This window comes from Gouania willdenowi, chromosome 3 (genome assembly GCF_900634775.1).
Source record: "Gouania willdenowi chromosome 3, fGouWil2.1, whole genome shotgun sequence".
Classification (NCBI taxonomy): domain Eukaryota; kingdom Metazoa; phylum Chordata; class Actinopteri; order Blenniiformes; family Gobiesocidae; genus Gouania; species Gouania willdenowi.
The window spans coordinates 6329504-6401592 of NC_041046.1; the positions used below are offsets into that span (position 1 = coordinate 6329504).

Consider the following 72089-nt stretch of genomic DNA (forward strand, 5'->3'; position numbering starts at 1 on the left):
GATTAAGATGAAGTGTTTCACACACTGGACCCAAAGGTGGTTCCATCCATTTCTCCTCCTTGACGCCTTGACGTCACACACACTAACGTCTTTATTATTAAAAGAGCTTTAAAAACACGTGTAAAACATCAAACTGACTTCACCGTGGTGAAAATTTGAGCGAGTATACGGCGAGCTATCACATCACATCTGTCTTTGAAAAATTTGACAACTAGGACTTTAATTCAACGGTCACATTTCAACAGACAGGATGCTGTTCTTACATGTGATTGGTCATGGGGTTCTATAATCTGGACTTCCATTGGTTGGTTTGTTTCAGTCGGCCATGGTCTGCTTTGCTCCATCAACGTGGCTACGCTACATGAGAACGATCTCTGGTCCTCAAACATCAAGGCAAGGGACCCCTCCTCACCAGTATCCAGCTTAAGGCTTTAGGATCCATTTAGCCCAGAAACACTAATATTTTTACCACGTGGGATGTAATACCTTCAATATCCAATGCTGATTGTCTGTTAAAAGGTTATAAATGCAGACTTACGTGTGGCTTTGCTGCAACAATCAAAGCAGTTGAAGTTTGAACCGTCAATTTCAATTACTGGCCAATGTAATTATTACTATTGACATTTCACGTCAGTGTTTCCTGGTCACGCTACGATGTTATTTGTGGTTGTGAGTTGAACTCCCAACTCCTCGGACGGTCGGATTAAATAATTTTAGTTTTTCTTTTTCACACACTCAGAAATATGTGGTCTAGGGCTGGGCGATATCGATCAAAACTCATATCTCAAAATGTTTTCTCAAAATGTCAATATACAATGTAAATCTTGATATTTTCAGCTCTATAAAGTTTGATCAGGAAGACAATTCAGGGTTAAATTTGCTGATGAAAAATGCCACATTTATTAACAAACAGTTGCATAAAAAGTGCCACTTTTGTCTTTTTTGCCTCTAAGGGACAGCATGTGTGAGTGAGTTCTTATACATGAATGTGTGTCTCTGGTAGGTCCTGAAACTCTACATGATTTGGTTTGAACACACACTGTGTTTTCATGACCTCAAGGTCACTGAGAGCTGTACCAGACTCCGCTGGGTACGCAAAAGTAGTGCCGAGCGATGAAGATACACAGATAGACGCACACAGCGACAGACGTAGAGACACACTCACATAGGTTTCTTCCTCCAGCCACCTGTGTGTGTATTTTAATTATGACTCTAACCGGAATAAAACTCATTGAAATTATATTACTCTTGTCATCTGTCCTTGAATCTGTTCAATTAAAAGATTTGGGAAGAAGGTAGAGAAAAACCGTACATTATTAATATGAAAAATTAAGTGCAACCACTACTTTTCCCTTTTTTTCTCTTTGTCTGCACATGCTGTCGAAGGTTAACACTGCAAGAATTGCAATCTTTTATAGACAACAATGTATGTTTTGTTATTGCAATTAAATAAATGAATTTATTTTGCTGCATAATTGTGACCATCACCAGCCCTCCCTAAGGAAGGATAAAAAGACATTTATTATAAGGAGGATATAAAAAGACAGGGCAGTGTTACACCTAAGCAAGGCAAGGCAAATGTATTTGTACAGCGCATTTCATACACAAAGCCACTCAATGTGCTTTACATGATCAAAAAGTACAACAGAAAACACTCAACAACTTAAAATCTATCAGAGCATCATTTAAAATCATCAGTAAAATCATTTAAAATCATCAACAAACACGTTACATCAACAACATGACCAAAAATCTCCCTCTCAATCACAGTAGAGAAAAACAATGCCTTGAACTTTGATTTAAAAATACATAACAACAGCATCACCGTGTTTACTGTGAACTCTGGGCTCCACTATCTGACCTGTGTCCATAGATCTGTGAGCTCTGGGCTCCACTATCTGACCTGTGTCCATAGATCTCAGAGACCTGCTGGGTTCATACCTGACTAACATGTCACTGATGTATTCTGGACCAAAACCCATTCACAGATTTATAACCAGCAGCAGAACTTTAAAGTCTATTCTGAGGCTGACTGGGAGCCAGTGTAAAGACTTTAAAACTGGACTAATGTGTTCTGACCTCTTTGTTCTGGTTCAGCCCTGAGCTGCAACGTTCTGAACCAGCTGTAGATGTTTGATGCTCTTTTGGGGGATTCCTGTCAGAAGACCATTACAATAGTCCAGTCTGCTGGAGATAAAAGCATGGACCAGTTTCTCCTGATCTTTCTGAGTCATTAAACCTTTCACTCTGGAGATGTTCTTTAGGTGGTAGAAGATGTTTTTGTGATAGATTTGATCTGATGCTGAATGTAAGATCTGAGTCAATCAGAACACCAAAGCAGAGCATATCAGCAGAGATATCAACACCTTCAGAGATAACCAGATCCAAAGTGTGACCTTGAGTGTGTGTCGAACCAGTCACATGTTCTATAAGACCAAAAGTGTCCATTAAAACATACAGTTCTTTGGCAGTATTGTCCATGTTATTGTCTATGTGAATATTTAAGTCACCTGTTATTATTAAAAAGTTATATTCAGTGCATACAACTGACAGCAGTTCAGCAAACTCATCCTTGAATTCGCTAGAATATTTCGGGGGGTCAATAAACGACTAAAAACAGAATTCTTGAATCACCCTTCAGTAAGAACGACATATATTCAAAGGAGATAAAATTACTGAACGTTATTTCTGCTGCAAAGAACTGGTGTTCTGTTCAGAAATGGTTGAAGGTATAGTTTAATGGTTTCTGGCCTGATATTTGCACTTCTTTTCTTCTTCAAGCCGTCTACGAAACAGCAGAGTTGGAACTGTCGCCCCTGTGGTCACAGATTTTTTTCAAGGTTAACAAAAAAGTTTAGAACTTTTTAAACTTTTACTGATTTTTAGAGCAACCCAAAGCAGCACACGTTGTTATTTTGACTGAAAAAGCTGCTAAATAATCCTGAATGCTTCACCTCCTATAGAACTAAATGGGCTGAAATGGGCGATTTCAACATGTTGATGCACAGGCTCTTCAATGGTAAACTAGTCCTATTTTTTAAATTTAATAAAATGAATATGGGTGCAAAAATAATGCGTTTTGTTAGGCATAGATCTTCTAATAAGGACATTTCAAAGGTTTTAGGCCACATTTATGCATTTATTTATAATGTATTTCTTGGTTATTCATATTAAAAAGAGTGAAAACAGCCCATGTCTGCCTGGAAGTCAATTATGTGTCCAAGTGTGCAACAATTATTACGACGGTACCAATTAAAAAAAGGAAAAAACAACAGAAAAGCCCCCATCCGTTGCTGAAATCACACCGCAGGGGGGTGACTTGGTCTTTACAACGTCGGGGGCCCATTCGCTCATCAAGGCTGGCGAAAACCCTAACATCCATATAAATTCTGCTGTGCTTATATCCAATGCAATATTTCCTACTGTCGATACAATCGATTGATTACCTTCTAAAACGAATGTAGATCGTTTGATGTCATCCAGAAGGACAATTTGCCGAGCACAGATTGATGTAGTTGGATTGTAGAAATATAAATCGATTCATTTATCTTATGCACATACGTCAAAATCGAGGCCCGTGGGCCAAGTTTTGCCCAGCAGAGCATCTAATCTGGCCCGCAGGAAGATTTAGTTTGAAGTAAAATTACAGCAAAAACAGGACTTTTTGTAAATTCCCATACGAGTTGTGGATAAAATACAGTAGGGGTTGCAGTGCCACATTATTTACAGTAATATAAAATTGCAACAATTTTTAAAAACCTGGAAAATTCTCACGAATAATCCAACAGAATTCAGAAAAATAGTTGCAAAGTCAATTAATTTTCAACAATTGCTTAACATTCACAATTTAGCTTGAATTTGTGTTTTTTTCCTTCACAAAAACATGGATTTTTTTTTTCTGTTCCAGCCCACTTGAGGTTAAACTGGGTCGTATGTGGCCCATGAAATAACATGAGTTGGACACCCCTGATCTAAAGGATGAACCGTTACACCCTTACTGTGTATAAATATATATATATATATATATATATATATATATATATATATATATATATATATATCTATATTGTGTGTGTGTTGTGATATACAGCAGGTCTGAGGAGTAATATCATGATATCATGGGGCTAATTTCTTTAACTAGTGAGCTTGATTCCATGCAGCCACCCACTCTGCGTCCCCACTGTGGCTTTAGCCACGTTTGGTGCCGTAATGAAAACAAATGGCTTTTCAGTGGGCAGACAAACCCATTTAAAACATTCATCAATCAGCACCACAGTAGATTTATATAATTCCATCCGTCCGTCCCTTTAGACTACACCTGACTCACTGACTTATACTCTTTCTACAAACAGCCACAAAATACAATATGTGGTGGATCACATGTGTTTGATCCCAGAAGAAGAAGCATGTGATGTAGGATGTATTGTTCTGTTTTAGACACATTGATGGGACGAATATAATATAATGTAATGTAAATAATATGAATATAAAATATAACATAATCTGTGTTGTAATGATTCCAACAAAGATCCTTATATTCTGTTCCTGAAGAAGATGAAGAAGAAATTCTGCGATTAAAACTTTAGCATTTATTATTCACGCAACCCTGATGGGTTTTAATACTTCTTTCTTTCTTTCTTTCTTTCTTTCTTTCTTTCTTCTTCTGTCATCTTTCCTTTTCTTTACTGTTTTTTTTCTCGTCTTCATTAAGTTTTAGTTTTTTAGTTCTTTCTATTGTTTTGTTTTTGTTTTTCTTTCTTTCTTTCTTTCTTTCTTTCTTTCAAATGTTTGATTAAAAATCAAATTAAAATAATTTTTCATTTTTCTTTTTCTTCCGTCTTTCTTTTCTTTTTTTCTATTTCTTTCTTTCTGTTTTGAAATTTTTTTTTCTTTCTTTCTGCCCTTTCTTTCTTTTTTTTCTTGTCCTTTCTTTCATTTCTTTTTTCTGTTGTTCTTTTCTTTCTTTCATGTTATTCTTTCTTTCTTTTCCTTTCTATTTCTTTCTTTCTTTAATCTTTTCCATCTTTATCAATTTAATTTCCTCTATAAAACATCACAGAACTTCTAGATTTCAAGAAAGATACTTAAAGCTGGTGGAGATAACAACGTAGCTTAGGCCTCATAAATCAATAAATCAGACATTATTTGCTCTAAAACATGTAAAAGGTTGAAATTGCTGCTTGAAAGTGTGTTTTGATCTCTGCTCTAAACACGCTTTGCATTGTGGGATGTGGAGTCCTGTAGACGGATGCATATATCTGTTTTTTTTTTTTTATACTTCATTCTTACCGTGTAAGTTGTTACAATGACCTGGTTTTTATTCTGTACTTGTAACAGATGACAGGATTTGTTATTCAGTGATAAAAAAAAATTACCTGCAAATTACCTTTAAAAGTGAGAAATATACAAATTGTAGCTGAATCATTGGATCACAGTACTTTTAACTATAAGTAAATTGCCATTCTCTCATTTTGAAGGTACAGATTTAACTGATACATACTGTACACGCTTCCAAAAGCTGTTATAAAACATTAATAAACACTAGACAGCACTGAATGGATGGCACACACAATCATATTAGATAACAGAAAGACAGAAAAGGCCAAAAGTTATCCTATCATCATGTCCGTAATGCTTCAATTCCTAAATAAAATCCATCTTAAATTACGAACAAAGACAAAACATTAAAGATCTAATATAGTGATAATAAGAGTTTTGAACTCAACATAGGTGACGTTTTTCAATTGTTCCCTCAAAGTAAAACGAATTTAAACCACAGCCAAAGATAAATGATCTTCCACACTCTGTCCTTCCTCAAAACTCCCTCCACACCTGCACAACAAAGCCTCTGCATCTGTTCTACAGCTCATCATCACTCTATAAATCATACTAAAATGCAGAATTATGATCCCACATTAAAACCACACCTTCAGGTACATTTAAAGCACACGTTTGGAAATCCATCCTGATGCACTAATTACTTTTTGTTTCCAGGCGGCGCCCAACCACGACTTGCTGAGGATTCTGACACGATGGTATGAAAATGCACAACAAATAGCATCTTATATTGAAATTAATCATTTTTTTTTTTCTCTGTATCGCATTGGTGATGTTTTCAATTTGCTGTTTTTGTGTTTCTCTCTCTCTCTCTCTCTCTCTTTCTCTCTGGAGGTGGAGGCCCTCAGCAGCAGAGGCAGGAGTGGCGAACAGTTAATAGTGGCACTGCAATAACAATAAAATGTCATCAATCTGTGGGCGCCTCCTGCCTCTGTCACACCAAGTTTGTACAGAGTAATGACATTAGGCCTGGAGTCGCAGGCACGCCGCGCTCTTAAGGAGCCGCGACACCAAAACAAGCAAACACTGCTCACAGAAGAGAAGAGAAGGATGAATGAACAGAGAAAACTAAATATTTACCTTAATCCAGGGATTATTGTACATTATTATCTACCTGCTACTGTAGGTTCACACACATGTTCCAACTCTAGAGTATTCACAGATTAAAAGCATTTTGGTGACTGTGGATCAGGTGGTAGAGGGTTCGTCTTCTGATCCAGAGGTTGGAGGTTTGATCCTAGTCGATAGCTGGGTTTCCCATTACCCTTGGAAATGCTCAAAATCTAAATAGTGCAATAAAAACTGGTAATGGAAACACCTGACTTTTGAAAAAACACTCAAATATTGCTAAAAAGTTTTTGACGAAGAAGGAGGAATTACAGACAATTCGATATTTAAATGTTGCCGCAAAAGCACCATGGAACACCTTTTTTCACAAATACACGTCACAGAACATGACGTACCTCGTCACATGACCACTGCTCTCCCCCGAAACCATTGAAACGTGTGGACAGAAAACGAGACCGGGACATTTCTTAGCATTAGACTTTAAAATTATTAGTGCCAATTTAGACGTGAAAAAACAACAAAGGAATGCAGAGTGTTATTAGGAGGTTTGGAGCGTCCGTCTTTCTGCAGTGAAATCTCGCGGGATGAGATTTCATAGAGTTACGGGGCCTCCTCCCCAAAAACAACGTTCAATGGAAACACATTCAAATCGCAATTATACTTTCTCGAGATTTAGAAATACCGCTTTTATGTTGCAAAAAACTAATGGAAGCACAGCTGATGTGTCAAAGTGTGATTGGGCAAGACACTGAACCCTAAGTTGCTCCCATTGGTCGACTAGTGCCTTGCATGGCAGCTCAGTCCCATTGGTGTGTGAATGTGAGTGTGAATGAGCTGATATTGTGAAGCGCTTTGGAACTACCTCAGTGGTTATAAAACGCTATATAAATCAAGTCCATGAGATCATACACAACAGGAATGTAATAAAGAACTGTGACTAACCTTTTACACTTTTAAACTTTTTATGTTCTGAGTTAAAACTAAACTGAACTGAACAAGAATTCAACTAGCCCAAGATTCTAGGTGGAAAACGAGCAATTTTTAACATTAATGTGCCCTAGTTTGGACTTCCACGCTTAAATGATACATAAAGTATGAAGCAGGATCTTCTTGTCTGTGACCAATTTTGACCAATTTTACACTTTACTGGAAATTTTATACATAGAGGCTGACATTATGCTGTCATTATTACGACATGACACCTGTCATTAGCATGAATAAGGTGTCATGAAGGCTGTCAATAAGTATAGTTTGTTACCCTATCCTTAAACATTAACCTTAACCTTAACCCTAACCTTAACCTTAACCTTAACCTTAAACCTTAACCTTAACCTTAACATGACCCCTACCCTAACTGCTACGCCTCCACACAAATAACCCTAACCCTGACCCCAACCATAACCCGTATCCTAGAATTATTTTAAGAAAACCCTAAATTTTACACCAAAACTGAAAGAAAACCCACCAATTCTAAAGTTAAAAATTAACCAAGGAAAATTCAGGCACCAATACACTTCCACCCTCCACCCCATTCCTTACAACAGTAATGGGGGGAGGCTGGAAGCTGGGACGAGGTCCAAACAGACTCAGTTGTGGTGAAGCCCAAACAGGCTCCTGCTTCTGTCCCACAGCTGACAGTTCTGTGAACCCTCATACCACAACCACACAACACAACCATCCCCCCCACGCTGTTCCTTGTCCCATATTTACAACACTGCACTGACACCACGCACTATACTGATACAAACTCACAAAACCCTTTGGATGAGTGGCACAAGGAAGAGAGGAACACGAATAACAAGCGTCAGCCCGTGCCTGCCTTTGATTCCCTGTTCCACTGGGGGGGTCCTCGAATCCCCTCGGGGAGTCCCATCGAGAAAACACATTCCTTTACCTAACCCTAACCTAACCTACCTAACCCCACTAGATCTCTCCACCTAACCCCAATGCCAACATAGCTCCAAATGTGTCATAATTTAGTGAACGACAATTAATGACAGCCTTCAAAACACCATAGTCATGCTAATGACAGATAATGACAGTCTTATGTATAAAACTTCAAGTAAAGTGTTACCCCAATGTTTATTAAATGTAGGGACAGTTTTAAAACTCAATCAAAAGAATCACAGGATTTTGGAAAAAATTTAGTTCTTTCAGCAATTTGAGAATGAAATAGAAAAATAATTAAATTAATGACTGTCATCATGTGATATAAGCACGTTAAAACTGTGTGCTGTACAAATCATGTGGAGTTTCATAGAGTTTGTGTATTTGGAACGACTGAGATATCTACAGCTGAATTATTTGGTAATTTATAATCATAAATGTGGGATAATGTTGGCTTGGTTTGACTCCATGGATGGGCCTGGAACCACTGGGAGAGGTTTGCATGTTCTCTTCTCTAACTATCTATCTTTGTTCATGTATTTTTCTCACTGTCCTACAGACCAAATGTTGTTCAGGTTAATTTGATTCATTGGTTCAGGTAAATGTTTTGTTCTTGTGAGAAATACCTTTCGTCTCCTGCTCTGACTTTGCAGAATGTTGGTTGTTCTTTTCCATCTCTGCACGTTGTGCTTTTAGAGGAAAATCTCTGACAGTAAATCATCATGTCACCACCTTGCCACACGTCCCAACTCCAGATGATCACTTTATTAATACAGCTGTGAGAAGCGTTCTAGTTCTCCACACGAGTTTACATGATGCTATCTGCTGGTTTGGTTTGGAAATGATTTCCTTTGCATTCCTGAACAGTTTTTCCAACCTTTGAGAAACATGAGACACATTCTAAACCAGTTCAAACTGACAAAGTAGTAAAATTCAGAGGTGAAAGTAATGGATTACAAGTACTCACCTTACTGTAATTCAGTTGTTTTTATGGATACTTTTTTGAGTATATTTCTAAATCAAACATTTTACTTGCACTAAAACACAGTACATTTTAAAAGAAGTAATTTGTTACATTTCTACATCCAACCGTTACTGAGTAAATTATAATTTTTTTTGTGATTATTTTTTTTATTCCGTTTAATGATGTCTTGCACATTGAGCCACATTCATGGGTTTATGTTGTGGTTTCTACCTGTTATGTTGTGACCCACATGGCACTGTTTTAGAGTTTATAAAAGTATCTATAGTCAGAGCCTGAAATGTTTTATTTTTTTAAATTTGAATTAAATTCATTGGTGTTATTTTGTTTTAAAAAAATAATTGCATTTCCACATCCAACCATAACTGAGTAAATTGTTGTTTTTGTTTGCATCACATCAGAGCCGACCAATCAGATTAAACATAATGCACGGCGCCAAAACAGCATTTAATGACAGTTAATTTCTCCATTTTAGAGTTCATAAATGTATCTATACTCAGACCCTAATGATTTTTTTACATTTGTAAATGTTATTTTATTGTATACAGATGCCTCTGTGGAAAATGAATGAAGCTACAACTGTGAGAGATTTGGTCTCTTTTTTTTCAATGTTTATACACAAGATTTAATTGAGCTATTTTTTACTTTTACTTGAGTATTTTATGAGTTACTTTATTTAAGTAATTTATTTTTACATCAGTACTCTTTACACCTCTAGTAAAATTCCACATAAAAAGCTAGCAATGATGATGATGATGATGATGATGATGATGATGATGATGATGATGATGATGATGATGATGATGATGATGATGTTTGCTTCTCATAAGCGTCAACCTGTCATTTTATCTGATGGAAAAAGTCGCCTCTTTTATGAATAAATGAATCAGGACCATCAGAGTGAACGAGGGATTATGATTGTAACCATGTCAACACTAATAATGCACCATCGTGTTATCCAAACTTCAGGAGATGCAAACATACTCATATTCACAAATTTATACTGTGTTGAGAGGGCTGAATGCACCACATGCAAAATGTACAGTTTTAGATCCTGTGTTCCTCCATCTTGAAATCACATGATTGATGATGTCACACGGCCCCACTACCTGTAAACATCACATTGTTTTCTATTGGAGTGAAACATTCAGCCTGATTTTAAGATCATTTAGAAGCTTTTTAGATCATTTAACAGCTTTTTCAGTCAATATGACAACTTGTCAACTTGTCATTGCTCTAAATCAAAGGTTCCAAACCTTTCTTGGGTTGTGACCCCATTTTTATATCACAAATGTCCGGCAACCACAGATATATATATATATATACAATTTTATTTTGTTTTTTTCTAGAATTAATTATTGATCATTTGTCACAAATTCAAATAAGTGTGTCACCTCAGCTATTTTTAGACTGCATTTTATAAAAGTGCTGCAACCAATCGTTGCTGCACTTTGCTCTTGTTGGAGGTAACAATAGAAAACAATGGTATGTTTACAGACAGTGGGGCCTTGTGACATCATCAATCATGTGATTTCAAGATGGAGGAACAGAGGCTCTAAAACTGTAAAGTAGTCCCATTTTTAAAAGGCAATTAAATGGATATGGTGCATAATAATGTGTTTAGATCTTTGAATATGTACATTTCAAAGAGTTTAGGTGACATTTGTAAAAACAGTGGAGGATCCCTTTAAGGGAACGTTTTTGTCACTGGTTAAGAAATGAAAACCATGCAGATAATATCACCACCTATTCAGCAGAGTTACAGGGGAACAGTAAAGTTGTCAAGTCCAAACACATTTCAATTCTTATGCTTCCAAAGAGGCAAGTGTTTGTGTCTTGTTTTGATTCTTCTCTGAATTAATTAAACAGGCGACACTGTGATATTTAAGGCGATTCTTTATGTGCACGAGAAAACCACGAGGGAGCGCCGTTCAAAGTCCCTGTTTGTGTTCCAGCTAAGCTCAGTGCACGGTCCCATGTCTCCCTCATTTTACCATGTCAAGCTATGCACACACACATACACACACACCCCTTCTCTTCACGTCAGGGGTTCGGGGGTGGGGGGTTGGTATGTTGGTTGCCTTGGAAACACTTCAGTCCAGATAATTATTACTGTAACTGTCTGTGCACAGCCCACCTATAATGGAAATGGATCATAAATTATAATCACTAAGTGGCAGCCTTCTGTTAGGGCTCTGTTCACTGCTGCCCCCCACTGGGGGACCGGGGGGGTGCAGCACGCAGCGGAACACTTCTTCATTCCTCTGGCCTGGCCTGAACTGGAAGAAAAAAAATAGCACGTGTAGTTTTTCTCCTAGTTTTCTTTATTCTTAATGTGTTTTCAGAGGGAAAAGTTAAATCTGTCTGACAATAACAATCATTTAAAAACATTAATGGCAGAATGGAAATATGGCATCATGCTGAATCTGTTTAAATATTTACAAAGGCCTATTCCCATGGTCCGTTTGTCAGTAATCAAAAAAACAATTAAATATTCTTGCCTGTTGAAAGTCGCTTTTTTCTTTTTTGCTTGTTTGTTTTTAAAAGAAAATAATTCAGCGCTGTATAAAGAAGTAGTGAACGCCCTACTTTCCCAGCGCTCTTTGTGAGAACTGGGAAGGAACAACCAAAAAAAATACGTAGATTAAAGTAGCATTAGGCAAATAAACTTGCAGCCAAAAGAAAGGCAATAATTGCCTAGCTGTGTACTTATTGAAGCTTTTTGTTTTGTTTTTTAGAAATCCTATTGCAGAGGAAATGATGAGTTTTTGGCCTTTTATTATCAGCAGACACTCAGGTTTTTCCTCTACATTTACATCAGAAACTTGAAACTCTTCATCACATTCACACCCCACAACAAAAATCTGCCTTTATAACAACGCATTTTTTAATTCAGTTTTTCCCTATGAAGTGTCGTCTGATAGGAAGCGAGTGTGCGGCGCAGGTCCTCTCCAACGCCGCCAATTACTGCGACTGCTTTAAATCAGCTTTGTCATTTACAGATACCACATCAGCGCAGCGGTCAGATTCCTGTCAGACAGCAGGTTTGAAAAACCGCACCCTGACAGAGATCCAGGCTCCGTATGTTGACGTGAACTCGTGTCACCTTCGTTTGTTTTAAACTGAGACGCCGCAGAATCCATTCGAAGTTTCCCATGACCTCAGCGTTCTGATTGTAACTCTGCAGAAAGCTTGGCAATAATAAAAAAAACCTTTTAATCATCAATTGTTTCTGCTGAAATTCCAGTCCATTTCTTTTCAAAGAGCAGATACACACACACACACACACACACTGGCTGCTTTCACAATAAAGAGAAAACAGAAACAACTCCAAGTAGTGAACAACTTTTTATTACAGCGCACACACAACTTCCTTTCAAAGGAGGAAGAGGCGGGACCTTTGAAAAGTTGACGGCACCTGGTGTTTGCAGTTTACAGCCATGCCTTTTTTTTTGCGCACTCTGCAGCACATATCACAGGTGGATTTCCTCATTAGCCGCTATTGACAGGCCACATAAAATAGAATGTATCGCATCCATCCAGTTCCTCCTGCTGCTCATCCTCATCCTCTCGTCTATTCTTCTTCTTCTTCTTCTTCTTTATTGCCGCATGCATATTTCAGATCAGGAATGGATGTCGGGCAGAGCGTGGGAATTTTTAATCTCAGGTTGTGGTTGTTGAGCTGTTTAAGGATTCAGGCTAACAAAGGCCAGTGGAGTCACGCAAAGGGGGGCTGACAAGGCCTGTCTTTGCACTGCTGTACCTCCACCTGGCTGTGTACTACACACACACACACACACACACACACACACAAACCTTCTTTACTTCCTCTGTCTCTTCCTACGCTGACCTTTGCAGCCACTTAGGTTCACAAAACACCTCCAAACAGTTGCTCTCTAATGGCCCACTACTCAAACAATCGGTAGAACGACCACAGGAAGATGATTGATCTCTGACAAGCAGCTCGATGCATTCCTATGAGTCATTAGATCAGCCTGAATAGAGAGAGTGAGAGACAGGCAGAGACAGAGGGAGAGAGAGACCTATTGGAGATTTGGTGAAGCTGTGTGTACAACCAGGGCCAGGCATTTATCTAATGTCAAGATTCGCAGACAACCTTTAGTTAGAGTTTGAAGTCGGAAAAGCTTTAGAATGACAACACGGTTCTGATTTGCCTCTGGTCAGGCCTCTGACAAACACACCAGGGTTGGGGTCAATTACATTTTTCAATTACAATTCCATCTTCCATTATCCATGTTCAATTACAACTCAGTTCCAGTTACGATAATCTGTGTATTTGTTCTTTGGTTATTCTGTTTTCAGACCAAATCAAAATAACAAATAAACAGTGTGGTTATATTGTTTTACTGACTTAAAACCAAAACAAAAATACAGAAACATCCAAAGCAGCATTTTTCTGTTTTAAAATTAAATGTTGTTCTGTTTGTTTGATATTTGGATACGGGGCCGGCTATACGCAGGGGCAAATCAAAGATTATAATTCCTCACTCCATGCTCAGATTTATTATCTATTACACTCTGTTCCTGCACGTTTTTACACGTGCATTAACAAGCAAGCCCGCCTGAAGAAGGTCCTGTTAAGGACTGAAACGTTGCGTTACCGACTTGCTTTATCTTCCTTTTGTTATGGATAGACGGGGATATGAGGGCGGGTGGACGGTGGTCTCCTACCGTCGGGACCATGACAAACACTGCCTCAGACCACTTCTATGACAGCTCCACGAGACAGCAAGCACCACACACAGGTTTCCTGTTTTTAGCCATCTCATCACTGGAAGTGCTACTATAGAATTTAATGTGCTGCCAACTTTTGTAACAGTTGCAAGGTTAATTCTGCAAGCAGTAGTTAAAGAACATCTTCAAACGTAATTATAACAAATTTCGTAGAATTTGATGATGAATACAAATTCGATTGTCTGTGAAATTTACATTTAATTTGAATAATCTTCCATTAAAATTGCCTTTCTGCTGTTTTTGACTAAACTGAGAACATAATTGAGTTTTATTAGTGTGTAAGACACTAAGAATAAAGGTAAGACCATGAATACACCATAGTTTTATTTTTATTGAGTATGAATTGTGGAATTGCAATGGCAAATTAAGAAAACAATGAGGGTGCAGCGCTTTCTCTGAGACGTTCTTCCATGGTCAAATATGTCTGTGGTGTGTGGTTGTGTGTGTGTGTGTGTGTGTGTGTGTGTGTGTGTGTGTGTGTGTGTGTGTGTGTGTGTGTGTGTGTGTGTGTGTGTGTGTGTGTGTATTGATGTTGATATGAGATCTGACTCTGAAAAAGTCAGAGCCTCGCCAGCCACGAACTTCACCACACGTCACTGCACTACACGGTGGCCATGGAAGCGGAGTTTGAAGCCCACCTGGGCATGCCCACAGCAGACTGCAGAGACCCCTTCCAGACAGAGGCGTTGCAACAGGGTAGGCAACACAGGCAATTGCCTAGGACCCCGAGTTGAAGGCCCCCCCCGAGGGATGGCTGACCGTCAATTTCAACATCAAATTAATGTATCTGCTTTGAGACGCTGCAGCAACAGCTCATCAAAAATCCCCTGCACGTGGCCCTTTCTGAGTAGTCACTAGCTAGTTGCTAGTAGGGGGCCTCGACAGACGGCAGATATCAGTGACAACTTGAAACCACCCAGACACATTACAGTAATACGTCGGGAACCTCCCTAATGGGGCCCCACTACTACGGGTCACTGCATCAACGTCCTGTTGTTATCAAACACACACCGATAAAATGAAGCGGACATATCCCACAGGGCTCATGAAAAGAGGAATAAAACAAGAAGAGGATGAAAAGAAAAAAGGCGATAGTGGTAAGTGAGAATGCGTAAACTATGTGTGTTACATTATAAAAAAAGTTGTCCCAGTTAGTCATTGTTACCAATGACTGTGTACCAGTGACGTGCCGTGCCGTTGGGTAGGCACGTTGCAAATGGAGACCACCAATGACAATTTCATATGTTTCTGCTGTCAAGTGTTAATTCAATTCAAATCAACTTTATTTGTATAGCACAATTTCCAACAAAGTCATCTCAATGCACTTATCAAAACATAAAATTCATAATAAGAAAGAAAAAACCCAACAAGATCCACATGAACAAGCATTTAGCCATCTAACAAAATCAACATCGTAAAACACCATTAAAGAAACATAAACAATTATTTAATATAGCCTCCATACTCTCCCAACAAGATATATCTCATGACACGGCAGCGCATGTGTTGGAAACACAGAAACACGGAGAAAATGACAACAACTCGGAACAGCCTCAGTGAGCATCCACAAAATCAATCCTTCCTTTTGTACCATTCACTGTGAAAAGTATGAAACATTTTACCTTTGCTGAAGGTCTGGTAGCTCAGGCTGTCATCCTGACTGTAGTGTTATCCCGCCCACTAGCTAGAGCAGTGGTTCTCTGGTCTGGACCCACATTTTTCCAAGGACATTAAATCGCGACACACTATTTTTTCTTTTTTTTTTTTAGAATTCAACCAACCAAATTCAGTCTTTCAAAAACAACTGTTGAAAACACATATATAATATTTTTTCCAACATAAATCTACATATTTTCCTGTGTAACATGCATTTCACAGCATGCCTATCAAAAGAAAAGTTTCTTACAAAATAAAATAGAACATGATAGACATTAAGCATTTATTTAATTTTGACCAGCTGTCCGCGACCCACCCATTACAGGTCCGCGACCCACTTTTGGGTCCTGACCCACCAGTTGAGAATCACTGAGATAGAGAACGTAGCAGCAGCAGTCACATGGCATCAATTCACTAATGTACTGTGAACTTATGTATAGCATTTAGCATAGCTCGGTTACGTCCAAAGGCAGCTCTCTACGCTGCCTTTGGACGTAAATGGTTGATATCTTGCACAAACACGTAAAAACATGCAATGGGAACGGAGGCGGCCTTTGGGAGGGGGCGTGGCTTCCCTCTGCCTTACAGCGGAGTGAGACTGTGCAGCTGTTCCAGGAAATAGCGCTGTTTAGTAATTTGGCCTATGAAACGCACAAAATGCTGACACTTTCAAACTTATAGGTACTTTAGGCTATTGGAAATGGAAAAATAAATTATAATTACATTATAATTAAAACAAATAATCAAAATATCAATTCACCCTTGGGTAGGCTCTGCCTACCTTACCTACCCTGACGGCACGTCACTGATAACAGGTCAGTTTGACCCATGTCTTAAATCAGCTGTAAAATACACAAAAAAATTTTATCTATCATCTAATGTGTTTCTCATTTCTTAGTTACCTTGTTAGACTTCCTGATCAATGAAAATATTGTTGTTTTTTTTATGGTCAAATGATCTTTAACAGAACTGACTGGGAAAACTTCACACTTGAAAACTTTAACTAAATTATAATTTTCAATTTAAAAGCCAATTACAATTACAATGTCAATTATCTGAAGTTAATTACAATTCAATTGATTACAATCTTTTACAATTACAATTATAATGCTCTCATAATTTGAATTATGTATCAATTACATGATTAAAATTATAATTGACCTGGGTTCCCGACCCACACACACACACACACACACACACACACACACACACACACACATCACAGTCATGCACTGAAACCCATTCCCACTAACACAGTGTGAGTGAAGTATCTCGACGCAGTGAAAGAGAGAAACGTCTTCTTTAAAGATCCTCTTGTTGTGTCGTTGCGTTGGGAGATAAGGACGGATTAGGCTGAGAGACGCTCTGAGCTGAGACACGCAAACTGCTGTTAAACATGGGAGGGAAGCAGCAGAAAGCACACACACACACGCTCACACACACGCACACACACACACAGAGAGAGAGAACCCAGGATGCTGAGTAGTCCAGACACAGAGAGAGAACAGAGGCTTATCTGAGGACTGATGCTGGGTCCAGGTCGTCAGTTTCGACCTCTGAAATGAATGTGTTTCATTCAGTAAGCACAGGAAACATGACTGGCCAGTAGGGCTGGCCAATATACTGTATTAAGTTTTCCATTTTGGCGATAAAGAAAATTACAATATTGCCTATATCAATGAATATTTTTGTACAACCTATTTTGTATTAAAATTTCGCAGTCTCTGCATTCACTACTTCTCAGAACCGCATGATAAGCACAGTTATGCTGCGTTCGCACCAAACGCGTTTTGGGCGTCAAAATCGTGCCTCACTCCTCTAGTTGGAGGCCACGATATGCCCCAAAAGTTTAACAATCCCAACTCTAGTGTCAGCCACGTTGGAGGTGCCGGACGCACGTCAAAAGCTTGAAATCTCAAAACATGCAGCGTAAAGCGTAATAACGCGCTGCACAGGAGGCATGGGATGCGCAGCGGGACCTCTCGATGCTCCTAGAAGCGCGTCCACCATATATCATGAGGGTCTGGTACCACAGTGTGTTCTAACAATGCTTTTATGCAGACAGAGGGGATTGTAAGTAACCAAAAAAATGTGGAACACCTGTAGGAATCAGTAGCACCAACTTTCAAGGTTGATTCAACATTCATTGCTGCAGAACAGCTTTAAATTGTTAACCTACTTCATGTTTCCTGACTATAATGCAAGAAATTTCTGAGTGTGTGTCCGTGGAGCGAATATCTCCTTGATGCAGTGTCTGATCGACCAGAAACTTTGTCAATGGCTTCCAAATACCCCGACTTTGTGCATCTGTAAATTTGGAGTAATTTGGTCGTCCCAAAACCAATTTAAAACCAATTTGAAATGACAAATCCACACTGTGGAACTCCTGTCAAACATGACTTTAGAACACTGATGATGTCATCAACGGTGACTTCATCATCAGTGTTCTATTCTATGCTAATACTAATGCTAAGCTGTACATACTTGAAAAGTTATGAATGAATTTTGATGACATTTTCAGGAAATGTTGATAATGGGGCAAGAAACGGCTGATTAAGTTTTGGTGATGATCTGGAATCCAAAAGAAAATATATGTGTGTATATATATATATATATATATATATATATATATATACTGTATATATATCCCATTCATTTTCCCATCCACACGGTGGAACTCCTGTTAATGTCAATGTGAATACATACCTCCGACTGACACTGTACTTGTTTGTACAATTCTGAAATGTACATTATTTTTCAGTTTTGGGTAACCAAACCTTTTTTTAACCTCTGGCTGTTGAGTATTTACCTTTGTACCATTTCAAGCTATTCATTGGACTTACACGACTTGAACTGCAATAAATAACTGGAAAAATTAGGGTGTTCTAAAACTTTTGACCGGTAGTGTATATATGTTTTAAGACTTATTTATTAAAATACTTCTCAGAACAGCATGAAAAGCTCAGTTAAATGAATCACTGAGTGCGTCCTCACCCAGATCGTCCCCTAAACAAGCCAAACGCCACACTACAGAACTCACTCACACGTGCTGTCCCTTAGAGGAAAAAAAGACTAAAGTGGCACATATTGTGCAGCTGTTTGTTTGTAAATAAAAAACATTTTCCATACTTTTGTGTTTTTTGTTGTCCGATGTATTTTTGATGTTTTTTGTGTATTTTTCTGTAATTTTTCATGTCTTTCTGAGACAATATGTGTATTTTTTGGTATATATGTTGTTTTTAGATTTTTGTTGTCCCATTGTGTCTTTTGTTGTCCTTTTATTTATTTCTGTTCTTTTATGCACTTCTGTTGTCCCATTGTGATTTTCTTTTCTTTATATGTCCTTTTGTGTATTTTTGTTCTTTTATTTGTACATTTTTGTAGATTTTTTTTATATGTGTTTTTGTTTTTCCATTGTACATTTTTTTTCTACTTTTGTGTCTATTAATTATGTGTGTTATTTTTGTGTATTTATCTGTTAATTTGTGTTTTGTAGTTATTTTGTGTATTATTATTATACAAAATCAAGTAAAAATGTAAAAAAAAAAAAAGTGTTTATTTGTTGATCTTCATGAGGGATTTTCATTTTTTCTATTGTATCGTGAGTATTTTGTATTGTGAGTCCTATATCAAATTTTGTTTTATATCATGAGTTGACTATTTCATTACACCCCTATTGTGCACCACAAGTTTATAATATTCTAGATGATTTCCTAAAGTCTTTTGACACTGAAAATAGACAAAATCCACTTTCAACCAACGTTAGGGTCCAAAAGTGACAGAAAACAAGTCAAATCATCACATTCATTCCACCATTCGTCTGAACAAGTCTCGCAATATTTTAAAGGTATAACTAGTATTAATGTCTAATATATTTGTATAATATTATCTTATTAGTGGATGACTTTGGGGAGGATCAGGAATCATCACATGACAAGAAGATACTTTTCATTCCGGGGCTTTGCATGAATTCCATGTCACATGCACTGGTTTTTAAATAGGTGATGATAATAAAGGCTCCATAAAGTAGTGCTTATCCCTCGTACAAGTAATAGAAGGTATATGCAACTCTTGAATTGGATTCTAAAATGCATGTGATTTGCATCTTGGTTTTATAATGTGCTTAACAATGAGAATTTTCTAATCATTTTTGATCAAAATAGATTAAACATTTGCTCTGTCAGTGGAAAAAATGCATTATACATATTGGCTTTTTTTCCAATGATATTTATGATTAAACTTCATTATACAAATGTTACTATTACCAACAATGTGAACGTCTCATTCCACCACATCCTGATGTTGTTTAATATGATGGAGAACCAGTGACTCAGCACATTTACACATTTACAGTAAAGGTGCAACTAAAGGTCTGAATTACTGTCAGAAAATGTCGAGATGCTAATATTAGTGAAGAAGAAGTCGTCCATATCTTAAATCTGGGCTGAGTAGACTGTTCTAGTTTGATGATTAGAAAAAAAAAAAACTTTTTATGCAAAGTTTATGCACAGAGAGAAATATTTGTTTGAAGAGTGTCATGATGACATGATTTAGTTTTAATTTTAGACTGCCATCAATTATTGCTTTGGGTTTTTGAGTTCTGTTTGTAGTGTGACACTTTGAATAGGAATTGTTATTGTATTTAACTTTTATTCCTATTGAGTTGAAAAGCTCATACCCAGAGTATTATTATGTAAGTATGTCCAGAAATAAAGTTACAATAAAAGCATGGTTATTTTTCCAACTGCACTTTTTTCTCTTTCCAAAATATTGTATCATAATTATCGTGAGCCCATTATTGTATATCTCATTATTGTGAACTCGTTCCACTTCTAATTTACAGTGAACTCATTGTCATGTTTCAGAAACCAGTTAGAGATGGGTTCATTGCCCAGTTGTTCAAAAGGTTTATTATCTGGACTTTTTTACTATGCACTTTTACTTTTATCCTGGTTGTTTGATCCAGAGCAAAACTTTTCCAGATAACCAAATCCTGATAATGGCTGCTTTAAATTAAAAAAGGAACAAGCGGGTCAGAAAATGGATTGATGGATGGATGAGAGTTCAGGAAGTTTCAAATTTTAAAACTTATCGAGAATCTGAATAATGCTCTGACCAAATTTAAGAGATTTTTCTACGGTGTAAGGCAAGGGTTTCAAACGCATCTTGGTTCAGAGGCCAAATACGGACAAGTCGGTAGCAGGTTTTAGGCTAGAAAATGAACACTTTCAACATTTATGTGCACAAGTTTCCACTTCCAGTTATAAATTAGACATAAAGTATGGAAGGCATCAAAAATATCTGTAAACAATAAGTGACAGATACGTAAATGTCCTTTGATTGATGGATTTTTTTGACCAATTTCTATTCAATTTGGGGAGATTTTGTGGAATAATTTAAAAAACAATTTTAGGATTTTGTGCTCTGCGATGGACTGGCACCCTATCTAGGGTGTACCCCCACTTAACGCCCATTGAGAGCTAGAGATAGTACCCAGCAGACCCCTGTGACCCTGGGGAAAAAAATGGAGCAAACGGGTCTGAAAATGGATGGATGGATGATTTTTGGAAAACATTTAGAGTGTTTTGAACAATAATTTAAACTTAATTATTTGGTCATTTTTACAATAATTCATGTTTTCTCTGTAATTTTTCACTTTCTCCAGCAGGTCGAATCGGATGCTAAGGCAAAATATGGAACAAAAAAAGGCAATATGTAAGGAGAAAAGGAAACAAGTGTCAAATTTTATGGGGGAAAAGCAGCTTATTTAGCAACAAATGGTTAAAGAATAGGATGAAAGTGTCAAAAAACTTGCAAAAATTGACAAAAATGGGAAAAGGGGCACTAATTGGCATATGGTTTGAAAAAAAATTGGAAAAATGCCCAATATAAATTGGTAAAAAGGGTTTAAAAATGATTTCCTTTTTAAAATTTTCTGTCGGATTAAGATTTGAAAATTAAGCCATAAACAGCCAAATGTTGAGCATTACTGACTAAATAACTTCTAGTTTGCACGGGAATCTGCTGATAATGGGTATTTGGGTTGGTCAGGAAACAAAATGCTAGGAATACTTTATTTATTTTTTTTAATTATTATTATTTTTTTTTTTTTTTCACTATATTCTGCCAATAACATCCTTGGGTTTTAGGCGCTCAGGTGGACCTCCCTGCTCCGGTTACATCATAACCCTGGAGGGTAGGCTTCCTCCCAAAAGGGTCTGGGAGCTGCCTTCCATGGGGGACCCCTGTGGCTCTGAGTTAGCCCCCTCGTGCTAGGTCTGGAGGCAACCCAGAGCTGAGAGGGATACCTGGACAGGGAGGGAAGAGGAAAAAGAAATGAATAAATGTAAAATAAAACTTGAGAGAAAAAAGAGGCAAAGGAAAACATTTTCTAAATTAATTCATCTTCCTTTTCTTTTTTTTAAATGTATTTTATTGCATAATTGTGACCATCACTAGCCTATAACGAAGGGTAAGAAACACTTTATTAAGAGAATATAAAAAGAGAGGGCAGTGTTACATCTAGAGGGGGAAGGGAACAGGAAAGAGGGAGTCGGGGTAGGACATTTTGGTTTAATTTATTTTTCTTTTTTCCCCCTCTCTTCTTTCAATTCTATTATATCTATTTTGTTTATACTGTATGTTTATGTATATATCATTCCATTCCCCCACATATTTGTCATATCATTAACTTGTTATTGTCTCCTCCCCTCACCCTCTAATAGCACAATACCATTTACAGTATATCATTATTATAATATCACACACACACACACACACACACACACACACACACACACACACACACACACACACTTACTATATTATAATGTATAACATTTGTAAAATACTGTCTATGGAAACCTCAGTATTTTTTCTGTAATTGTCTCTGTCTTTGTGTTGTTTGTGCCAAAAAAAATTAATAAAACAAAAGTAATAAAAGAAGAGAAAATGATGGGGCTGAATTTTAGTCCCAGTCCATCCCTGCTCACATTAGAATCTGTGTTTAGTTCACTTTTTAAAGCAGTTCAGTTTGACGTGTGAGGGGTGGGGGTCACAAACACATGCTGTCATTAGGATCTGATTTACACACACACACACACACACACACACACACACACTGCACACCCATCCATCCATCCATCCATCTCTGTTCACCACAACCCAGTCCAGCCTGGTGCCAAGGCGGCACAGATGCAAACTCCCCCCTGACCGGGCCACTGCCAAGGCGCTGCTTCCGAAGCCTCTTCACCAGCTGGAGACCTTGATGAGGCCAACGCAGCCTCTTTTTCTACACACACACACACACACACACACACACACACACACACACACACACACACACACACACACACAGACTGAGAGATGCACTCATATAAACATGTATGAGCTCCCTGGTTAACACCCGTGATCCCTTTCACACTCTCATGGTGTCTCTGCCAGCTCCATCATCCATCCTACCATCCTACCATCCTACCATCCAACCATCCATCCATCCGACCATCCTACCATGATCCTACCATCCATCCTAACGAGTACCATCCTACAATCATCCTACCATCAAACCAAAATCCAACCATCCAACCATATATCCATCCTACCATTCTACCATCCAACGATCCTATCATCCCACCATCCTATCATCATCCTACCATCCAACCATCATCCCACCATCCCACCATCCATCCTACCATCCAACCATACATCCATCCTACCATTCTACCATTCTACCATTCTACCATTCTACCATTCTACCATCCAACCATCCTACCATCATCCTACCTAATGCCACCATCCTACCATCCTACCTAGGGTTGGGTATTGGTTGGGCTTAATCCAATACCAGTGCATACTCTGAATTTTTTTACTTAAAAAAATAAAACCGCACAAAAAAAAACCCTTTTATTTTCAGGGCCAAATTGAACAAAATATTAACTTACATAACATATATACACGTAATATATGGAAATAATAAATAAACAATACTGTATCAAGCATCATAATACTGGAGATGAATGCTGTTATAACATGATTTTATTTGTCATTAATCATTAATAGCCCATGTAAAAATAATAACTCTTTATTTCAATATTTTTTTTAAAGCTATAGGGAGCCATTGCAAAAGAGTCAAAGTCAATAGTACCGTTTACGTCGGAACTGGTGCCAAATCGGCACCGAGTCACAGTCCCCAACCCTAATCCTACCAAGTATCATCTGACCATCATCCTACCATCATCCCACCATTCTACCATCCTACCAAGTACCATCCTATGATCATCCTACCATCATCCCACCATTCTACCATCCTACCAAGTACCATCCTACAGGATGCCCTGCAGCAGTAGATGTGCTTTTACACACAAAAACACAAACACACCACACTGACACACTTCTCAAATGAACAATTAAATGTAAGCACACAAGAAATATCCATTAACAAGATTGGTTTTTTATTTAGATATTATATTTGACAATTAGTCTAGTATTTCTCAAAACAGATTTTATTATTTAAATTAATAATTTCATCTAGTCTAATAAATCTAATGAATTGCAGTGGAAAAAATCTGTTAAGTGGTTTTTCTGTGATTTCTCAGTAGAATCACCTGCTCTAGAAAAAGATCATACAACCTGTGACTCTAAACAGATATATTTGTTTTTGTTTCCCACCGTCTGTTCTTTTTTATGAATTGCTGCAACAATTGAATTTCCCCTCTGGAGATAAATAAATGCACAGTACATTCTATTCTATATTACGAATGATGATGGATGGATGAACAGATGGATGGAACAAACTGGGCAATCTGTTATTTTTGGCAAATAATATTTTGTGTCACTTTTCACTAGCAATACTTACTACAGAATTACGATTAAAAGCAGGTTAAAAACTAAGGGCCAGATCCACAAAGAATGGAGTGCAAGCACTACGATTTGCATCGCGTTTGCACCAGCAGTCAGCGCTGTTTTAGCCCCTTATCCTCCAAAGAATTTACTCTAATCAAATGCTGGCGCTAACACGCTTGCAAAGTGTCACCTTAGCGCAAATTTTGGCCTCCCTGTCACCCTCAGAATATACTTTAAAGTTCTGCTGATGGTGTATAATTATGGTCCAGAATCCATCAGTGAGATGTCAGATATGAACCCAGCAGGTCTCTCAGATCTATGGACACAGGTCAGATAGCGGAGCCCCGAGTTCACAGCAAACATGGTGATGCTGCTTTTAGTTGTTATGCTGCATAGGAGTGGAACAAACTGCAGCAGAGCTGAAGTCATCATCACATGAGAACATTTTTAAATCCAAGTTAAAGCTGATATCCAGAGTTTCTGAGAAACGTCTCGATATCCCGCCCAAAACCGCTCCACTTCCTCCCCTGCCTCTGCCAATCTACCAGAAGCCACGCCTCTACTTTTCTGCACGCGCATCGCGGACATAAAGTCGCATCGGGTTGTATTAATATACTGTAGGTCTATGGGTCAGGTAAGAGCCAGAATCATATTTACCTGTTTGCTGTTGTGACGCGCGGCCTTGTTTCCGTGCACAGTTTTACGTTCACTTTGATTGACACTCTCAAAAACAGGAAGCGAAGCCTATTGGCTGGGCTCACTTGGTGATCCTCTCCATTTGTATTTGCATTTGCATTTCAAAAGAATCATACATGAACATAGATTTCTCAGAATCTCCGGATATCAGCTTTAAGGGCTTTTCTTTTACTCTACAACATATGACTGAGGGAGATTTTTAATCCGGTTGTTGATTTAGTGTTTTTACTGCTTATTTTAATGTTTTACTGCTGAGTTTAATGTTTTACTTCTGATTTTAATGTGTTACTGCTGATTTTAATGTGTTACTGCTGATTTTAATGTTTCACTGCTTATTTTAACTAGTACAGTGCCCGTCGGAAGTATGTAATCATGTGGGAGCATAAGGGATATATTTGCGGGTGCAAAATGTGGGTGCAATTTTCCTGGTTTAATTCTATGGGACATGTGCATGACTTCATCACTTTTATATTTTTTTGTATGGCGTATTTTTCTGTAACGTATGTTTTTTGGAGTCATGTGTATTTGTGTATCTTTCTGTTGTCTTTTTGTGCATAAATGTTTGCTGTTTTTTAATTTGTTTTTTTTTTGTAATGTATTTTTTTTGGAGTCATGTGTATTTTTGTATAATTATTGTTTTTGTTGCTATTGTAGTGTGATTCAGGAGTAATTTTGTGTATTTTTTGTATAAATATTTAGTTTTGTGTATTTTGAGCCATTTTCATATTTTTGTTGTATTTTTCTGTAATGTATGTTTTTTTGAAGTCGAGTACAGTGCCCGTCGGAAGTATGTATTCATATAGTGGGAGCTTAAGAAGAGTTGTCAATTATGGCATAATAATAACATACTCTGTAGCATTATAAAGGGGTATATTTGCAGGTGCAAAGTAAAATAGCGTGTGCAATTTCCCTGGTTTAATTCTATGAGACATGTGTTGGTTTTTTAACTCATTTTTAAATTTTTTTTGTTTAGTGTTTTTTTCTGTAATGTACAGTGCCCGTCGGAAGTATGCATTCATGTGGGATTATAAGTATTTAGTTTAGTGTATTTTGAGTTATTTCATGTTTTTGTTGTCGTTTGGTGTATTTTTCTGTGTTGTCTTTTGTGTATCTTTCTGTTGTCTTTTTGTGCATAAATGTTTGCTGTTTTTTGGTTTGTTTTTTTTTTTGTAATGTTTTTTTTTTGGAGTCATGTGTATTTTTGTATAATTATTGTTTTTGTTGCTATTGTAGTGTGATTCAGGAGTCATTTTGTGTATTTTTTGTATAAATATTTAGTTTTGTGTATTGTGAGTCATTTTCATATTTTTTGTTGTTCTTTAGTGTGTGTGTGCCTGCCTAACTTTCACTAAACTTATCTATTTTCAGTAGTTAGGTGTAGTGGCAGGTGTGTCGTGAGTGAAGCTGCAGTAATCATCAGGCGGGCTTCACTATGTAGCACCGTTTACTGATCTGACTTAACACTACAGTTACTACCACCCAATGGACGGGTGTCGCGACACAGACTGTAACCAGACTAAATGGTGGTCCGTTACACACACACACACACACAGATCGATAGTGAAGCGCACCTGATCGGTGTGTGTGTGTGTGTGTGTGTGTGTGTGTGTGTGTGTGTGTGTGTGTGTGTGTGTGTGTGTGTGTGTGTGTGTGTGTGTGTGTGTGTGTGTGTGTGTGTGTGTGTGTGTGTGTGTGTGAGACTCTCTACCTTGGACACAAATCTCCTCTGTTGGTTCTCTCTCACACACGCGCGCTGCTGAGAAATGTGCAGCTTTCAACACAGCAGCCATTGCCGTCAATAACCTCCGGGTGAGGTCTGTACGGTCTAAATAGTGAACGGTCTAACTAACATGAAAATTAACGTTTCGAAATGTCATCACCAAATAAAGAACAGTAAAAAACTATTTTTCCTCAAAAGAGAAAAGAGAAGTCCATGGGAGCTCATGCACGCACCGGAAGTGAGCTGTGCAGTGAAATAGATATAGATGGTGCGCTAGCGCCCCCTCACACCCTGAGGTCAAAAGTTGAATAGGTTTCATTTCGGGGCCGAATAGAAGTGAAATAAAATTAAAATAAACATTTTGAAATGACCAAATTACTCCAAAATAACAGATACACACACTCGGGGTATTTGGAGCCCGTTGACCGAGTTTCAGGTCGAACTCGCACCACGTCGGGGAGATATTTGCTCCACATACACACATCCACACATCCACACACACACACACACAGACCTCCCTTGCTTTTACAGGTAGATGTTTTACTGCTGAGTTTAATGTTCTTATTGATTTTTAAACTCTTAAATGTTTTCTGTTTTGCACTTTTTAATCAAACACATATTCGGTGCAGAAACCATGTTGTTTACATATTTGACGCTTGAAAAATTGAAAAATGGCAAAGAATGAACTGCCGTTAAGGCTCAAAAATAGTTGGAAGTATGTAGAAAGTTTGTCACCAGAGGACGCGGCTGCTTATTTAAGGAAACTCACTTTAAGTACAGGTGAACAATTGCGGAACCATGCAGCATTCCAGAAAATTAGTGGTCATCCGATGTGTGCTCCTGGCCCGATGTTCAATGGCCAGACATTTATACATACTGTATCTGATAGAAAAACCCAATGTAAATATGAAGGAAAACCTAAACGCATTAAGTCTCTAGATCATGGGTGTCAAACTCTGGGCCAAATTTGGCCCGTGGGCCAGAGGTTGTAATTGTTTTTGGCCCGCGAGGCCCAAATGACTACTAGAGCTGGCCCGCCAGTATTATAGACAGATTTGGCAAAACCAGGAAGTATACAGCGCATTCACCGCTAATACTACAAATTCCATAATGCTCTGCTGTTGTTTTGGCGCGTCAATCAGGACAGGACCCAGAAAAGAAGTTGGACATCCAAACGTTCAACTACAAACGGACAGTAGTCATAGCAACTTCATGCTACAACTTTCACCGTGCGACCCCTTCCCAAAAATGGCAAGAAGAATGGCAGAAAACCGGAGCTTTCTGGACAGGTGAGAGGAAGAATATCTGTTTACAAGGACCTGGACATGATTCAAAGTAGACAGGAAGTAGAGGAGATGAAAAGAAGTTTGGTTTCACAACAGAATATGTTCAAAAAAGCCACATCACAAAGTGAGGCTGCTGTAAAGGCTAGTTATATTGTGGCAGCAGAGATTGCAAAATCAGCCTGGCTCTTTAATGAGGGAGAGTTTGTGAAAAACTGTATGATGAAAGTTTGTGACCTCGTGTGCTCAGAGAAAAAGCTAGCATTTTCAAACATGAGCCTGAGCAGAAACACAGTAGCTGAACGCACATGTGATCCCTTGCCAAAAAGGGAAAAGATTTCGTTGCATTCTCCCTTGCTGAGCAGCGACGCATCTGATACTGCTCAGCTGTCAGTCTTCGTCCGTGGAGTGGACTCAAATCTGTGTGTAACGGAGGAGCTATTGGGATTAAAATCAATGAATGGCACAACCACAGGAAAGTAAATCTTTGAGGAGGTTTCCAAATGTGTAACTGAAATAAAGCTGCCGTGGGATAAACTTGTGGGATTAACGACAGATGGTGAACCAGCGATGTGCGGTAAAAAGAGTGGACTGGTGGGCAGGGTTCGGGAGAAGATGTGGGAAGAGAACCGTGCAGGTGAGCTAACTGTTTATCACTGCATCATACATCAGGAATCACTGTGTCCCTAAAGATGGAACATGTTATGATCACAGTAACACAAGTAGTTCACTTTATAGGAGCCAAAGGTCTGAATCACCGCCAGTTTAAGTCTTTTCTGGAGGAATGTGGTTTGGAATACGCAGACGTGCCGTATCACACAGAGGTGAGATGGTTAAGCCGAGGAAAAGTACTTAAGAGATGTTTTGAGCTGCGTGAGGAAATATGTCAGTTTCTGGAAAGCAAAGGGAAGGACACTGGCCTTTCTGTGTGACATCACGAGCCATCTCGATGCGCTGAACCTGCAGCTTCAGGGGCGGGGGTGCATCATCACAGACATGTGACAGCTTTTAAAGCTAAACTGTGCCTGTGGGAGAATCAGATGCTGCAAGGAAACCTTGGCCATTTTACCTGCTGCCAAAGCATAAAAACGCAGATCTCTACCGCCGTGTTCCCATGCACACAGTTTACTGAAAAACTCAGTGTATTTGGTGCTGTTTGGCCGGCGATTTGCCGACTTTTATGTCCAGAAATGTAGGTTTAAACTGCTGAGTAATCCCTTCGCAGTTGATGTGGAAAACGCACCAACCAACCTCCAAATGCAGCTGACTGAACTCCAGTGTAATGACACGCTGAAGTCAAAGTATGATGCTGTGGGCGCCGCACAGTTTGCACAGTTCATCCCTGACACAATGCCTCAGCTCCACACCCAAGCTGCTCAGATGCTCTCCATGTTCGGCAGCACTTATCTATGAGAGCAACTTTTCTCCTCCACAAAGATGACCAAAACATCTCACAGGAGACGTCTGACTGATGAACACCATCGCTTGATACTGAGGATGTCCTCACCTCAGAGCCTGAACCCAGACATTGATCCAAGAAGAGATGCCACGTGTCTGGCTTGGACACATCAGATTAGATCAGTGTGTAGCAAACTGAGCAATAATAAACCTTTTCTTTATGCACTTTTTCTGATTTATTGTTGTTGTTTTATTTTTGAAATTATTAGCCTGTGGAAAAAGTTTATTTTGATATTTAAATCAGAAGGCTGCAAATAGAAAAGGGGCATTTGATTTTTATTTAAATTTCATTTAACAAATCAATGCCATTGATGTGTTTTTTTAAATTTGAAATTCGATTTTGCATGGCTGTACTATTGTATTGATCATATTGTATAGTAATACGCGTTGCTTGTTCCATATTCAATGTTAAAGCAAAACATGTTTGGGTTCATATTAAAAGGTTCAGTTGTTCAATGTTGGCCCACGACTTTGTTCAAGTTTTAAATTTTGGCCCACTGTGTATTTGAGTTTGACACCCCTGCTCTAGATGCTTCTAGCTACTTGTTATGAACGGGGCTGACTGCTGTACTCCTGTTACCGAAGGTTTCCGTGTATTTCTGTGTATTCTGATCAATTTCAACAGATGAGTTTCCATCTCTACATTAAGTCTCCTCCTCACTGTCCCACATCTACATATCAGTCCATTTGCAGCTTTTTATGGTCACTTTTTACTGGATCCAGATTGAGATAACGCTCCGTCCAATCGGCGTGCACCATCGCCTTAGCAGCGCTTACGTTGACACGATCATTTCTAAACAAACGTAACGTGGTTATTTGGCAACTTTATGCTGTTTATTTCTATCATAAACCAGCTGATTTTTACTTCATCCGTGTGTGTGGGTGTGTGTGTGTGGGTGTGCGCGTGTGTGTGTGTGTGTGTGTGTGTGTGTGTGTGCGTGCGTGTGTGTGTGCGTGCGTGCGTGCGTGCGTGCGTGCGTGCGTGCGTGCGTGCGTGCGTGCGTGTGTGTGTGTCAGATACGTCAGCTGTCAGCCTCTGTTTGATAGCACACAACCATGACTTTTGTCTTTTCTTCTGAAAAGGGTGCCCACCAGCTGGTATGTTGTAAAATTTAAGTCCTGGATTATTGGTACTCCTATCTGTGCAATCAACAACGCAACTCAATAGCATTGTATTGTTTTTATACGTAAAAAAAGGGCTTCAATTTCATGCCAACGCTAGTACAGTAGTGCAGTTCTCTGGTTTTTTGCACCGAGCCTGCACGCACATTCACCTAATTTAGTATGTATACGTCACATGAAATGGGTCTATTAAGATGTGCTATACAAATAATTTTGCTTTTCCTTCGATAAAAGAATAAGTGCAAAAATAGCTTTTTTTAGTAATATCTGACAATAAAGTCTGAGAAAGTCTTCTCTTCACTAAAGACAAAGCATTTGGAATTATAATATTTATAAAGAATCAAGGTCAAGCAAACACTTTGTATTTCTTTTTGGCTAACAGTAAAGCATTTGTATGGCAAAGCTCTGCATAGAGCGATATAAATGACATGAGAAAAAGAAAAGAGTGCTGGAATGGGATCAGTGGCAGTGTTCTAACCCTGGGCTCTTTGTGTTGGAAACAGAGAGGGCCCTTAACCTTCTCCTTTACATCCAGTGAGAGGGCCAACAGCTTGCACCACCTCCTCCCACTTGTCCTCACAAACATCCATTCTGCATCTAAAGAGACAAGGGAGGAGGTTCAGCAATGTTCATGTCGACGGATTCCTGTGAAAGCATTTTGATGTCCCTCTTCCTTTAGAGCGGACTAGAGAAAGGCTGCAGGTCTTGGAAGTGTTGCCAAGAACAACCAGCGAGAAGGAGGCAGCTGTGTGTGAGGAGAGGACGATCAGTCCAGGGATCAGAGATGGCCCACGACTAAAGGAAAACAGCCAATCAAAGGAGACGTCTCACGTAATTGGAGTTGGTGTGTGTGCCTTTAAATAAATTGACTTGGGTGTCGGCCACAAACAGCACAAACACACAAGCAGAAGAACTAATGATTTCAACTTATCCAATGATGTTTGCACATTACTTCTGCAATTGTGAGGTCTGCGTGTTAGGAAATATCAAAACTAATCACTAGAATACATCATGAATTCATCTGCATTCACTTTGTAATAAAATCACATTCACATCGTGGTGGAACCACTCAGCTTTTCCCTCTGGAGAGTCTAAACTCTACCAGTGGTTCTCAAACTTTTTTGGCTCAAGTACAGCTTTCTCTTATTTCTGAATCCAAATACTTCCTTTGTCCGACTACAACATTTTGCTTAGAAAACAATTTAAAACAACTATAGATCATAATGATGGAATGAATGAGTGATAACACATATTTTAAAGAATCTCATTTTGTAAATAACAGTATTTACTGCATTGGTTCACAACCTTTTTCTGGATCGTGACCCCATTTTCATATGAAGAATTTCTGGCGATCTCAAATAATTTTTTTTTTTCCAGAATCAGTTTTTGATCATGTTTGAGCTCTGATATGTATTTATTTTTTACTGCATTTTAGTTGAACTACATTCATAAAGTGAAGGTAAATACAGTTTTTAAGAGTGTGTTGTTTTAATGGAAAGAAAACTAACATATAATTCAAAAAAATTTAAAAACCTATTTTAATTTTTCAGAAATTTCAGGCAATCCCACATGGGGTCCCAACATGGTGTCCCAACCCCCAAGGTGGAAAAACACTGATTTAGTGGTTCCTGAATATAATATATATAATATATAATATAATTTTTATTTTCATATCACGCCTGGGGTGGGACCTTTATTTGTAAATTGTTCACTCTCTTTCTCTCTCAAGTACCCCCATTTGAGAAACACTGCTCTATACCACAGAAAACATGAATCATCGTGTAAATGGAACTCAACAATATTTGGAGGTGCTCACAATTTACCTGGTGCTTATATCGCATGATTGCAGACATTTTTCAAGGAAAACAGTTGGAAAAAAAAATACCTTAAAATTCTTAAATTTAAACTTGGTCCCCACCCGGTTAGGTGTTCAGCCTAAGTAACCATGGTGATTTACCACATTAAAAAGTGAACCAGTGTCATAGTACAGGACACACCAAATAAATCCAGGAAGTCAGCGCGATGAGAAGAAATCCAGATTTGTAGTACAGGCCTTAATTCCAACTATAATACTAGAAACAACAACAAAGACACCTAAACTGAATGTAACAGTTACACACGACAACAAAACACAAAATACAAAAACACACAAAAACATACAAAAAACACACAACAGGACGAAACACACAAAACAACAACAAAGATAGACAGAATGTCCGTAACATTCACAAAATGACAAGCAAACACAAAATAACAAAAACACATAAACAGTCACGTTCAGAACGCAAACGTCTTCCAGCTTTTCCAGATGTTATAATTCAAGATCAACTAGACATAACTTAGTAAAATTTCATAAAGATCTGTCAATTACAAACTGAGATATACATTTTTGGAAATTTTACAAACAGTGAGAGAAATGATAGGGATTTTTTTCCATTTTTCAAACTGATCCAGAATCAGTCATTTGATCCAGATCCCCTCTAAAATGAAATGGAATCTTCCATGACCTAAGATTTATCTTTAAAAAGTGATTTTGACATAATTGTTCAAACAAACCTGTGATGGACTGGCGCCCTGTCCAGGGTGTACCCCCGCCCAGCGCCCTATGAGAGCCGGAGATTGGCACCAGCAGACCCCCGCGACCCTGTTAAACGGGAATAAGGGGGTATGAAGATGGATGGATGTTCAAACAAACAACAGTAAAAATGTGACCACCTCGGAAAAAGTCATAACATATATACAAAAAATTAATTAAAATACACACAAAACAACATAAGCACACAACTCATGTCACAAAAACATTACAATCATCCTTGTAGGATTAACAATTTAATTTTAATCCCTAACTTCATTCTTAATCAATTATTACTTCTAAATATTGGCTTTCATAACCTTCTCAATTTTTATATTATTTACAATTTTTATTTTGCTTTCCTTTTGATTTCATATTTAATCATGAAATATTTGGTTTTAGTCCATTTTTGTGAAAAAATTTTGTAATCAAACCACTTTTTTAAGATTTTAAGTCAAGACAACATTCAGAAAAATGACTTTTCCAGGCAGTATAATCTTCATTATGTTTCATTTATTAAATTAAATATTTATTAATATTATTTAAAAAGTAGAATTTTATGAGATTATGTGTTAAGAATATTTGTTGCTTTCCAACTGCAGTGAAAAATAATTTTGTTGATCAAAACTATAATGATAAAGAATAATATCAAAGGAGCGGTATCTGTGGAGTGTAGCAGGATATATATATATATTTTTTAATATAATAGAGTTTAACTTTCCACTTCCTCAAACTGCCTTTAAAGCATTAGTCGAAGCCCATTGTGTGAACACACCATCTCCCCTTGGTCTGTCTCTAGTGTTCCACACAGTTAAGTGATCATAAAACGAACTTTACGCTACAAATACATTTTTCCCATCCACCGCACTCCCATTACAGCTGGAGAGAAACAGCCTCTTAAGAGACATCCAGACGTTTCCTGAGGCTTTGGCCCCCAGGGCCTCCCACTCCTCACCCCGAGCAGAAAGAAATCTCCTCTCATTGTGGCTATCCCCACCATACACATCACCGCTAATGCCCGGAAATCACATTTTCCCATCACTTTAGCATCATCACTTAAAAGCACACCATTTCCAACCAGTTTAAGATGAGTAAAAATATCCAAAGGATAACACAGTGGCTGTACATAAAGGCAGACGCTGGAAGGTGAAACCCTGTGGGGCTCGACTCACGCACTTTGAATGAATGATGAGCAGTTTGGGATTGGGGGCGACTTTCTCAGTTTAAAAACAAATAGAACTGTTGTTTTTACGTATGATGTTGTAGAACAAGTGGATAAATATGAGTGTCAGTGATGTTTTCTCTGAAGTCGTGGTAACATGTTACATGAAGTTTTATACATAAGGCTGACATCATGCTGTCATTAGCATAAATAAGGTGTCATGAAAGCTGTCATTTAGTGTTGTTCACTAAATTATGACACCTTTGGAGCTATGTTGGCATTTTTTTAGGTTTGGTGGGGGGATCTAGTGGGGTTAGGTAGAGTTAGGGTTAGGATAACAAAGGGTTGGGTGAGGTTAGGGGTTAGGGTAATGAAGGGTAATGAAGGGTAATGAAGGGTTAGGGTTAGGGCAACAAAGGGTTAGGTAGGGTTTGGGGTTGGGGTAATGAAGGGTTAGGGTTAGGTAGAGTTAGGGTTTGGATAACGAAGGGTTGGGTGAGGTTAGGGGTTAGGGTAGTGAAGGGTAATGAAGGGTAATGAAGGGTTAGGGTTAGGGTAACAAAGGGTTAAATAGGGTTAGGGGTTGGGGTAATAAAGGGTTAGGGTTAGGGTAACAAATGGTTAGGTAGGGTTAGGGGTTGGGGTAATGAAGGGTTAGGGTTCGGTAGGGTTAGGGTTAGAATAACAAATGACACCAGACTTATTTTTTGTATTTTATTGAATGTTGAATGAATATCGGACTTGTATCACTTGTATCACAAGAAGTGATTAACACCTAATGGCCAGCTCTCGATCAGCAATCGTACGGTCATAAGAAAATCAAACATGTTTGAAATCCTGGTCGTTCCTCGTGAGGGTATCGCTGTTGAAGTAGTGTCACAGACCGTTTACCTCAAACTCTCACACTGCACATGCGTGAACACGGTTCTTTTTCTTCTTCTGATTTTTACATTGCATTTCCGGAAACAAGACCCTGACGTGTTGTATATGGACGTACAGTGAGTGCAGTCAGGTCGTGTCGGAGTGTCGGTCCGTATAGTGCGAGAACATGAATCGTGAGCAGCAAACATTTGGACAATTTGAGCTGGAGCAACCATTCGCAGTGTATGCCCGCCTTTAGGGACGTTACGGCTGGTTTCTACCAGCCTGTCCTTCCTCCTTCTCACCTAACACACCTGTTTTACATCAGTAATCAGATGGAGAGGGAGGACGAGCTCTATAAAGGGCTGAGAGGACCAGAAGGAGGGAGGCCCAACACCAGTGACCAGCAGCAGACATGTGCTCCCCACTCAACATTTGTGAGTTTGTTATTTTAGTTTTGTGGAGATTTCTGGTAGTCCTGTTATCTTGTTTATTATTGTATTTGTACAGTTGTTGTAATTTATAGGGTAGACGCTGGGTGCGTAGGCCCTGTATTGGGTTGGCCCAGTGTCATTTGACGTCACATTCGTAGAACTGCGTGGGAAATTCGGCCCCGGAATATCAGAACAAGTCTTTTATGTTGGGGCCCCTCAAGCCTTTAGATAGAGGGGGCCTTAACACAGCGCGTTGTTTTACTGTAGTATGTTCCTGCTGATGCTGTTAGCCTCACTATAGTGTATGAATGAATAAATGAATTAGTTCATTAACTTGTTCATGATACAGAGAGTGTATGACACAGGCTTCATCAGCTGACTGTAGATCAGTCCATCAGGTATAAATCTATATCTGTGTGCCTTCGTCAAGAGAAGTTTTTATTTTTCAAAATACAATGACCAGAATTAACATTAAAATATGTACATTCATTATTTTAATTGATTTTTTTATCTTTGGTCTTCACAGATCATCGCGAGAAAATGTGTCAATAAAAACAACATTTCCCTCCAAAAATAAGGATGTAAAAAAGTTTCTCATAAAACCCCAAAACAGTCTTTTTTTTTAATAACGGTTTAGTTATTTTTTGTTTAGCGTCTAACAGTCTATTATTAACTCTTCCTGCTGATGGTGATGAGGGTGAACGAGGTTGACGTGAGATTAAATGCGTTGCAACAGGAGATGTTGCTTTGGGAGGTTGAAAGTAAAGCAGATGGAGGCGAATGGTTGTGTACATGGAGGTGATGGCGGTAGATAAAGGATGACACGTTGAAGAGCGGATAAAACGAGGAAGAATGAAAGTGAGCGAAGGCGTGGAGGGGAGCCACATGTGATCAGCTGTCAAGTATTCACCTGCTCATCTTGTTTCTCTTAAATCTAACCCGTCTCCTGTCGTACTCAGCTCTACTCTATTTTCATCACCTTTCATTCATGCTCCTTCCCACATCTCTGTCTGATTCTTTTATTCACTCTGGGATTTGACTCCCAAATGTAAAATTTCACTTCCAGATGTGGGTCGTTTGGAGGTTTGAGAACTTAAAACAGGAAAAATACTTGTGTTGTCTTTGGGGGCAAATCAAAAAATCTTTTATCAACTTCACAAGCAATTTTCCCGTTGGTGTGTTGGTAACAAGTGAAACCTAAATGGTTTTGAGGCCAGAGGCTGAACTTGTTTTTAAAGGCGTGCAATGAGTGACACTAAGCTGATGTGTGAATTATGGATTTTAGTTCTTCATATTTTTAAAGAGTTATTCCTCAAATGTGATGTAAGTCTGCATGGTTTCTCTGTGATTATGATTGATCTGACGCTGCATTCTCCGCCCCTTTCATGTGAACCCGCACGTGTCCAGACTGAAATCACCTGGGTTAAGTTAACTTGTTTATATCCTGCTTCGTAGTACAGCTGCTCTCTGACAGAGAGTGTTTGGTTAGGTGAAGCTAACGGAGCGATATCAGGATATACTTATCCAGCTTCTTAGTACAGGCCCATTAAGACAATAAAATCAATACGGTGCATACAAATATTTTCTTTGTTAATTTGGACGGCATATTTAGGTTTAGTTTTGGATTAGATTTTTAGATTCTTTACATGTCTTGTACATAAAGTAGAATCGACAATAAAGCTAACTTTGTAAACAGGATCCTCAAAAAATTATTGTTTGTTTACTGTAAAGTAGGAAAAGGGGCGGCGCTAATAAATTAATATTTCCACCCACTCATTTTCAAACACAAAAAGTATATGTATGTAGTAATGTATGTAATTATTGGGTTTTTTTTCTTTTTTTCCTGGATGGAAGCCATCTGCATCAACTCTTTTGTTTATTGTAATATTGTTTCATGTATAATTGCATTTGCAATTTGTTAAAAATAATAAATTGAAAGTTCTATTATCACTCATTTATCACACATGTAATAATAATAATAATGCATCAATTTTATATAGCGCTTTTTGGAGACTCAAAGACGCTTTACAGATGCTTTACAGAATTAACTATTATTGTAGCCACAGCTGCCCTGGGGCAGACTGACAGAGGCGAGGCTGTCAAAGTGCGCCATCGGCCCCTCTGACCACCACCAACACTCATTCACACACTACATTCATACTAGGCAATGTGGGTGAAGTGCCTTGCCCAAGGACACAATGACAGATACCAGTGAGGTGACTGCCACCCCACTGTGACACCTGGAATCCTCAGTGGTTTCCCATCCACCTACTAATCAAGCCCAGACCTGCTTAGCTTCTGAGATCTAACGGGATTGGGCAATAACAGGCTGGTTTGGCCACAGCTCATCTCATGGCAGCTTTACAAATCAAATCTGTCAAACAACAACAAAAAAAACAAACTGCTTTTGCACATTTTCTGCTTACAAAGGCTTGTGAAGGGATGAATGGAGGCTCTATTTCAGTGATTAGAAGTTTGGTTGAAACTGCCCAGATTTGTCCTTCAAAGACACACACACACACACTATCTCCTCAGAATGATTTTTATTTCTTTCTTTATTTCTGTCTGAGTGTAATTCTTGAAACCACGACACATCTCCAACTGAATCGTCTTCAGTCGTCTCCTACACGCCTTCATGGAGGATCTTTTCAGATTACAAACACACACAAAAGCACGTCTGTTCGTGCAACAGTCAGTTTAGTTGGGGTGGTGCCGTGATGCGTTTCCATCAAATCACATTTGAAACTGAATCTGTGCAAAGGGCTGCTTGTGGTAAACACTGTCATTTCAGCGAGAGATGGCTAAGCCGTGCAGGGCTTTTCCGCCTAAACGGACCACTTAAAGCAAATTATCATTTACCTTTTGACGTGTGCCAGATCATTAGGCAGGGACATTAAAACCAGCCACCGCAGCACCAGAGGGACCCTGAGTGAACCTCTGCCCACCACATAGCTGCTATAGCTGTATGTGCACGTGTGTGCAAGTACGTGAAAGGGTACGAGAGCGCATGCAGATGCATGGGGGGGGCGTGCATGTGAGACAGCGTAGGGGGCCAGAAGCCCCCGGGTGTCACCATGTGGCCACAAAGATTTGTGGCCACATGGTGACACCCGGGGGTGCAGATGCATCATTAAAACACTGACACACGCTCACAGGCCAGAGACCAGGCTGCATCTCTCTCACAAGCATTAGCATTAGCATGTTTTTACCCCTATTTTAGGTTCACCATACGTCCAGTTTTACCCAGACATGTTATCTTTTCATGCCTTGTCTGAGCTGTCTGGGGATATTTAAAATTATCTGGGTTTCCAAAGGACCTTGAACGCATCTTCATGGGACAGGATTTGTGAAAAATAAACATTCATTTGAAGTCTTTTAATGCTAATGTGATGATGAAGCATTCTAAACCAAAGAGAATGAGGCCACATTTCTCTCTATTGCCTTGAATAGATTGTGATGAATTTTGTTCTGATATTGATGTTCTGATGAATTTCCCACGCAGTTCTATGAATGTGACGTCAAATGAAGCTGATGCACGTTCTCCATGACTTGGAGAAGTGTTCACTCTGCTGGAAATGAAAAAGAAGACGAAGAAGGCTTGGAGCCTGGAAGAAGATGAATACGGTGAACCAAACTACTGTTTGGTTTTGCTGAGGCATGCACGGAAGTCTTGCAGTAAACAGTCACGTGAAGTAAATAAGTAACAGTGTCTCTCTGACGTCACTCCCGTGATTGTGTCAGATCGTGGATCCAGACACACACTCCTCCACACAGCACAGTTTAAACCAAAAGCCTGACAAACTGATGAGAACATCTACTGAAAACGCTAAAGGCTCCTATCACTGATCCACCGCTGGTGCACAGAGACGCGCACTAAGAACCACACAGGCAGGGAACAGACACAAGACAGATCTGCAGACGTGGAGACAAGCAGCGACAAACAGGCTAAAACAAACCGGGAGACATGCACAGACAGCGGTGTTGACAGATGAGGAAACACACACACACACACACACTGAGATCAACCATCCACACCAGATCATCTCAACTTAAAGAAAAAGACAGACAGCTGACTGGAAAAAACATGGATGGATGCTGCGTTCCCACCGAATGCGTCGCAAAATGTCCGTACGTCCAGAATACATACAAAATCAATGGATAGATGCAGACCAGATCTTCCCAGTGGGGCAGTGCGGTCCGATCCACGCGTCAAGTGCATTGGCCATGCAAGCGTGCTCCCGATTTTTCATCATATTCATAAGAGTTGAAAATATTGAACTCTTGCCACTGTTTCGCACGACGAAAGCCAATCAGAGTCTTTGTTGACGATGACGTCAGGCCGTCAACACGGACACCGGTCTGTTCACCCATTCAACCGTGAAGTAGAAGCTGTGTGTGACCACCTGTAGCTGTATGACACGGCCTTTAGAACCAGGACCGGACTAGGAAGGATTTGGTGTGGAGCAGAATCAACGAGGAGGTGGTAGTAGCAGGTAAAAGTTCTCTCTGTAGCACTGAGCTAGGATAGTATTAGCCGCTAATCACACCGGCTTTTTTCACTGGTGGTTTATGTTTAAAAAGGAGAAAAAGGAGTACAGCTCCTTGCTGCAGCAGGCAGTGAAACTCGCCGAGTTGGATGTGTCACTTGCGGGCGGTGCTTCGCTTTAAATGTGCATATGAATCGAATGAGGACATTTTTTGAACCTGCGGAACGTTTCGTGCGGCAGATGCATCCGCAGAAGACGCATTCGGTGTTAACGCAGCATAAGTGTTCACGCGTATGCTTCCGAGCAGGCTGGGCCGATGACTGCAGTTACACCAACGGTCGTCGTGTCACTGTGGAGTCTTATTTCTTGATCCCGCCCTATGCTCCATTAATATAAAAAACAACCTAACTCTGCTAATATTTGCTAAGAAATTGAGAATTCCACCAGTTTCTGAATGCTAAAGTTGCTCTTTACAGCCAATATGGTTCATTACAGTAATTTTATGACGGAATCATTAAAGAGACCAAATAGTGGCAGATTTAATTGAAAAGGTTATTTATTGCAGTGTTTATTTAATGATTATTTACTGTTCTGTAAACCTTGAGTTTTTAGTTATATTTTTAATGTCTATGGGGAGATATTTCTCATTGTTTTACTGATTGAGAGATTTTAAGAAGGCAGATTGTTAAAAAAAAGTTTTAGTGTCAATTAAGTGTCTTCTCTTTTTTAGAAAACAAAATATGGTCACCCTACCCTATTTCCTTTTTTTTTTTTTTTGGAAAAATGCCCCCTAAATTCCAAAAAGACGTGCAGAAGAGCACAAGGTCATTTTACATTCTCATATTTTCCATGTGACTTTTCAGGATAGCTGTGTGAGATTTGACAAGTGTGTGTGATTTGTTTTTGGTGGGATGGACTGTGTGTGTGTGTGCGTGTGCGTGTGTGCATGCGTGCGTGAGTGCGTGTGTGTTAGGGCCACAATTAAAAATGAGATTAAAGTCGTAATATTTTGAGAATACAGTTTTTTTTAGATTAATGTCATAATATTTCAAGATTAAAGCTGTAATATTGTGTGTGGCCCTTCACATTAAAATCAGGCAGAATTCATATCCCAGGTCGTCACCAGCCACGTATTCAAACAGTGGCACACCACAGGGCCAGCAGCAGTCCAGCCGTGAACCTGTGATGTGCAGCCAGAGTCTAGAAAACAAAGGCTTCACCATCGTCTGTTCAGCAACTACAACACAGAGCAGATGATTGATTAAAAAATGGAATTCCTCATCATTCCTGTTTGGATTTTCTGATCCTGTTCTGTTCACAAACAATCCTCCTTCCTTTGACACAAACTCCGGGCGATCAAATAGCAATTAAAACGCTCTAGGATTGGTTTGCTTGTATAGTCCTCCTGGTTTGGTGTGAACACGCAAACAAGGTCGAGAGCGGATCAAACAGGAGAATTCTATAGCGATTGTTTGTGCCTGTGTCGGAACGTTTCCAATCAAAGTCTAGATTGATTAGGTTCACTGTGAACACACACTAAAAACAGGAAGTGTGTTGTACAATTCCTCTTCACAATTTTCAATGGTGATGCAACACTGCACCCAGCAGTTCATGTATGGTACTGCAGCAAAAATGAAGCAGAAAGATTTTATAATGAATTTACAACAATAAACAACGCGTATATGCTATTTTTTGTAGTCAACATTATCAATTATGTGACTAATATTTTTTACATTGTTGTATATGTTACACAATTTGTCATTGGCGTGAATTTTGAGACAGTCTATGTATTGAATTCTATTTTTTCTTTTGCCCTCCCTGGCAAGAATCTCAAACTCCGCCCATGGGCAATAGTGAAAACCAGGGCTTTAAAACCACCAAAAGCAGGACAACTTGTTGTTGAATGTTGGTTAAAAACAAATGGAGAAAGAAGAAGTTTCTTTGACCCATAGATGAGAGACTCTTCTTCAGGTTTCTGTTTCTCTGTCTAGAGAAGTCTCTACTACAGTAACTGGTTAGCTCATAGAACTGGTTACAGTAACTAGTTACAGTAACTGGTTAGTTCATGGAACTGGTTACAGTAACTACAGAAACTGGTTAGTTCATGGAACTGGTTACAGTAACTACAGTAACTGGTTAGCTCATAGAACTGGTTACAGTAACTAGTTACAGTAACTGGTTAGTTCATGGAACTGGTTACAGTAACTACAGTAACTGGTTAGCTCATGGAACTGGTTACAGTAACTGGTTAGTTAATGGAACTGGTTTCAGTAACTAGTTACAGAAACTGGTTAGTTCATGGAACTGGTTACAGTAACTACAGTAACTGGTTAGCTCATGGAACTGGTTACAGTAACTGGTTAGTTAATGGAACTGGTTACAGTAACTACAGTAACTGGTTAGCTCATGGAACTGGTTACAGTAACTGGTTAGTTAATGGAACTGGTTTCAGTAACTAGTTACAGTAACTGGTTAGCTCATGGAACTGGTTACAGTAACTAGTTACAGTAACTGGTTAGTTAATGGAACTGGTTTCAGTAACTAGTTACAGTAACTGGTTAGCTCATGGAACTGGTTACAGTAACTAGTTACAGTAACTGGTTAGCTCATGGAACTGGTTACAGTAACTAGTTACAGTAACTGGTTAGCTCATGGAACTGGTTACAGTAACTGGTTACAGTAGCTACATTAACTGGTTAGCTCATGGAACTGGTTACAGTAACTAGTTACAGTAACTGGTTACAGTAACTACAGTAACTGGTTAGTTCATGGAACTGGTTAAAGTAACTACAGTAACTGGTTAGTTCATGGAACTGGTTACAGTAACTAGTTACAGTAACTACAGTAACTGGTTAGCTCATGGAACTGGTTACAGTAACTGATTACAGTAACTAGTTACAGTAACTGGTTACAGTAACTACAGTAACTGGTTAGCTCATGGAACTGCACCAGAGGCTGTTTGGAGCAGATCAGAAGTTGTTCTCTGAACACAAACTGATCCAAACTAAGGTGATCAAATTATCAGCTGTCCTCCACACATGACATAGAGCTGTTCCTTTGTGTGACCTTTGACCTGTAGCTACATTACTCCTATTTTTCACATTCCAATGCCTTCTCTGCAATTTATTTCCACTTTCAAGACATTGTAAGCACTTATAAACCCTTTCTTCCACTTTCCTCACCTATTGTCACATATGTTGACCCATTATTGTCACTTTTAACCTATTTTCACTATATTTCATGCTTATTTTTGCCAATTTAACCACACTCATGGTTTGTCATGCCCATTAATCATTTAAAGTAATTATAGACACTTTGAACCCTTTTCAACATTTTTTTCCAACCCATTTTATTTCTGATTAAAACAGGAACTTCCATCTTTAAGATGACTATAATAATAATAATAAACTTACTGGATAACAGTGGATATTATTCAGATGAATAAATAAATGTGGTTATCACAGATTCATAGAACAATAGACCATCATTTTACTGACTTTATGGATGGACCCCAAAAATCTCTCCCCTTTAATCCCCTTATAGATGGTCCTGTCTCCACATGACTGTTCTTTTGTGTTCATGTCTGTGTTCAACCACCTTCAGCTACAGTGGGGGTCCCTGCTCTCTGGGACCTTTATTTTGGGGGTCGTGGGCGAAAAAGTATGAGAGCCACTGCTATAGTTTACACATTTTCTTTCTGAATCACCTTAAATATTTGTCAGACACATGTTGTTTCCTGAGAAGAGAAATATGTTGTTCCATTCATATGGTGACAGGTGTGATATGAGCTAAGAGAGCAACACTCAATGTAAGGCTGACAGTAGACAGCTCAGAGTCAACAGTGTGCTGGTCCAGTCTGTGTAATTTCCTCAGAGGAAGAGGATGTTTGGTCTTGGGTCTCATGTCTGCTGTCTAAGGAACTATAAATACACACCTAGACACTTCCAGGTGAAAGGGTGAAGCAATGCAAACAGCGCACACTGCTACACGGCACTGTGATGGGGGGGTAGAGCAGCCAAATAAAAATCCATTGAGCTTAACAATAGTGTTATAAAAATCTACAGAGGTACTGTTTAACAATGTGGTCGGAAGAGACGCGGTAAATACCTCTGGGAACGATGGAGCTTTGGCTCGGCATCAAAGGCCTGCCAAGAACACAGCATTGTCTTTAAATTCACACCATTGTCTGCTTTAAACACACACACACACACACACACACACACAACTCAAATGATGATGTTGAATGTCTAAAGCCCTGTTTGTATTTTAAGAGGAGGATTATGAGTCAGAGACGCTGCGATAAAGCAAAATTATAAGATGATTTTTAGACTTGATTTCTGAATAATCTGATTTTAATTTCTGCTGAATGTGCTGTTTCCCCTGAATGAAATCTGCATAGTCTGCTCCACATTGCTTATCATGTTTTCTCTGCTGATTTTTCTTTATGACATAAGGTTAAAAATTATTTTAAAGCACACGTTTACTGAGCAATCGGAGGCTCAGGGGCCACATGAGGCTCTGAGTTTAATTTTGTGTGTGCCCATAAAGTGAAAGCACAAATTAACTCCAAAAACACACAAAATGACTGGAACAACTGGAAATGACACAAAGCAACAACAAAAATGAACAAAATGACTCCAAAAATCACAGAAAAATACTTCAAATGACTACAATAATATAACAAACACAATTAAAAACTAATTCTCGACAAACCTAAAAAAGGTTGGGAACCACCGTTATAATGCATAATAAATGTGATTGACTTGAGTCATTACTGTTGTTTAAATCTTTCTTATTAAGAAAAAAATCATTTATTAACCTTAAGGACCATAACTTATTTATCTACTATATTGTATTTTGCCGTTACAGGGTAGATTCGAGAAAACATCCTGTACTTTGAACATAACGAGGTCGACCCAAGTTTCCGCTTTGAAATGAAAATATGGTCACCCTATTTTAGCTGAAAGTTAGCACAAACAGCACTATAATCATCTTTAACTGCTACAATAGTTATTTTCTTCTAAAATGTGTGGCAAACAGCTGCTTAAAATATGGTGTTGACAGTACTGTTGTACACCCCTTCATGTGTTGGTTTTCAAACTCTAAGCCATGACCTCAGACTCCACAGTGAGAGAAGGTTACTGACTTAGCTCACACTTTCAATAAAATGGATGATTACAGAAATCTCTGCATAAAATGACGTTATTTATTCCTTCTTTGGTGGTAAATAAGGCATCTCTCAGCCTTTTTGCAAACTGCACAGTCCTTGCAGCGTCCTGACCCGCACTGAGGCGATATCGTCACGAATCACCCGATAATACCAGCTATAAAGAGCAGATTTATAGTAAATGTTTTCATCGTTTTGCCTCTATCCAGATCCTGGCTTCAAAATTAATTATTGATTAATCACTTTGCTTTTTAAGCAAAAAAATGCAGACCAGCAATATCAAACTATTACAAAAAATGATTATGCCCCCAAATCACATTTATCTAGCTCATTCATTACTATTGTATTGACAAGGAGCGCGCAGCGAGTGCGCAGAAATAACGCTCGTCAGCGTTTCTGTTGATCACGCAAAACCAGATTTATAGAACGAGATGTGAGTTAACGGATTGATCAGAGTGAGAGGCAGCTGTGGCAGAGCTCAGCGTGCATGGGGGGTGGGGGGGGGGGGTGTTGGAGGAAGGTGCATGTGCATAATCATCAGTTTGCTTTGGTCTTAAGTCGACAGCGGAGCAGCTCTGAGACATGATGACACAGATAGTGTGTGAGCGTTAGCTTGTTGGCGTGTGTGTGGCTACAGATTGAAGCTGCAGCTCTAACACCAGCGTAGGAGTAAAAGGTCAGAGCAGAGTTTAGACGCCGTGTACCAGGGGCCTTTAGATATTCACAGCCAGCATTTTAGCCTCCGACGTAATGAGATGGAACTGGTAAATATTTGCTGATGGCTTGAAAAATCTCCACCATGCTGAGAAGCTTTTTAGAATACAAAAGATGTTGGTGGAGAATGATAAGTCTGGGGGGTGGGGGGTCACCTGATAGCTAATTAGTACATTTGCCCAAATAATTAGAATGAGCGCTCATGGCTGATATCACACAGGAGAGCGGTGTGTCTAGCATTCCTAGTGGGAATCTGCATTTCATAGGCCACTGAATGCTTCTAATCCCGCCCCCAGAAGACCTGTAATCCTGGAGATGTTTACCTCTGCTGCTCATTGGTTACCTGTGATACAGAGCGACGGCTCCGTAAACCAATGACTGGATGTTTCCTCATCCTTACGCTTCCAAACACATAAAATCTAAACTTCAACTCACTCTAGCTGGGTTTCCATTACAGATTTTTGTAAAATAAAAGTGATTTTTCTAAATGTCGAGTATAATTGTGCTTTGAACATGTTTCCATTGAAGGTTGTTTTGGAGCCTCGTAACTCCCGTGAAATCTCATCCCATGAAACTTCTCTGCAGGAAGCTGGACGCTCAGAACCTCCTTATAACACACTGCATTCCTTTGTTGTTTCAAGCCTAATGATTTTTAAGTCTGGGTCTCCTCTCTGCACACGTACGGCGCCATGTTTTCTCAGAGAGAAATGGTCATGTGACCAGGTACCTCACATCATGAAACCATGTATGTCACATTCTGTGGCATCTATTTGTTTCCACAGAGCTTTTGTGACACATTTCATTATCGAAACATCCAAAATTCCTCCTCATGAAAGCGTAAAAACTTTTTTTGCGATAATTGAGTTTTTTTTTTTTTTTTGATTCAGGTGTTTCCAATACCAGATATTGTTGCGCTATTTAGATTTTGCACATTTCCAAAGGTAATGGAAACGCAGCTACTGATAGTTTGTGAGCGACACCTGTATATCGAATGCCAAGAACCAGAAAATAGTTATTTGTTTTTTAAACTACTCCGACAAATATCACATTTAAACAAGAGAACAGTTTAAAAAAAAAACATTATTGTTACCCTCGTAATAAAAGTGTATAAGTCCTTTTTTGGTCATCTTGAAATGTTATGTCTGACTCATGTATTTTAATACTTTCTAACTTTGTAAAACTGACACAACCGTTACTTTTGCCAAGGCCTGTGGTTTGATTTAGGCTTATTTCATTTCATTCATTCTGACATATGAAATTTCCTCCTGACTTTTTTAATGCTATAGTGGTTTGCTGGCTTTTGCCTAAATTATCAGTATATTCATGGTTTGGCTTAAATCATGTATGAAAAGTGCGTTCACACCAAACGTGACTTAAATCGCCCGTGATGAGTCGATTGAACATAGTCGCACTTTTAGCTCGCTTCATTTAGCCGCCAATTTCAAAGGACGGTTCTGGCTGAATTTTAATTTTCAGATAAAACATGGCGGATCCTACCACGACTGCATCTTTGTACTTGTACAAAATCCAGACACACAGGAAGGCTAGATGCCGTATTTCATTTTATATTATTGCAGTTCCAGTAAAAACTGCACAGGTGTCATACAACATGGGGTAGCGGCAACAGCCACAATGACTCTTTCCTCCATGTTTCTCCAGTGACGAGACGTTTGGGGGAGTGATGTGGGAAGAAACTAGAAGTCGCATGAAAAGTTCAACATTTTCATCTTTGAGAGATGTTTAGCAACTTGGATCGTGCGATTGAGTCGCTGGAATTGCGTGAGTCGCATCGCTTGATGTTGCGTCATTTACATTGATTTTGAATGTAATCTAGTCGCCAGAGTAGCTGGCGTTGCGTTTGGTGAACGCACCTTAAGACAAAGAACTAAATTCTATTTTATTTTTTGCCTATGTCATAATTTAACCAGATTATGTAATCATAATATCAAGTCGTCAGTATTTCATTAAGCTATTAAGTATTTGTACACAAAGTGGTTGATAAATACTCATTAGTGAAAAAATGCAAGAGTTTTTCTCAAAATGATAAAAAGTACCTTAAAGCTGATAACCGGAGTTTCTGAGAAACGTCTCGATGTCCCGCCCTCAACAGCTTCACTTCCTCCCACTGCCTCTCCCAATCCCATGCGCATCGCAGAACATAAAAAGGTTGCATCGGGTCGCTTTAATATAGATCTATGGGTCAGGTAAGAGCCAAAATCATATTTACCTGTTTACTGTGGTGACGTGCTGCCTTGTTTTTGACCGTCTCAAAAACAGGAAGTCAAAGCCTATTGGCTGGGCGCACTCGGTGATTGTTTCCATTCGTATTGGGGTCTCTAGGACGAAAGAGGGACTTATACAAATGGGACTACTTTACAGTTTAAGAACCTGTGTTTCTCCATTTTTAAATCACGTGACTGACGATGTCACAAGACCCCACTGCCTGTAAACATCCTATTGTTTCTATTAGAGTGAAGCATTCTGCCTGATTTTTAGATCATTTAGCAGCTTTTTCATTCAAAATGACAACTTGTGCGGCTTCTGGTTGATATAAATAATCAGGAAAATTTAAAGATGCCGATGTAAACCTTTTTTTTTTTTACAGAAAAAGCATAAAAAGAGTTTTGACCCGAAAAAAATTCTGTGACCACAGGGGGCGACAGTTCCACTCTACGGTTTGGTAGTAGACAATGAAGCAGAGAAGAAGAGCTCTCCTCAGGGACCTTTACTCTTCCCTCAACAGTGCACTAACACGCTCTGGTGGCTGAAGTTAAGAGAGTAATTACAGACTGTTGAAGACACACAAACACTGAGAATAGAAGTCCTTTTGGGTGGGAGTCCTTCAACTCAGTGGAATTATTGAGAAACTAGCAAGTCATATTTCTTAAAGGTGCAATCAATATGTGAGATTTGCAAGCAATTTCTGCCACCACCGGGTGGCATATTACAGAGTAAAACTGATACTTCCACCATATCCGGTCCTGACCACTGAATGTACAGGTGACAATATTCTCTGCGTAAATGTTTTCAGTGGGCCCAATGCGGGCCAGTGTATATCGTCAGCTTTACATGTGTGATGCGTTCATGAGTGAAGATGTTTAAGCAGTTGTTTATTGGATGTAAACCTCACGGGTAGTGCGCCGTTTATCTGTTTGATGGATGTTTGTTACCAGAGATGTCCTAGTTCAGGGACTGCTCTGCTGTAAATAGGCTTATGCTCACCCAACTGTTGGAAAATAGGTACTACAGGTTGGCTGGGCCGGCAATATTCAATATTTATTAATGTATATACTGTATAACTATGTAGTCTAAAAAAAAAATCACATATGGCATGACAACTAAGGACATGTTTCTTAACACTCAATTTTTTTATTTTTTATTTTAGGTATTTAAGAAATTTAAAAGTTGAAAATTCCACATATTACACCTTTAAAGATTGGTCACAGACAAACTGATATTGAAGTGGTGATTTTTGTTTTTTTTATTTAATTTTTTTAAATGATCCAGAATCCAGTAGGTACAATCCCCTCTAATTTTTAAAGGAATCTTCCATGGATGTGTGAGGTCTATCTCTGGTTAAAAGTTTGTCAAAATCCATTTTAATGTAATGCTGCTAACAAACAAACTCACTAAATAAATGCCAGTTAAAATAGGACCTTGTTTGTGGAGGTAATAATCATTTAGTACATTTGGCCAAGCCTGTTACATTTATACAGTCGAAAAATGACAGCAATGCTGAGGTTTCCAAAATTATCTCGTAAAACTATTCAAATATCTGCTCTTGGACCTGACGTGTCTTTGAAATACATTATTTGTAAAAGGGTGTGATGCTGCTGATCTAATGCCATCCAAAATGCTGTAAATCCACCACAAACACAAACTGCACAGTTGGAAACACTGGGTTTAGAGTCCGGCTCACGTTTGGTTTGCTTTGGCCTTTTCTTCGCACACAGAGATCCAAAGTTGAACGGATACAAAAAGGATGTATTGCATTGTTGCATGTGTGTGTGATTGGACTAAAGCGTCGCAGACGGAGGAGACGGGATGTGCTGCAGCAGAACTTGAGTGGCAGCGTTGAATAAAAGACTTCTCACTCACCGCGTTACTATATCTTAGACCTGCAAAGTTTCTCAAAGTCCTGTGCAAATCAAAGTCACCAGAAAGCTCGAGTCGTCTGCTTAAAACTGAAGCAGAGGAAGAAGTCAGCATAACTAAAATAGAAATCTGAATTGGAAGCAAGGATACAGATCAAAAATGTAATCCTGCTTATGGTGCAAGGGCGCCAGGCAGATAGAGAGAGATTATAGCATCTCTGATACCTTCCCCTATCTTTACAATTAGTCTCCGACTGGCACATGCACAAGTTCACATTGAACAACTTCTGCTAACAGGGTCAAGGTAAAGATTATTTAAACCACTACTATATTTACATCCTGGGCTTTATACGCACATGTAGCGCGCCGTCATTTGTCTCTGTCTTCCTGTGTTTTTGTGCAACATCTGGCACCCTGAGATTCAGGTTAGACAGGTAATTAGTGGCACATATTTGTCCTAAAGACAGGTGTATTTTCATTTCACAAACACTCCATCACGTGTGCACGTGAGGGCGTTTGTTGCACGCACAGACTTTGGAGCCCATGCAGCTATAGATATTCTGCCTCCTTTCCTGAGGGCTGTGAGTGTAAAGCTTCATTTAGATGCTTTTGATAACGTGAATGATGGTAATAACGGTGGAAACACTTAAAATCCCTATAGCTCTGTTGTGTTATGCCGCAGATTAACTGCTTAGGTCTTACTTTGATTGCATAACACATGCATGATTACAGGTTTAGCATTGGTTTCCCCAGGACAGTGTCCCCCCCCCCCCCCCCCCCCCCCCATCAGGGTTCAGTTTGCTATTAAACTGTATGCTTTTAAACTGTTTTTATTCTGTATGAAAAAACGTTTGAATAAAAGAATGATGAATTGAGGTAATTTAATTCAAGTTGTTGTTTTTAAGTCTTTGGACGTTCAGAATCTGAAACGCTCCCCTTTTATCACAATAATCAGGTATACAGGACGGATTAATGATGGAGTGGTGGGAAAAAGACGTTGTTTATTTAACAACTATTATAATTTAGAAACCAAAAATCAGACTTGAACCAATTTGTTTTGTTTTTACTGATAACATTCCACCAAAATCAAGTTAATTCATGTTGTTTTTCAATTTCATTTTCTTTTCAAATAACAATTTCATTTTTAAAGTGAACGTATTGCCCAGAAATAGGCACATTCAGCAGACCCCCGTGACCCTGAAAACAGGTACAAGTCGATCTGAAAATGGATGGATGGATGGATATTGCCCAAAAATGTCAAGTTATTCCAACTTTATGGGCATCATATGTTATACCAGAGTTCCCAACCTTTTTCTGCTGCGCCCCTCCTTTGAAAAATCACAACTCTCCAAAAATGTTGACTATTCTTCAAATTTCAAATAATAATAATGCAAAATTTGCAATCGCATATTTTAGAACAACAATAAAACTCTTTATTAATAAAGTGCAAATAAAAAGACGTTTTTTATTTTTCATACTCATGGTTTAGGAAGGCCCCCCCCTAATTACTCCAACAGTGTGGGAACCACGGTGTTATACTAATTGTAGTTACCAGTAAAAATACAATCTCTCTAGATTCATTAATTCAAATGTCTGTTTATTGATTTTTTTTATTTGGTTTCCACAATCAAGTTATCAAATATCAACTGTTGGATAGTTTTGTAAATGTTTTATGTTATATTTAAATCTATAGTTTATTGTTGTGAGGTTTGGAATATAGGATATAGATTTTTTTCTGCTGCTGTAACATTGTATAATTTGCTGAAATGATTAATAAAGTTAGATTCTATTGTATAAAGATTTTTGATGTAGATCCAACATAAAAACTAATCAACACTTGTGATTACGTTCACAGAAGTAAGTTCAGTCCTGATGATAAAAGGGGTTCAAATGTATTTCATGTTTTTCTCTGCTGCGCCTCCCTTTGAAAAATGACAAACTTTTTATTGATTGATTTTTTTTTTTTTTTTTTAAACAGTTTTCTTTGGTTTCAACAATCAAGTTATTAGATATCAACACATTTTGTTGGTTAATAATAATAATAATAATAATAATAATAATAATAATAATAATAACAACAATAATAGTAAGTTTGTTCACTCCTGATAATAAAATGGGTTTAAATGTAACTAATGTTTTTCTCTAAATTCATTAGAAACACACTTACATGGTGATATAAGCCATTACAGCCATTAAAGGTGTTTAACACGTTAGTTTTCCCTGAGTCCATGTGCATAATGCATACACATCACAGTCGCTCATTTAACGCCACGTCTTCATTATCAAGATGCATTTTCTCTGGCTTTAAAGTCCAGCTGCCAATGGTGCTGCTCCATCCATCCATCCATCCATCATCCATCCACCCATCCATCCATCATCCATCCATCCACAGCCATGCATCTAATTGTAAGTGCTGAGGAGAAGAAAACAATGAGATCAATTGTGATTCCACTCGTTGCTCCCAATTGGAATTGTCTGCACACACACACACAAAAAAAAGAAAATTCAAAGTGTCTACGCTATACGGGGCTCAATCAAAATATTCTGATTCCAGTTACAGAAACTGAATATGTATGAACAGCTCAAATATGCTGAATTTATTTTGAATATTTAATGAGATATAAAATATAGGTCCATTTCGCCACACTAATAAAATCAGTCTTGTATGAATGTGCCATAGATTGAAAATGAGTGGATAGAGAGAAAGAGAGAGAAGAGGGGAGATGGAAGAGGGGAGGGGAGGGGTGCAGGGGGAAAAAACAAAGGGTGTCAGAGCTTTATCAACACGCTATAACTGAGTGGCACGGCCATATTTTCCAGCATCAACCTCAGTCAAAATACCAACGTGCAAATCTGCAAAAAAACCCTTTCCCTCCATCTTAGCATCTCTCCATCCTCCTCCTCCTCCTCCTCCTCCTCCTTCCTCTCCCTCTATCTCTCACTGCGTCCAATCATACGACAGTCCTTCTCAATAAAACAAATTAACTGATTAGACATTTTAATCTCAGTTGTCTTTGACCTTGTAGAATATATTACTGATGTCTACATCGCTGAGAGACGATAATGCAGAAGCTGCTTTTCTTAAAGACAAAACTGCTCTGTTTTTTTTTTTTTAAAGAGGCGCCAGACACACACTAGCTAACAGGTTGAGGGGGGCGGGGGGCAAAAAACACCCTCATCACCAACCCCCAACACATGCACATACACACACACACACGTGCACTTCATTAGAGACACACACACAGTCGTCTCCCTGCAGGCAGCCAGCGGAGAAGGGGTTAAGGCGGAATGCATTAACAAAAGAAAATTATAGCGTAAACAGTTCATAAAACCTCACAGCCCCCGATGTCGGGCGAGATCATTACATTTCTGCAACAATTAGACCTTTTCTCATGGCAGCAAATTGGAGCCGTTGCCATGGCGAATCTGAGCCCTTAAGTCATATATCTTTGATTGCGGAAAGGTCAGGCGCAGACAGCCTAATAACTCAGGGAGCTGTTTGACAGATTTCATCCAAGCATGATCATATAACAGAGCCAAACTATGTCGGCAGTTGTTAAAAGCGAAGGGAGGGGTCAGCGGGAAGGTTGGGGTTACGGAATGTTTCTGCTCGGCTAGGCCAAGCCTGATAATGCTCCTGACTGACTTTAAAACCACTGGAATAAAAAGGAAAAAAGAGAAATAGAAGAAAGAAAGAGCATTTTTGTTAAAGAGTAGATCAGTGGGGGGTTGGTGTTTTCACTTAATCAGGACCACAGTGTTCTGTAAAGCGGGTGATGTTATGGGTGGATGATTTAATGCTGAGATGATTTGAGAGACGTCTTCTAAAAATAAAGCACAGTGGAAAAAGATTAGGAATATAATTAGAGGAGAAGCATGTGCGAACAGGATGGCTGGCACTGTTCGGAGACTCCGCTGATCAACAATGATTGATTTCCTCTCTGAACACATCGCTATCTTCAGAGGTTTGGGCTTCAGCAACTTATTTTTAATGACTTTTTAGGTGGAGAACTTTGAATAAGAGAAATGATCTCCTGACTTGGACAGATCTACATGAATAGACACTAAACCCTTCCTTCCTTCAGTCTCTGTTGGACTGAGAGCAGTTGATCCCAAAAGGCCTGAGTTTAAAAACAAGTGCTTATATCACCCCCTGCTGGACAAAAAAGATTTTACTTACAATGAAACTCATTTATACTCAAACACTTTCTGAAGACTTGTGTCAAACTCAAGGCCCGGGGGCCAAATCCGGCCCTTTCCCAGTGCTTGTATCACATGATTGCAGTCATTTTTAATGTTAAAGTGATGGAAAAACTTACAAAATCCTTAATTTTTTTTCTTAAATTATTATTCAACATTTCCCATAAGTGAATAGAAATTTGATCACAAAATCTAGAAAATTTAAAGTGAAGATCCTGTTGGGACTGATATCTGTCACTTATTTCTTGGATAGTTTTGGTTTCTTACATATTTAGTATTTTATGTATACGTAGAAGTGCAAATAATGCACTTCTACGTGCATTATTTGCGGACACAATAATGTAGAAATTACTCGTTTTCACGCATTAAATCTATGGCCCACTGGAGATCAAAATGCTCTGTATCTGACCACTGAACTAGACTAGAACTAGTCTATCACAGCTATATTTACTAGTTAAGCAAACATACACAAACTTTTAGAGCCTGTGGATAAACTCAGAAAGGCCCAAAACATCAGGTCTGAAAAAAGAGGGAAAGAGAAAAGTGTGGACAGTTACTGTAAGATCAATAAGAAACCTTAGTAACAGTATATAAGGTGTCAAATGGAGAAACTTGGTCACTGTGTCATAGCAACATATTTTGAACATTTAGCAAATTTTTCTATCATTTGAGACAAATTCATGTAAAACAACCTGTTCTATATCATTGTTAAAAATATGCAAACATGAAAAATAAATCTAAATGTTACATCTAAATATAAAATCTAAATCTATATGTAAAATCTAAATCTAAATGTTAAATCTAAATCTAAATGTTAAATCGGTTGCCAAGTGTAAAGTCATACAAAGTGGGAAGGTCAGTGCTTTTTGATTAAGAAGCCCCGCCCACACACTTCTGCATCCTCTGTCTTCATCACTGGCTAAAGTGAGTTGACATACGGCATGCACATACTACGTAAGTTTGGGGCGATCCCGCAATGTCTCGCTCCTACCCTCTCCTCACTCACTGAGCCTCAGTCTGTGGTGTGGGCGGGGCCTCGTAATTGACAGGCATTGACCTGCTCACTTTGCAAAATTTCTAAACATTTAACATTTAGATTTAGATTTAAAATGTACATTTAGATTTTACAACTATATTCAGGTTTAAAGTATACATTTAGATTTATTTTTCATGTGTACACATTTTTAACAGTGATATAGAACATGTTTTACATGAATTTCTGTCTCAAATGAAAGAAAAATTTGCTAAATGTTCAAAATATGTCAGCTATGAAAAAGTAAGTTTTAACATTGGGCACCACATAACAGTATGCGTTATATTTGGCTTGGAGAGTAACAGAATACAAGTAACTGCATTATGTAATTAGAATACAACAAAAAAGGTAATTATTTCACTACAATTACATTTAATAAAAAATATGGATCATTTATCAAGCACACACCCTATCAGCCAAAAATGGGGCCCGGGGGCCACATGCGGCCCTCGGTCTAATTTTATGTGGTCCCCAAAGTAAATGTACAAAATTAAAGAAAAATACACAAAATTAAAGAAAAATACACAAAACTAAAGCAAGAATACATAAAAAATACAAAGAATTACAAGATTGCAGGAAACAACAGTAAAAAACTAAAACATAGAAAATACTCCAAAAACACTCAAAACTACTACAAAAATGTACAAAACGACAACAATAATACTGATAAAAAAGCTAGCAACACAAATACACAATATGACTATAAAGAAATGCCTTATAATGAGCAAGAGACCAACAAACATTCACAAAATGACAGAAAAACACATAAAATTACTGTAAAAATTGTTAATGCTCAGATCTGTTGTTATTCTAAATGCTGACATGAATATCATCAGACTCAAGGGCCTCAGGCTGTAAAACACTACATGGCGTTTTATTTTGACGGAATTGGAAAAACACATGATGACGTAAGTGGAAAAGTCGTTCTTTCTTTTTCTTTTTAAAAAGTCAAGATATATCAATGTATTGTTTGATTAATAAATACATAGTCAAATGAAACATTTATAATATCTAACCTTTAAAAAATAAAAAATAACAGCTTTCAACTTACTCTCATATCTGAACCAGCACATATTGATGACGTCAAGTGTATTTACCCTTTCTTCAAAGTACGTCATGTTGTGTTTTACGTCCTGAGGTTGTTGAGTCTGACGACTTTTATTTTGAAGCCTGAGGCCGTGTTATTTGACGGCGTTTCATTTGACTTAGGTTTTGCTGAGTCCTGATACCCCACTCTGAGCCCTGAGGATGTCAAGTTCACCGTGTTGCTGCTCTGCTAAAGAACTCCAACACACATCTTTCCAACATCAGCTCTTCATGTTCCCTCACTGCCTTCTTACTCCAGTTGAGGGCCTGTTAAAGGAAACACTCAAACAAGTGCCCTTGATGAGGTCCATTGGGGTCTTTGTTAAACATTAAAGTGTATGTTTTTCCTTTAAAGAAAAATATCTGTAATGATGAACTCTATACTCTTCTACCATCAGTGAATGTATCCTGTTATTATGCAGCAGCATTCCACCATTTGGTGGCTGTGCTGTAACTGTCACACTAATGTATTATACACTACCAACTCAATGAGTATATGCTGTCTACTATATGTAGTATGATTAGGATGATGAGCGTTCCCACTGAAGTATACTTCCAAGTTTCCCAAGATGCATTTATAGCAAGGGTGTCAAACTCATTTTAGTTCAGGTGCCAAATACGGAGCAGTTTGAGCTCAAGTGGGTCACAGATTTAATTTAAACATTGTTGTGCCCTAGTTTGCACTTGTACATATACATACAATCCAAAATATGTAAGAAAATGACAATATCCAAGCAATAAGTGAAAAACATAAGTCCAACTTTAAATTCCCTTGATTTTGTGACTAATTTATCATTAATTAAGGGAAATATGTGATAATTTGAGGAAAATTAAAGGATTTTGTAAGAAATTAAGTTTTTTCAACAACATTAAAAAATGACTGCCATAATGCAATATTAGCTCCAGGAAAACTGTGAGCGCCTGCAAATATTATTATTATTTATTTTATTTATTTTTTATCTGCACATGCTGTTAAAGGTCAACACTACAAGAAGTGCAATATTTTTAAGACAGCAATGCATGTTTTGTTATTGCACTTAAATGACTTAATTTATTTTATTGCATAACTGTGTCCATCACCAGCCCTCCCTAAGGAAGGGTAAGAAACACTTTATTAGAGGGAGAATATAAAAAGAGAGGTCAGTGTTACACCTGGGTGAGGGGGTGGTGGTGGGGGGGGGGTAAGGTTAAGGGAACACGGAGGAGAGACTCGCGGTGGTAAATGGAAAGGGTGGGGAAGAGTTGATCATTTTAAAGTGAGAGTGAAATGTGAAGTTGTAGTTGAGTGTATTGTGCTTATTGTGTTGTGTAATCAAGCCAGTCTCGTGATAAATGAGTGAAGATTAGCTATAATGGTGGTGGCTGTGGACAGAGGGAAGGAGTGAGTGGTAATACCTAAAACATGTATTTGGGATCAACGTGTCTAAAGTTAAGACCAGTACGAGTTTTATCCCACAGTCCAAGGCATGCCAGTGCATTGTAGACCAGTGTATGTGCAAAAAATGCTACTGCAAACTCAAGCGCTGCCTCGGAACCAAAGATGCAGCCAGGCCAGCAGAAAGAGCGGGGGCCAAGGAGCCCCAGGCCACCATCCCACGGCCGATCAGCCCCCCAGACGTCCCAAAGATCCCAAGCCGACAGGCAGCCACCGCCCCCCATATACACACCCGAGAAAGCCCCAAGGAGCCGAGGACCCAGCGCATCCCGCCACCAACCCCAACCCCCAACCCTAAGGCCCCCCGCCAAAATCTAGCCCCCGAGAGGAGGGCCCAGAAGGCCCCCTGCCCGAAACCCTAGCGGAGGAGCCAACGCCCACGCCCAGCAGACTAACAAACACAGCCCAGAGCCAGCAGGGACTGGACCACAGGCAGGAAGAACCCAGAATAGAAGCAGCACCGGGAGCAGCCCACCCAGGAACGACGACCACAACCCCAGCCGCCTAGGGCACCAAGGGGTCGCTACGAGTCGCCTCGCCGGCGCCCAAACGCACCGACCGAGCCCCCCAGAGCGCCCCAGATCACCCTTTATTGATGCCGCCCACGCGGCGAGCCTTAGTTATTGCTAAAGTCTGTTGATTCTCCACCTTCGAAAGTTCTGAAAACATTTTAAGTGAGAAAGTGAAAACAGAAAGTAGAACATCAAGATGTGCTCATTTGATCCATAAAACTCACGGAAACGCATTTCATTCCCACATTTCGGAGATTTGGAGACCCTCCATTGAGCTACTGACTAAATTCCGGTTAACTTCAGGGTTTGAACCGCTCTAGGATCCGTCGGTGTGAATGCACCCTTAGAACACACAGCTTGTGAAATACAAATCCAAGGCTACATCATCTCTTTTATAGTTTTTTTTCCTTCGCTTTCTTTCCATGTTCATTCTCTCACGATGGTGTACCACTGCTCTCCCAGGTATGTTAAAATATATTAAAGAAATTATGTTTGTTTTAGTATTTTCTTTGTTTTGAGATCATTTTTTATTTTTCTGTAAAAAGGAGAACCTGTGATGGTCACATACAAAGACACATTGGTGTTTATCTGCAACATTGAAAATGCATACATCCTCTTAAATGTTTTATACATTTTATGGATCAAATAATATGGAAAATACAGACAAAAGAAAGGAAGAATAAAGAAACTGCAGAAGAGCTTTAGCATTTACACAACCAAAGAGATGCTGCATACAATCCATTTACTTTGCCCTTCTCTCCTCCTCTGTTCATAGCTGTAGCAAAAGTTCAGATAAATCTGGTGGGAATTCAGTTTTGATTTTTTTGCTGAAGTGTAAGAAGCAAAGTCTGATCCCAACATTCATGAGTGAACTTTTAGAACAACTGTTGGAATAAACCTCCATAGCACAATCTTTCTTGATTGTGTTGTCAAGGATGACTGGAAGTCTTTGAGGATTTCTCACCGACATCTTGGTGTGTAAAGCAAAATTTAGAGAACATTTGCTCAACTCAACAAGTCCATAGTCTGACTGAAGTACTTTACCACAACAACAGAATAGAACCAAGTTATTTTACTGGATCTGAAGCGGGTGCAGGCTCATTTTCACATATCATTCTTCTTTGCATGTCAATGGACAAACTGTCTTGGAACACATGGAGACACCATGACCCTCATTTATCAACTGTACATCTGAGCGTACAACGTGGGTTCGACCAAATTCACGCAAGCTTCGGTATTTATCAACTTAGACTTGAGTGTATGCTACAATCAGATCTCACGTCAGGTCTGACCTCGTGACCCTGCTACCGTGCAGGAGTGCAACACACATATATACAGAGGAAGAACGTGATGTTATTTTAACCTGGTTTGCACAACATTGTGTAGGTGAATGGAGCGATGTCTGATGTACCAGCGCAACGTGAGCAGCCAAAGCCGAACCAGTGGCAGCACAGCCTCCACTGAAGCTTTTGAAGGGATTTGTTCATTTATTTTATATTGTTATTTATTGCTGAGGACAACTGAGGCATATAAACATCATATTTATGTGTATCTCTTCAGGATCTCTGCCGTGATATGAAGTTCAACCAAAATGTAAAGAAGTGTCTTGATGAAATAGCAGGGAGTTACGCTTTTAGGCTGTGGGTGAGTAACATTTCATATAAACCACCATTAGCCATTGAGAATTCAATTCAAACTTCTGCCTATGTCCATTCCAATAAGGAAACGCTGTTCCCTGCCTCAGTTATTCTCTTCCAGTCTTTGTCCATCCATCATGGGAGAAGAAGAAGAACAGTGACCTGGAGGAGAAAGACCAGGAGATTTTCTTTTTGACGAAGGCTCATCAACTTCAACGATGTGGCGTGAGCACTAGGGTTGGGTAGGCAGGGCATTGCAAAGTGTTAATCTAACAAAACACAATTAAAGAAACCTAAACAATTGTTCAATGTAGCCTCCATACTCTCCCAACAAGATATATCTCATGATACGGCAGCGCATCCGTTGTTTATGTTGTAAACACAGAAACACAGAGAAAATGACAACAACAACAACTCAGAACAGCCGGTTCAGTGAGGAGCATCCACAAAGCCAATCCTTCCTTTTGTACCATTCACTGTGGAAACTACAAACAATTTTCTGACCTAACCTTTGCTGAAGGTCTGGTAGCTCAGGTGTTGGTCTCCCATCTTTTAAAAGCTATCATTTTTCCTCAAAAGACAGTTTTTTTTTTTTTTTATTGTCTGTAGTGCTGACGTCCTGCCTGTAGTGTTATCAATTCACTAATGCACTCTGAACGTACGCATGGCATTTAGCATAGCATGGTTACGTCCAAAGGCAGAGTAGCGATCTTCCTTTTTACGTAAATGGTTTTGACTGTGCATGCGCAAACACATAAACACAGGCTATGAGGCCAGAGGCAGGGCAGCAATGTGCCTTCGGGAGAGGGTGTGGCCTCCTCCTGCCTTACAGTGGAGTGAGACTTGTGCAGCATCCCTGCTGTACCAGGAAATAGCAGTGTCATGACACTTTCAAACTTATAGGTACTGTAGGCTATCGGACATTGAAAAATAAATTATAATATTATAATTAAAACAAATAATCTAAATATCAATTCACCCTTGGGTAGGCACTGCACGTTACTGTTCAGCTTGATGAGAAGAACAGAAAACTCACCCACAGCCTCCTGGAACACGCCATCAGCCTGAAGGTTTCAAAGGAATGCAGATGGTGAAGGAAACTTTGACCACGCACCAATAGAGCACGCTGAGCAACGTGTGCTCAGAATTACATGCTCTAAAGAAAGAGCTGAAGGTTCATGAGAACAAAGCTGCTGAGGCAGCAAAACTTCCAGGAAAAGGATGCTATAATCCAAGTCATGAAGACCAGTGTTGGGACCTACACCCCTGAAGGCATCGAGCACTGGAAGAAGCAGTTTAAAGCCCTGAATGAACTGGCAGCTGATGAGAGGATCGCTCTCCATGTGAACTACGAGAGACAAATAAACCATCTCAAGATGCTACTCTTTAAAAACAACTCAGCAGAACCAAATCCAGAAAGTCTAACTTAAAAAAATCAGCTGAACCAGGAATGCAGAAAGTTGGCCAACTCTATTGAAAAGGATTGAAAAAGAAAACATTCAACAACATAAAAAAAAAAACATGCGGAAAAAAAAGGAGAAAAAAAATCATAACAAATCAATTTGTTGATGTCACTTCAAAACTTTGTTACCAACATCCTGCAAGATGGCCGCCCTGTAGACAGCGCCGTGTGCTGCTTCTGCTGCTGCTCTCCTGCACTATTTCCACAGAAACAACCTTTACCTCAGGCCTAGCTTTTGTTTGGTCTGTATTTGGTCATTGTTTGTGTAATCACTGTCTGGTCTGTGTTTGTGTAATCAGTGTTTTTTGGTCAGTGTTTGGTCAGTTATTGTTTGGTCAGTGGGAGGAAGCCGCAAGATGGTCGTAACGTTCAGTGAGTCAGTGTTTGTTTGGTCAGTGTATGTTTGATCAGTGTTTTTTTCGTCAGTTATTGTTTGGTCAGTGTTTGGTCAGTTATTGTTTGGTCAGTGCTTGTTTGGTCAGTGTTTGCTTGGTCAGTGTTTGTTTGGCCCGTGTTTGTTTGGTCAGTTATTGTTTGGTCAGCGCTTGTTTGGTCTGTGCTTGTTTGGTCAGTGTTTGTTTGGTCTGTGTTTGTTTGGTCAGTTATTGTTTGGTCAGTGCTTGTTTGGTCAGTGCTTGTTTGGTCAGTGCTTGCTTGGTCAGTGTTTGTTTGGTCTGTGTTGTTTTGGTCAGTTATTGTTTGGTCAGTGTTTGTTTGGTCTGTGTTTGTTTGGTCAGTTATTGTTTGGTCAGTGCTTGTTTGGTCAGTGTTTGTTCTGTGTTTGTTTGGTCAGTGGGAGGAAGCCGCAAGATGGACGTACCATTCAGTGAGTACCACAAGATGAACGCATCTACAAACGCATCTACAGACGGTGGAGACGCTGCTCCTCATCTGCCGTCAGAGAAAGACATTTTGCTATTAAATACCAACAAAGAAATTACCAAACTACGAGAAAAGATTGGTTGCCTTTCTAATGAGCTAAAAAAAAAAGATGAATTACTCACGAAGTATACGGACATGGTTTTATAGCAGTCAGTAGTGCTGTGACAACGACACAGTTTCCTAGGAGAATCCGGGTCCCGGACTGTCCTGTTCCACACCACGCCTGCCATTGTGGGCTGAGGTTGTTGTCATAGACGACAGAATAACATGGAAAATGGTGTCCCTCCTCCTCTGCTTACTCTCAACAATTGTTTTGAAGCTCTCTCATATAAAAACGGGGACAAACTCAGTCCAATTAAGCCGAAAGAAACAACCGTCAGGAAAACGCCTCCATGACCGCCTGGATTAAATTCCCACCAGCCAAAAACCTCCTCTGTAGTCCGTCGAAATCTCCTCAAAGCTGCAGTCCAGAGGCATGCTACTGCAGCACCACTTCAATGCCAGCTGATGACAGAAGATCCCCCTCAGACATCAGCGACCCCCGCCCTGTTAGAAGCAGAGCCGCTTCAACAACAGAGACTTTCCCACAGCTTTCTGCAACCCGAGCACCACCAGACGTTCCCACACAGACGCCCCAACGCCAGTCAACTCCGAGGACGGAAGCTCCACCACAGCCAACTGTGATCCACCCGCTAGACGTTCCTGGTCACTCTCTTCCTGCAAACTACGCTCATTATTGGTGATTCTATAATGAGGAATATTAGATTATTTGATGCCATCACACACTGTATTCCAGGTGCTACAGTTCACACTATCTTAGACAAACTTAATCAAATGCTACCCATGCTGCCAGCAACTGTCACTAAAATAGTGTTACGTGAATTGATATGGACCATGAACAAGTTTAACCTTCTCTTTAACGTTCTAAAGGCATGTGGGAAATCAGTATTCATTTCTGGTCCTGTTCTGCATTAAATAGGGGTATAGAACAATTTAGTCGCCTATTACTGCAGCACAACTTCTTACCATCCTGCTGCAAACTCCATAATTTCACGTTTATTGATAACTTTGACCTCTTTTGGAAACGTGCTGATCTATTCAAAAAAGACGGTGTCCACCCTAATTTACATGGAGCACAAATGCTAAAATTAAATCTACAGTTTTAAACATTTTCATAGATAAGCCCTTTTTCTCAAAATACAGAGCACTTATACCCCATAAACACTTTGCTGAGCAGTACAGAACAACATGCAACACAAACTAAAGCCCACAATAGAAAAATAAAAATCTCATTAAAATTAAAACTACGAACAGAACACAAAGTAATGAAAAAACTTAAATGTAGACTATTAAATATCAGATCGCTTTCATCTGAATCTCTTTCAGTGAGTGATCTTATAACTGACCATCAACTTGGTTTATTATGCTTTACTGAGACTTGGCTCAAAAATGAAGATTTTGTTTCTCTTAACGAAGCCGGCCCTCCCCAATTATGGTAATCACCAAATTCCCCGTGAGAGTGGTTGGGGAGGAGCAGTGGCTGCAGTTTTTCACTCAAGCTTATCAGTTACCCTTAAAACCAAACTTAATCAAAAGCCTCTCCCTTGAAATTTGTAATCCCAATATCTAGATAGAAAAACCCACTATATTGGTTATAGTTTAACGTCCTCCTGGTCCATATTCTGAGTTTCTCTCTCTGACTTTCTCACTGATCTTGTGCTGAGCACTGATAAAGCTATCATAGTAGGTGACTTTAATATTCATGTTGATAAAAACAACAGCCTAAATAAACTATTTACCTCACTATTAGATTCAATCTGCTTTACACAAAATGTAAACAAACCAACTCATTATCTTAATCATGCCCTGGACCTTGTTCTAACATATGGTTTAGATATTGACCACCTGACAATAAATTCTCAAAATCCTATTCTTTCAGATCACTTCTTGTTATCCTTTGAATTTAGAATACTAGCCTGCTTAAACTGTCACTGTCTGAAAAAGCTGTAGCTAGATTTAAAGATATAGCTCCATCACTGCTTTCCTCTGATCCATATGATATCTCAACAGAGAGTAGCAATCAATGTCCTATGACAGAGAAAATAGATGATCTTATCAACAGTGCAATGTTGTCACTGCTCACAGCTCTGGATGCCATTGCCCCGCTTAAAAAGAAGACAATAATTCATAAAAAGGTTGCCCCCAGGTATAAATCTGAATTGTATTTTCTAAAACAGGCATCGCGAAAATTTAAAAGGAAGTGGCTCTCCTCAAACATGGTAGAAGTCAATACTGCCTGGAGAGAAAGTTTGTTATCTTACAGTATAAAAAAGCTCTCCGCAAAGCTAAAACCTCCTATTATTCAACTTGAATTGATGAAAACAAGAACAATCCTCCGTTTCTATTCAATCCTGTAGCCAGGCTCAACAAAAGCCACAGCTCTGTTGAACCCTCTATTCCTGTCAACCTGAGCAGTGATGACTTTATTTCTTTACTGATAATGTTCTAACAATTAGAAACAAAGCTAATGTCTACCCTGCAGGAGTGCTCAATAATTTCTTAAACAAAGCAGCTCCTGAAATATCCCCAACATGCAGCTTTAATTTACATAGTTTCACTCCAATTGGTCTGAACTGACCTCAATAGTTAGTGCTCTTAAACCAACAACCTGTCTTTTAGATCCAATCCCAACTCCACTATTTAAAGATGTTCTTCCACTAATTAGCACTAATATGGTGAACTGGATTAATACATCTCTAGTAACAGGTTATGTGCCACAGGCCTTTAAAGCAGCTCTAATCAAACCTCTCCTTAAAAAACCTACCCTTGATCCAAGTGACTTGTCCAATTATAGACCAATATCCAATCTCCCTTTTGTTTCCAAAATTATTGAAAAAGTCATCGCAGGTCAACTATATGGTCATCTATGTAGGAACAATTTAAATGAGAGCTTTCATTCTGGCTTTAGAGCCCATCACAGCACAGAGACTGCCTTAGTAAAAGTAACCAATGATCTCCTCTTAGCCTCAGACAGAGGGTTGGTCTCAGTTCTGGTTCTCTTAGATCTCAGTGCAGCCTTCAATACAGTGGATCATCATCTACTGCTGCAGAGACTGGAAAGTGTTTTTGGGATTAAAGAAACAGCGCTGGGTTGGTTTAAATCCTACCTATCAGACAGAACCCACTTTGTTCATGTTAATAATCTGTCCTCAGCGCACGCCAGAGTTCATCATGGAGTTCCACAAGGTTCAGTTCTGGCACCAATACTCTTTACATTATATACTGTATGCTTCCACTAGGTAACATTATCAGAGAACATAATATAAATCTCCATTGCCATGCAGATGATACACAGCTTTATCTCTCAATGAAATCAGACAAAACTTATCAGTTATTAAAACTCCAGGCCTGTCTTAAAGACATCACATCCTGGATGAGCCATAACTTTCTCCTTCTTAACCAGGATAAAACCGAAGTGATTTTATTTGGTCCAATACACTTTAGAGATAAATTATCAGAGCGAATAGGGTTAAAAATCCTCCTGTTAACCTACAAAACTCTACATAATCAAGTTCCTGTATATCTTAGAGATCTGTTAGTGCCCTATTGTCCGGGCAGATCACTCCGCTCACAGTCTGCTGGTCTTCTTAAAGTTCCTGAAGTGTCTAGAAGTAGACCAGGAGGCAGAGCGTTTAGCTGCCAGGCTTCTCGCCTTTGGAGCCAGCTCCCAATCTTAGTACAGGAGACTGTTACTCTCTCCACCTTTAAAAATGAACTAAAAACCTACTTATTTGCAAAAGCATATATCGTACAATAGCAAGAGCCTAAAACGGACAAGTGTTTGGTCACAATCACAGACCATTACACATAAATGGTCAACATCTCAGACCATTGCGAGAGACCATTACAATCATAACCTACTCATTTACTAAAGCGTACATTGTATAGTTGTGGTAATTTAATGTGGGCAAGTGTCCCTACTGCAGTGATTGCTGAGATCACTAAGTGCGCCCATTACAAGACAAAATCTCGTCTGTAGTGGTAACATTTAAGAGCATGGTGGATGGTCACTAGACGTTTAATATTAATACTAACCTAACCACTAAGAACAAGTGTATCATAGTGTATCATGTTTTTCCTGCAGTCTGTGTCTTCTCCTCGCCCTCCGCTCTTTGTTCTGTTTCAGGTGTCTTGATGTTCCAGATCGATGGTTCGTGTCACAACTAGTCTGGAACACTCGGATGGATTATCCTTCTATTTTACCCTATTTGCCCTTTTGTTCACTAACCCAACCAGTCGAAGCAGATGGCTGCCACCTCTGAACCTGGTTCCGCTGGAGATTTCTTCCCATAACAAGAGGGAGTTTTTTCTTCACACTGTCGGTAAATGCTAGTTTATGTGGATCTCGGGTTCTTTTTTTCTTTCTTACTAGGGACCATATATTTTGTTAAGCACGCTGAGGTGACTTTGTTGTAATTTGCGCTATATAAATAAAGTTGAGTTGAGTTGAGTATATGTGACTGTGCCGTTCTCATTCATTCATGAGGTCTTGCGGCCCATGTGCGCGATTGACACAAAATGCCTCCACGATCGACGTATTGTGAACCCCTGATTTAGAGCTACCAAAAGCAGCACAAGTTGTCATTTTGACTGGAGAAGCTGCTAAATGATCTAAAACTCAGGCTGAACGTTTCACTCCAGTATAAAACAATGGTATGTTTACAGGCAGTGGAGCCGTGTGACATCATCAATCATGTGATTTCAATATGGCGGGACACAGACTCTAAAACTGTAAAGCAGTTCCATTTTTAAAAGGAAATAAAACAAATATGGTGCATAATAATGTGTTTTGTTAGGCATAGATCTACTAATAAGTTAATTTCAAAGATTTTAGGCCAAGACAGTGGTTCCCAAACAGGGGTACGTGTACCCCTAAGGTTACATGAGCACATTGCAGGGGGTACTCAGAAAGATTTAACAATTAATTTAGAAATAATTGGGAAATGTTTGTAGCTCCTTTTTAGCTTATTCTTTGGAAAATTCAACACAAACGAACAGTACTATTGCTTAATAAAATACTATATATTCGTGTAATTTATTAAAACGTTATATCCGGAATTACTTCCTCAGCTGAACAGTGTTGCTTGCTTTTTGGACTAAAAATCACAAAACTGGACGGTCACTTGTATTTGTCTATGCTGATGATGTCATTCTGATATTTTGTTCATTACAAATAAAAGATACAATATAAAAAAAATAATTTATTGAAAAATGATTATTTAATGATGTAGAGGCCAGTTTTTATCACAAATCTGACAATTGGAGACAATAATTAGTTACATTTTACATCGGAGACCATATTTACTTGCTTATTGAAGTAATCATATAAAAGTGTATTGGTATAAATTCCACTTTAAATTATACTAATTGTTTTTAATTTGTAGATTTAGCCTTAGAAAACCAATGTTCAAGATACAGTTAGGGGTTTAGGAGAGCCCGCTGCTCCACAAATGAAAAAGTATATGAAATTATGGAGTGGGTACACAATACATGACGAGGGGGTATGCACGATTTGACAAAAATGCAAAGGGGTACACAGGGCAAAAAAGACTGGGAACCTCTACTTTAAGAATCAATTGGTAATAAATACACTCTTTGACATCAGTAGAAGCCCAACAACATAAATAAAGACAAGCTGTTTCTATGTATGTTTCAATATAGCAGAGTTTCTGAGCCAAATGCAAAAAATGAAAGTAACACATGAACATTGTTTTACACTGTTTCTGTTTTTTTAATACAAAATTGCATCACTTGTCTTTAACACAAAAATTATTAGGAGAAAAAAAGCTATTGTTTGAAAAAATTGATCACAGCATCTGCTTTGTCCAATGTGTGTGTGTGTGTGTGTGTGTGTGTGTGTGTGTCTGGCCTCCTGCTGCTAAAGCCACTCCAGGCGTTGTTGAGCACTGAGCTAATGTCGCTGACACTGAGTCAATTGTGATAATTGGGGACCATTCGGTTCGTGCAGTCCTTCCTTCACAGGTGCTCAGATCTCTATGGTCATCGTCTTCCTTTTTAACCTTCCTCTTTCCTGATTAGCAATGCTCAGATGGAGGAAAGACAACCCACTTAAAAAGTTGTGGTTTAAGCAACTTTTACATACTGTAACTACATTTATACAACACAGTGAAACAGCCAGTTTCAAGTTAAATCTTCAATAAGACACACATTAGTTTGGAACCTCGTCTTAGCAGAAAACAATGTATTTCACTAAGAAGTATGTTGAAAAATGTTTGTGTGTTTGGGAAAACAAAGGGGAAAATTGTGCCATTAATAGGGGCCGAAAAAATAGATAAATAAAAATAAATCAATAGCATACCCGCATGCGCATTTTTGCTTTTGTCTCAAAGTTTTTGTGCAGTAATGATCAGGTACAGAGGAGGACGAGGAGAAAGAAAAAGAGCGTCAAACATTTAGTTTGGGCTTTTTGTGGTGCCAATTTGCTTTTAAACACAGCCCAGTTATGGAATGAACCGTCAAGCTTTGACCCAAACTTGAAGGAGCAAAACCGAAACCGGCAATCAGATATTTATATACAAGCCCAAACCAAAACTGACAGTTAAAACCTAATTATTTTCCTCATACAAATGACTTATTTACACATATTTATTAACAAACAACTGTTAATGTCAACAGAACAGATCAGCACGCGGGTAACAAGAGAACGTCAAACACACACCAGCGCAGTGTGCGCATGAGACAGTGCATCTATTTCGATAATCCATAATAATGCATCAATTTTATATAGCGCTTTCTCATAGACACTCAAAGTCGCTTTACAGAATTAAGGGATTATTCTTTCACTCCACACTTAGTGGTGGTAAACTACGATTGTTGCCACAGCTGCCCTGGGGCAGACTGACAGAAGCCAGGCTGCCAATGTGCGCCATCGGCCCCTCCGACCACCACCAACACTCACTCACACACACACTACATTCATACTAGGCAATGTGGGTGAAGTGCCTTGCCCAAGGACACAATGACAGATACCACTGCAGTGACTGTCCCCCACTGTGGCGCCTGGAATTCTCAGTGGTCTCCCATCCACCTACTAACCAGGCCCAGACCTGAAGGCTGAGATCTAAAGGGATCGGGCATTGACAGGCTGGTATGGCCACACATATTTGATACATAATTCATGTATCAAATATAAGGATAATCCATGTTCTTGTGCAGAAAAAAGATTGTATCAACGGTGGATGCTTCAAGCCTGTCCCTCTCTGCTCCAGAGGACAGAGCACAGCTGCAGCGCACCCCTCACTGCTACAGCTGTTATTATAAAGTGACGTCAACGTATCAAACGCTCATTAAATCCGCCTTAACCGTTCACACTGGGATCGCATTGAAAAAAATCCGATATGGGCCAGATTTGACTCATTTGAGTGTTCACACTGCTTTTAACAAAATGGGATCTGGTCACTTGACCTCCAAAATATCGTATTTGGGTCACTTTTGCCTGCAGTGTGAACGTAGCCTATGTTTGCGCTACTGCTTTTTATTAGTGAATATCCTGTCAGAATCCTATGGTTTAAATCAGTGGTTCCCAAACAGCGTGCCCTGAGGCAAGTCATGATGTGCCATGTGATTTTGTGACAACCATACTGTTGCGGCAATCTGCCTGAGTGCTCCGTAATGCTGGGTGCATGTGCTGCTTCAAGCGCATGCCGCCGCGTGCTCAAACTGCTCCGTGTGTGCGCATGATTCTCCGTGGCGCACCTCAACAGGTGAGCGCAATCGCACTGATGAGAAAGTCACCCTATGAACGGCCTTAGGCTGTGCACAACAGAGCTGAGAACACCTGAAACGTGCACTGCACAATACGGACGGGAAAAGGACTGAAACCAAATGGCTACTGGTGAGCTCATAATGACTGGACTGTTAAAATGTGAACTCATCATTGTATTATTTATTTGCTCAATTAATTTGCTGGGTTGTTAATATGAGAAGAAAAATAGTTTAAAATAGTAAAGGCTAAAAGGCTAAAATAAAAGTTAGTGTTTGAAATATAGCAAATTTCTCTTTAATAAAATTAAGAGTGAAAATGTTTAATTTATGTATGGAAATAGTATAATATAAAAGCATTTCTGTTGAGAAATTGTTAAATTAAAATTGAAATTGTAATATCTATAATTGATATAAACATAAGGAAAAAGGTTTCAGGTTATAAACGTAAACCTTTGGTTAATGCCTAATTTTACAGACACTTATTGGCATTGATGTAATAAAAAAAAGTTCATAACATACTTTTACCAAATTAAATGTACTTACCTGAAATTGTGTTTATTTGTACTTGAAAAATTATGAACTTATTTGCATTGTGTTTTATGTTCAAAGGTTTTTCACCTTTCTTGTCACTGGAGAGAATAAAAGTAGGAACGAGTGAAATCCTGAGTCTGATCAAGTTCTTCCTTTTTCAAGTGTGGGAAGCCATGACATTATAAAGACACTTGACACATACATTATTATTGCAATATACAATTACACAAAAATAATTCTATTTTAATTTATTACTTTGTATGCACTCATTTCATAATACAGAGGCAAACTCTATACTTAAAAACAATTATTTAAGGGAAAAAAAATGATAAGACTGTGACAAAGGCTGTAGGACAACATTAAAACAGAGAAACATCGAGAGGGAAAATGGAGCGCTTTCTTCTACGGTCGCCTGTGGCTCAGGTAATATTGTAAATGTAGTGATAACACATGTTATAAAGGCTATTTTGCACAATAGGTGTGCGTTCAGATTTTTACTTGTCCTTTGGTGTACCTCGGGCACAAAACGTTTGGGAACCACTGGTTTATTATAATAATAATAATAATCCACTGGATTTTATATAGCGCTTTATCATAGACACTTAAAGCACTTTACAGAATCAAGGCATTATTCTTTCACTCCCGAGTTAGTGGTGGTAAGCTACTATTGTAGCCACAGCTGATTGAAGCGAGGCTGACATAGTGTGCCATCGGCCCCTCCGACCACCACCAACACTCACTCCATTCATACAAGGCAATGTGGGTGAAGTGCCTTGCCCAAGGACACAATAACAGATACCACTGGAGTGACTGTCCACTGTGGCACCTGGAATTCTCAGTGGTCTCTCATCCATCTACTAACCAGGCCCAGACCTGCTTAGCTTCACAGATCTAACAAGATCGGGCGATGACAGTCTGGTATGGTATATTATAATGCATAGAAAACCAGCAGCTCTGTTAACTGAGGGGCTTTTCCTGTCAGTTTGGAGCGAATCAAAAATTGCATTGTAAACACAAACAAAGCCAATTCAAGTTGTTACAAATATCAGCTGCTCACATCTTTAGCTCGACCTTTAGCTTTCATTTTGGTTTTAAAAGTAAGGTCCTAAAAATCCTATTTCTTAATGATGTTAACAAGAATTAGCCGCAAGGTTGATTTAATCCTTCTGCAAAATTCCAGATACCGTAACATAAAGAAAAGCGAGACAAATCAAGGGAGAAAAAGGGCAC

General features: G+C 39.0%; 1 pseudogene; it reads left to right on the plus strand.

Annotated features, from left to right (window-relative positions):
• Positions 1–14643: 14643 nt before the first annotated feature.
• On the plus strand, positions 14644–58558 carry LOC114458937 (general transcription factor II-I repeat domain-containing protein 2-like; annotated as a pseudogene).
• Positions 58559–72089: the final 13531 nt, after the last annotated feature.